The sequence below is a fragment of the Lepus europaeus genome, chromosome 19 (assembly GCF_033115175.1).
Source record: "Lepus europaeus isolate LE1 chromosome 19, mLepTim1.pri, whole genome shotgun sequence".
Classification (NCBI taxonomy): Eukaryota; Metazoa; Chordata; class Mammalia; order Lagomorpha; family Leporidae; genus Lepus; species Lepus europaeus.
The window spans coordinates 38572868-38643721 of record NC_084845.1 but is presented as its reverse complement, the minus strand read 5'-3'; the positions used below and the strand labels follow the sequence as shown (position 1 = coordinate 38643721).

Below are 70854 nucleotides of genomic sequence, written 5' to 3'. Positions count from 1 at the left end.
CCGGCTTTTGGGTTCACTTCCCTGCCGCCCGCCCCCCCCCCTCCCCCTCCCCGGCAGGCAGCAGGACAGCGTGCTGCCCCGTGCTGTGTGCAGGGGTCTTCTAAACCCCACCCTGGGGGCCCACTGACGGACGCCAGGAGCTCACGGCTGCGCAGAAGCCTGGCTTTGGAGCCACGCGGTCCGGCAGCCGTTTTGATATTTTAACAGCTGAGCCCAAGTCCTGCGTAAGGCTTGCTTTCACCGCAGAGCTGATGGCCTGAAACCAGCTGCTAGGGAACATTCGATAGATAGAAACATCCAGAAAAGGGACAGGAAATCCCACAGAAGGAAAATTCACCCAGGCTAAATCCAGGGTTGGAGTTGCTTGCTGAGCCTGGTTTCCTCTTGAACTGTTTAAACATATGATTTGGCTCCTCTTGTGTTTCTGTGTCCATCTGAGCTCGAGTTTAAGAGCGACTCCTGGACCGAGTGTCAGCGTGGCTCCAGGGCCCTGGGCGGCCGCCCAGGGACGATGCTGGGGCTGGGGGAGGTGACCGGCCATCTTCTGCGAGGGGCCACTTCCAGGCTCTGCACTTCACTTCCGGTCTGGGGAGGGCTTAGGAGGACGTGGATGTTGAGGGACCGGGGTGGGGGTGGGCATGGGGGTCACATGATCTCGTGGTGGAGAGAACTACATTGGAGTGAGGCCCAGAGCAGCAGCTGTAACCAGGTGAAGGGGCGGCCCCCATTCCTGCCATTAAGGGCAGGAACAGGAATGCTATAGAAGCCAACCTGCGGGTGGACCTCCTCCTGTATTCAGAACTGGGGGCACGGCTGCCTGTCTCATCGCACTGTGATTTGTTAACGATCCATTTAACAGATGACAAGGCGGAGGGAGGCCCAAGGAGCAGAGGGGAAACCCTGGCCACGGAGAGTCCTGGCGCTGTCAGTAACTGTGACACAGCCTCCCCGCCCCCTCTGCGCTCTGAGAAGTCTGCTGTCCATCTGCATTTCCTGGCTGCTTCCTTCCGTCCTCACTGTGCCGGGACCACCTCACTGTGCCGGGACCAGCACCAACACTGTTACTTATTGACGATCTTCCCTGTTCTGGGAAAGTTGTCTCCAGTGGTCTTTCTGACCCTTCCGAGAAAGACTTCCCCCAAGTCAAAGCAGGGCCAGGACGTCTTGCCACTTCACTCTGTGTGACTTTTAGAAACTCCACTCACCTGCTGCCTCTCGCTTGAGACAAGTGTGAGGACCGTGGAGTCGGAAAGAGCTTTATTTAAGCTCCCATCACCAGCCCTGACCTTTCAACCTTCACCTTTGAACTGACCTGGGTTTTTTTCAAACTCTGCTTTGTGCATTAGGAAATGGGTACAGTGCATCGGCACCAGCATTCTTTTTCAAAGTAATAGGTTAGAAAATAGCAGATTGGGGGCCGGTGCCATGGTGCACTAGGTTAATCTTCCGCCTGCGGTGCTGGCATCCTGTATAGGTGCCGGATTCTGTTCTGGTTGCTCCTCTTCCAGTCCAGCTCTCTGCCGTGGCCTGGGAGGGCAGTGGAGGATGGCCCAAGTGCTTGGGCCCTGCACCCCATGGGAGACCAGGAGGAAGCACCTGGCTCCTGGCCTCAGATTGGCATAGCTCCGGCCGTTGTGGCCATTTGGGGAGCGAACCAACAGAAGGAAGACATTTCTCTCTCTCTCTCTCCTCTCTCTCTCTCTCACTCTCTGTAACTCTACCTGTCAAATAAATAAATAAAAATCTTAAAAAATTAAAAAACAAACCAGCAGATGATAGAACGTGACGTAGCACTCAGCAGTGTGCTGGCCAGCTTTGTCCTTGGGTACTTATGTGCCCTGGGTCATACTTAGTGTGAGATCCTGCCAGAAAAAAATCTCTCCAAGTCATTGGCCGAGGCACTGACTGAAAACTATGCTTCTCCCCTGAGTTGTGTTGCAGCTGAACAGGAGTCAGGGGCTTTAGGGAAAGCTGTGATGACGGCGTGGGTTCCCAGGTCCCCTTTGCAATCACGCATCCATCAACGCAGTTTTGTGAGTTGTGCTTCTGCAGGGAGAGAGAAGAGAGGCTGGCTTCCACATGCAGGATTTCAGCAACCGTGTGTCATCAAGGGGCTTTCTTCCTAAACACACACACACACACGCACACACATACACACACGGCTACGCATGGGCACTTACCTAAACGTGCAGAGCTCGGAGTGGCTAGAAAGGAACCTCTTTGCATATCCAGAAGTTGGTCTGAGAAGCAGGGCCTGAGTTATTTGGCTTTATCCCTGTTGATCTGGGTCTGGACATGACTTGGCCTCTGTCAGACAAGATGCAATATCACCACCCTGACTTTCAGTCCAACACTTATTTCAGTTCAAGTGCAGAAGTTACGTTGTGAGCTCCCATGCTGGATGCCAGTTCTTCGGCCGCCTTTGCCCCGTGCCCTTTGCTGTGTGCCTTGCAATCCCTCCCCGCCACGGGCAACGGGGACTGGCCTCACTTTGAGTCTGCCCGTGGCACTGGTTTTGGCCAGGAGAATGCGGCAGGCACTGTGGACACGAGTTCCAAGCTCAGGCTCAGGACACCTGTGCTTTCCCTTCTGCCCTTGTGTTTCTGCCATCGTCAAGAGTAGGACAGGGCAGCTGGGCCCCGGGAAGGAATGAGTGCCGTGGGGAGATGAGCCATCCCCACGGCAAGCCTGGTCTAGGCCAGCAGAGCTGCAGCCAGCTGCAGGTTCCTAAGTGCACCCAGGGGACACGGTCTGCCCATTGCTCTCCAGGAGTAAGGAAAAGGTGGTATTTTATGCCCTGGAGCTTGAGCAGCTCCTTACTTAACACCACCGGGCCACAGTTCACCTTCTCAATAAGATGTATTTAGCAAGTACAATATGCTAGGCTGCACTTGAATTAACTCCTTTAATCCCTGTGAGGCCCACAATTGACAGGTGTCATTATGGAGCCCATGTTCTGGGTAAGGAAAGTTAAATGCCACACACCTGGTAAGCAGCAAGACCTTGAACCCAGATCACCTGGCTCCAGAGCCCCTCTGCTGGGTTCTTAATCCCTTTGCCCACTCACAAACCTTCCCTGGAAATTCACCACCAGACCTCACGGCACCGTAACACGGATACCTTTCAATTCTGCACCTCCCCACCTTTCCGATATTCTGCTTGACAAGGGACTTCAAGGTCAGGGTGGTGATGCAGTGAGCTAAGCTGCTACCTGAGACGCCGGCGTCCCGTCTCCGAGCACCAGTTCCAGTCCCTGCTGCTCCGCTTCCCACCCGGCTCCCTGCTAATGTGCCTGGGAAAGCAGTGGAGGATGGCCCAAGTGCCACCCACACGGGACACCTGGATAGAACTCTGGGCTCGTGGTTTCTGAACTCTGGCCATTGCAGCCATTTGGGATTGAACCAGCAGATGAAAGATTCTCTCTCTCTCTCTCTCTCTCTCTTTCTCTCTCTCTCTCTTTTGCAAATAAATATTTTAAGAAGTTTGTGGAAAAAAAGTTTTTTTTGTGTTTTGATTTTTTTTTTTTTTTTTATTAATTGGAGAAGGAGAGAGAGAGAATTCCTGTTCTCTGGTTCACTCTCAAATACCTCCAACTCCAAAGGCCAGGAGAGGTCACAGCTGGGAGCTGCGACCTCAATCCTGGTGACCAGGACCCAACTACCTGAGCCATCCCTGCTGCCTCCCAGTGTGTGCATTAGCAGGAGGCTGGATCAGAAGGGATGCGGGAGGATGACATTGTGACACAGGTTAAGTCTCTCTGCTTAGAACACCCACTTCCGATGCTGCTTCCTGCTTCTGGTCCAGCTTCCCGTGAATGCGCCTGGCAGGCAGCAAAGGATGGCTCAGGTATCTGAGTTCCTGCCACCCATGAGAGAGATGTGGTTGGGGTTTCCTGGCTCCTGGCTTTGGCCGAGCCCAGCCCCAGTTGTTGCAGATATTTGGGGAATGAACCATTCAACTCTCACTGTGTGTGTGAGTACGTGTGTGTGTCACTCTGTCCTTCAAATAAATAAATCTTTTTTTTTTTTAACAGAAAAGCAAAGCTGAGACTTCAACCCAGGAGTCCCAATGGGCCGAACTCTCAGCAATAAGTTTGCTTTGGTGCAAAATTATTTGAAATCTATGGCTAGTGTTTTCATAATATACATTTTCCATGAGCCATTTGAAGGGTCTCGGTGTGCATAGATTTCAATTTTTTTTTTTTGCATAAAAATCCATCTGTGTCCCACCACCATTTTGAAGTTCCCACGTGTTTGTGGATGGCCAGAGAAGACTCCCCAGGGAGCCGCAGGCAGAGACGTGCTCTGTGCTCTCTAAGACATCCCCGACTGCCAGGAGAATGCTCCTGGCCAGAGTCCTGGCTGCTCAGTGTGCAGCACAGACAGAAATAGCAGGGATCCACACTAATTGTGGAGCCACGCGCTAATTCCAGTATCTTCCTTCAGCGCAATGAATGCTTTCTGCATGTGATAATCATTATCTCCCGGCCCAAGACCTTGTTAATGCGTAAAGATCACTGCAGCTTTGTATCTTTTCCATGGAGGAAATAGTTCATCTACCTAGGAGTGGGTGGTGCTTTCTCCCCCACCCCTTTCCCTCTCCCTTTGGAAAACAACTCAACACTTCTTCCTTTTCCTTTTCACACACTGCTCGCCATGCACTGTGTCGCAGGCGGGAAGCGTGGCTCCTGCATCGGCGCTGGGATTCAGAAAGGGTTTTGCAGGCGTGCGAGCAGCTGGTGCATTTTTTTCTCCAAGTGAAGAGAATTGATGCAATCCACATTTTCTCGCTTGCACAAAGCTATGTTTAAAAATTCCTCGAAAAATCAAGGAAATGTTTAGAAAAGTCATTGCAATTTCAAAAAGTATAGAGGGGCTGGCATCGTGGCACAGTGGATTAAGCAGTCGCTTGATAAGCCAGCTTCCCAGAGGAGCTGCCATTCAAGTCTTGGCTGCTCCACTTCCGATGCGACTCCCTCCTAATGGCTAGAAAGCAGCGGAAGAAGGCCTAAGTGCTGGGCTCCTGCCACCCATGTGGGAGAGACCTAAAGGAAGCTCCTGGCTCTGGCCTCATCCTGGCCCAGCCCGGCCCATTGCAGCTCTCTGGAGAGTGAACCAGCAGATAGAGGATCTTTTTCTCTGTCCCTCCACAGCTAACTCTGACTTCCAAATAAGTAAAAAAAACCAAATCTTAAAGAAAAAAAAGCACTGGACATTTCTGAGCAGATCCCACAGCCCAGCAAATCCATTACTGCAGAGCTAGAAGGCTACCCAGAGCCCTCAGCTCGCAGACTGCAGACTCTCAGGCCGAGTTTAGCCTCCACATGTGTTTTAGTTGGCTCAGGCAGCCTAGCTGACAGATTTGAACGCGTTGCCAACATTTAAAAGTCAGGAGATCTCATATAAAAGTTCAAATTTCCATATTTTTTTTTTCGAATGTCAGTTCTCGTCTTTCCACATTTCAACAGCTGGCTACCACCGAGGCCCGGTGGCCCCTCCCCCCCCCTGGATGCAGCAGACCTGCCCTGCGCTTCTCTACGGCCCCCATCCAGGTCACTCACCCAGCCACCAGTGTGCTGGCCTCTGTGTGCAAATGAGGAAAGGGAGGGTAGGAGACAGAAGGATGTGGCCTTAGTGAGGAACGTGCCCGCAGTGCAGTCCAGCAGGCCGGGCTGGGTGCGCCGTGGGATGTGGCACCGTCAAGGCAAAGAGCCGGAGACAGCATGAGGACGTATCTGGAGCCGGGCTCCATCAGGAAGCCAACCTCTGTGGGCAGACAGGACCCGGGGTTTCCTGTACAAGTCCTTGCTGGAGGTGTTGGACCGAAAGGGAGAGGAGGAACAGGGTGGCTGGGAGCTGGGCCTGATGCGGGGACCGGGGCTTTTGCGGATCAGCCTTTGTGAGCAGAGGGTTCACAGGTGATGCTCAAAGCATCGCACATTGACTGTTTCCTGTCCTCCCGCGGGGCAGGGCCCCTGGGGACACCTTTCTCTTTTCACATATGAGGAAGCTGAAGTCTAGGGAGTGTCATCTGACCTCTCCAGGGTTTGCTGGTAAGTGGCAGGGGCCAGCCTTGGGGTGCAGCAGGCTAAGCCGCCACCTGCAGCATCACTAGCATCCCTGTTGGAGTTTGCTCTGCTTCTGATCCAGCTCCCTGCTGATGCACACAGAAAAGCAGCAGAGGAAAGCCCTAGAGCTTGGGCCCCTGCACCCACGTAGGAGACCCACATGGAGTTCCAGGCTTCTGGCTTTGGCCTGAACCAGCCCCAGCCATTGTGGCCCTTTGGGGAGAATGGAAGATCTTTCTCTCTGCCTTTCCAACAAATTAATTAACTAATTAATTAATAGGTTTTTCAAAACATACTAAGCATCAGAACACTATGCGAACCCAGCACGTCTGCCTGCAAGCCCAGCACCCTTTCCCAAGAAACACCAAATGCCATGCGAGTTGTATTTGTCCTCCGACAGAAGGCTCTGCCGCCTTTATGCTTGGACGGTTTGATTCCGGCCCAGGCACAACAGGAATGGGCACGTGAGTCTGTCCCAGCGTGGGCTGAGCTAAGGCAAGCCCTCGTGGACCACTCACCCGGATCCCCCCTGCTGCCCTTCCTCCTTCCACCTTCCCTCTGCCCTCACCTCTTTCCTCTTCCTATTCAGATACTGCAGAGTTGACGCTCTGGTTTGAATATAAGGTTGTCCCGCGGGAAGGTATGGAGAAGTGATGGAGCCTTTGAGAGGTGTTCAGTACGGGAGGTATCTTAATGTAGCTGCCCTCAGCGTGGGTCGGTTCCCTCAGGAACAGCTGTGCCCCCTTGGCTTTCTCTTCTACACACCCTCTCTGCCATTTTCCACCTCATCTCATGGCCGGCAGATGCCAGCACCCTAACCGTCTCCAGACCTTGAGCCCACGTACATCTCTTTACAAATGGCCGGTCTCAGAGAGCTGCAGGAAGCAGAGGAAGGCAGTTGGCGAACTATTAAGCACCTGCTCCATGCCAGGCCGTGTGGAAAACACCAGGCTTGCCCTCTGGTGTTTGCAGAGTGCTGGAGACCACCGTGCTGCCCACAGAGTGCACTGAGGTGTTCTAGAAGCCTGTACACGGGACCCAAGGGTGTAACCACATAAAAGGGAAATGGGCTCAAAAAAGCCTTGCGGGACCTTGGGAATGCGCTGGCTTTCCGGTTGTTCATTCTTGCGGCAGACAAGTGGCTGGCAGGTGCTGATGCCGCCCTGGGCACTGTCCTAGGTGCTGGGATTCACCGGGAACCGATGCAGAATCAGTACCTGCCTTCACGGAGCTTGTGCTCCTGCAAAAGGGCTGGGAACGTGGTTCTGGCGGCTGTAGGGAGGCTTTTCTAGAAGCTGTTGAACAATCGCAGCGGAACACTAAGGATGCCAAGAGCGAGTGCTAGAGACCCGCGCTGCATCCACCTTCAGAGCCCTGCGAGAGCCAATGAGAGGAGAAGCAGACCACGCCCCCAGAGACTGTGCACTGAGTCCGGAAGTGACCTCACCTCCTGGGGCGTCCACTCCCGGCAGTCTGGAGGGTGGAGAGCCCTCGTGCTGCAGGAGCCCAAGGGGCAGGAACAGTCCTCTTCAGAAGGCAGTCACAGGCTGCCCCCAAACTGCAGTCAGCAGCTCCCACGGCCCCTGCGGGTGAGGATGCCTCTCCCCAGGCCGGGCGTCCTGGGCGCCTTCTACTCCATATTGCTGCTAACCTGGATACACAGCAAACTTCAGACCCTTTCTGTGAGAAACAAATCTTATGACAGCGCAAGTAGGAGGGTAAGAGCGGCAGTGTTGACCCCCTGATAACCAAGGACAAAGGAAAACCAGACAGATATCGCTTGCGGTGACCTGCAGAAGTCAGGCATTGCCTCTGCTCCCAGCTGCCTGGCACCCTGCTTAGCATCCTCTCTTAGAAAAAAAAAAGAGTCCTCAGAGCAGTGAGATTGGTTCTAATGCAGCACTTTCGGGGAAAAATATTTATTCTTGATTAGTGATAATTGTTAGAAATAATAGCTATGCGCTTCCTAGGACAAAGAGTTGGGAGCCATGGTCAATTGAGAGAATAATTTCTTTTCAAGATTTTATTTATTTTATTTTATTTGAGAGGCCGACACACACACAGAAATCTTCCATCCATTGGTTCACACTCCAAATACCCACAGTGGCCAGGTTCCAGGAACTCAGTCTATGTCTCCCACTTGGTTGGCAGGGATCCAAGTACTTGAGCCATCACCTGCCCTCTCCCAGGGTCTGTGTTAGCCAGAAGCTAGAATTGGGAGTAGAGCCTGGACTTGAACCAAGACAGGCTGTTATAGGACTTGGATGTCCCAAGTGGCGACTTAACCACTAGGCTGAACACCTGCACCAGAGAGAAGCATTTCCTGAGTTGGGAGCACACAGAATAAACACAGGGCTCACATAAACAGGGTTGTTTGTTGACCACAGAAAGAAGCCAGACCTGTCCTAAAGTTAGCAAACCTTGTACAGAAAATAAAAAGTCTGTTAATAGAAGGAGAGAGAGAGCTTGTGCGTGCGACATTTTAAGAGCAGAGGAAGGGTACTTAGATGCCATTGCAAAGTCAAGGCAATGAGATGGGTAGAGTATTGCAAAGTCTCATGGGTAAGAGGAAGAAGGAACACGAGTAAGATCCGTGGCTGTTCAAGACTAAGGCTGCAGTCTGTACTGATTCCCTGTTGTGTGTATTTATGTCTTGCACCTATTTTTTTCCCAATATGGGGTTAAGACAACAGTTAAGACACCCGTGTCCCACATCAGAGTACCTGGGTCTAAACTCCAACCCCTGACTCCGTGTGTGCCCAGACCTAAGCTGGTCACATCAGACCCTGGTGATGGCTCAAGTGGCTGGGTCCCTGCCACCCACATGGGGGACTTGGATTGAGTTCCTGGTTCCCAACTTTGGACCTCCTCTCTCGAGGGGGTGGGGTGGGGGTGAACCAACAGAAGGGAGTTCTGTCTTTCTGCTTCTCAAATAAAGATTAAAAAAGTGTGAACCGCTGACGCAAGGTCAGAGTTGCTTTAAGGAAGGCCACTCCCACTGGGCAAGTGTTGTGGCGCAGTGAGTTAAGCCACCACGTGGGACGCCCGCATCCCATATCAGAGTGCTGGTTCCAGTCTCAGCTATTCGGTTTCCCATCCAGCTTGCTGCTAGTGCATCCTGGGAGGCAGCAGATGATGGCTTAAGTGCTTGGGTCTCTGCTGCCCACGTGGGAGACCTGGATGGAGTTCTGGGCTCCTGGCTTAGGCCTAGCTCAGCCTTGACCATTGCAGGCATTTGAGGAGTAAACCAACAGTTGGAAGATTGCTCTCTCTCTCTCTCTCTTTTTAAAGATTTATTTTATTTATTTGAAAGACAGAGTTACAGAGAGAGGTAGAGGCAGAGAGAGATCTTCCATCCTCTGGTTCACTCCCCCAAAGGCCATAGTGATGAGGGATGGGCCAGGCCTAAGCCAGGAACCAGGAGCTTCTTCTGGGTCTCCCATGTGGGTGACAGGGGTCCAAGGACCTGAGCCATCCTCCACTGCTTTTCTCAAGCCATTAGCAGGCAGCTGTATCAGAAGTGGAGCAGCCGGGACATGAACCAGCATCCATCACGCCCATATGGGAGCAGGCATTGCAGGCAGCAGCTTTACCCACTATGACACAACACTGGTCCCAATAAAACATTTTTTTAAATAAAATAAAGAACATTACATTAAAAAGAAAATTCTGGCCAGTGCCGCAGCTCACTAGGCTAATCCTCTGCCTGCGGCGCCGGCGCCCCGGGTTCTAGTCCTGGTCGGGGCACCGGATTCTGTCCCGGTTGCCCCTCTTCCAGTCCAGCTCCCTGCTGTGGCCCCGGAGTGCAGTGGAGGATGGCCCAGGTCCTTGGGCCCTGCACCCGCATGAGAGACCAGGAGGAGGCACCTGGCTCCTGGCTTCACCGGCCGTAGCAGCCACTTGGGGGGTGAACCAACGGAAAAAGGAAGACCTTTCTCTCTGTCTCTTTCTCACTGTCTAACTCTGCCTGTCAAAAATAAAAATAAATAAATAAATAAATATTCTAAATGGTAGCATAAGTTTCAGTGTCTGCTCCCAGTTGAGCAAACCTTTGTAAAGTCTACACATTCAGGTTTTAAGGTTTTGGTTCAGAAAGTTCACCCCAAAAAGGACAGACATGTTTAAACTAGAGCAATTTCACTGTGGCTCCCGAATTCAAGAGAAAAAGTGCCAGGGTAACCACTACCTGGTTGCTCTCATACCTCTTATCACCAAAAATCATCGCTGCCACTTTCTCCTCTATGTGAGCAATGTTATGACACCTAAGGTCCTAGTTTAAATCAGATGTTCCCTAGATGGAAGTCACTGGAGAGTCTGCATGGTGACAGGCTCAGGGTCTGGAAGGGGGGCGCTGCCCTCCTGCTGCCTCCTGACCCACGTGGAGCAGCAAGCCTCCCGCCACGCCTCCATCTCCCATACAGCAAATGTTCTAGAACGATGCTTCTCACACTTTCCAGGGCACCAAAGTCACCTTGAAAGCTTGATTCCCAAGGCAAAGTCCAGGGCCCCGGCCCCAGCCATCATCCTGTGAGCCTAGCCCTCAGCTTGGTCACAGAAGGGCCCTGCCAGCTTCCCAGCATGGCCACCTGTTACTCCGCCCCACAGGGACCTAGCGGCAGTGTCCAAGGCCTGCCTTCTCTTCTAGGAACCTGTAGTGCTCCTTCCACACCTGGGGACTCAACGAGTCAGACCCGCAGAGCTGCCTGGGTCTTCCTACTTTCCCAGCTCTAATGTCACCTCCTCCAAGAGGCCTGCCCTGACCGCCCAGTCTACCGTGCTGTCTCCCTTCTCTGTCTTACGCACATCACCGTGTTCTCTTGTCTTTCCCGCTCTTACAACTCCTTGGAATTATTTTGTCTGTGTGTTGCTTGGGTGACTATCCGCTCTCTGCGAGTGCGGATTCTCTTCCTGCCTTGTTTCCCTACGGATGCTGTAGCACCGGGCCAGGGAGTAGTGAATGACTGAAGGATGAATGAATGAATGAGTTTGTCACGGGTGAGAAGCCAGGTGTACAATAAACACAGTTCTGAATTCTGGCCTCGGAATCGGAAGTCCAGACAGCGAAGCTGATGTGAGCCAAGGCGTCAGCTGAGTGGGAAAGAAATCCTCGTTCCCGCAGGGTGTGGGCACAAATGAGATCGGGGTTAGAGGACAGCTGTGCCCTGACCTGCTGTGTGAGAGAAGACGCTTCCTCTTTTTCCTCTGATGCCATGGAGAAGTTGTAAACCTAGAGGTGCAAGGTAGACCGTTGGGGAAGGCAGAAGGTTTTAAATAAGAAAATACATACTGCCCCACCCCACGACCCCTTGATCACTACCATGCTGATGCTTGTGTTTTCCCTGTTAGAGTATTTTCAAACCTGTGAGCGTGCAGGATACAAATGTAACACGTTTACCTGCATATCTCACATTACAGGGTGAGCAGAGTCTTAGTCGTAGGGTTTTTTTTTTAAAGATTTATTTATATATATATATTTTTTTAGGTTGATTTTTTATTTATTTATTTTTTTTTTTAATTTTTGACAGGCAAAGTGAACAGTGAGAGAGAGACAGAGAGAAAGGTGTTCCTTTGCTGTTGGTTCACCCTCCAGTGGCCGCCGCGGTAGCGCGCTGCGGCCGGCGCACCGTGCTGTTCCGATGGCAGGAGCCAGGTGCTTCTCCTGGTCTCCCATGGGGTGCAGGGCCCAAGGACTTGGGCCATCCTCCACTGCACTCCCTGGCCACAGCAGAGAGCTGGCCTGGAAGAGGGGCAACCGGGACAGGATCGGTGCCCCTACCGGGACTAGAACCCGGTGTGCCGGCGCCGCAAGGTGGAGGATTAGCCTAGTGAGCCGCGGCGCCGGCTAAGATTTATTTATATTTTACCTCCCACTTAAAAAAAAAAGATTTATTTATTTATTTGAAAAACAGAGAGAGAGAGAGAGAGAGAGAGAAGGAAAGAGAGAACAGAACAGAAAGATGAGAGAGATATCAGGATCTTCCATCTGCTGGTTCACTCCCCAGATGGCCACAATGGCCAGGATTGGGCCAGGCTAAAGCCAAGAGCCTGGCACTCCACCCAGGTGTCCCACGTGGGTGGCAGGGGCCCAAGCATCTTTTGCTGTTTTCCCAGGTGCATTAGCGCAGAGCTGGATTGGAAGTGGAGCAGCCGGGGCTTGAGCCCGTGCCCATAAGGGCTGCAGGACTTGCAGGCAAAAGGTGTCCACTTTGCTTCCCCACCCCAGGAGACATTTGGCCATGTCCAGAGACAATTTTTAGTTGTCACAACTGGGAGAGGGTGGTGCTTTTTGGCATCTGGTGGCTCGAGGCCAGGGTCGATCCTAAAGCCCCTGTCAGCACACAGGACAAGCCCCCGCCACAGAGGTGTCGCAGGGCCCAAATGTCAAGAGTGCTAAGGTTGAGTAACTTGTTATCCAGCTCAGGGCCAGGGTTAATATTCAACAGCCACTTACGATTCGGATGCGCATGCTACCACTCAGGTTCAGGACTTTGCTCCACGGTTCTGCAAGACAGCAAGGCCTCGGTTCAGTAGAATTTCAGTTACCGGAACCTGGACTACTGATGGGTTATTTTCATCATCTGTACTAGGAATTTCAACAGAACCAAAGTGAAGCAGAGAGTGTCTCTTAGAGGTGAAGTTGCAGGACGAACTTCGTGGTTCTGGCGTTCATCCTCGCTTAGAGCTACACTTCCATGGAGACACGGAGGCCACCGTCCCAGGCTGGGTTGGGCTCAGCAGAGAGCATTTTTTTTTTTTACAGGCAGAGTGGAGAGAGAGAGAGAGAGAGAGAGAGAGAGAGAGAGAGAGAGAGAAAGGTCTTCCTTTACCGTTGGTTCACCCTCCAATGGCCGCTGCAGCTGGTGCGCTGCGGTCAGCGCATCGTGCTGATCCGAAGCCAGGAGCCTGGTGCTTCTGCTGGTCTCCCATGGGGTGCAGGGCCCAAGCACTTTGGCCATCCTTCACTGCACTCCCAGGCCACAGCAGAGATCTGGCCTGGAAGAGGGGCAACCGGGACAGAATCCTGTGCCCCAACCAGGACTAGAACCCAGTGTACCGGCACCGCAGGCGGAGGATTAGCCTGTTGAGCCGCGGCGCCGGCCAAGAGATTTTCTAAGGCAGAGAAATGTTCAGGTTGCTATCGAAGCGGGGTGTCTAAATTCAAAAAGTGGTTTTGACGAGCACTTGGTTGAATTTGAGTATTTGGAATCCTGTTCACTGGAGCTTTTCTCTGAGTGGAGCTTTGCTCCTTGGTAACTTTTGCAGCGTGTGAATTTGCTGCAGAATTCTCATCACTGGAACCCACCGCCAGCCCCCAGGCCCCAGCGCCGCCCACTCCTCTGTGGAGACCATGTGCACATCCCTTTTATCCCTGATTTCGATCTTTGGGATCTTGCCCGACCTTTGCACACAGACAATCAGTACGGAGACAATTTGCTATGATCCACCCCCAGGAGTGATCCCAATACCACGGCTTCAGTCCAGAACAAAGGGGATGTTTGCTCTTCCTTTTCTTCTCCCCAGATTCTCTCCAGGGTTGATTGTGAATGGAAAAGAAGAGTTTAACTTGGAAATGTTTGGAATTGTGTTTCAGTATTTCAAAGTTTAAACAGTACGTCTTTGCAAATAGATGCTAGGTAAGAGATACCAAAATCAACAGCATCAGGAATCACGGGGCTGAGCTGCAACAATGGAAATGCGATCTTTAGTTAACAGGAACTCGGATCGCAGGGCAGGTGAGCCGAGGTCAGCGATTCACGCCTTGAGATCGATCCGCACCTCCGACCGACCGGCTCATCCTTGTACCCTGCACTTGTTGGCAACCTAGCTCTGCAGTGTCTGACACAGCTCATCTGCAGAGCAGCATCCCTGCCAGCCTCACCTGCTTCTTCCCTTCTCCTCATCTCCTCTCTCCGGGGCTGACAGAAGAAACAGCTCTGGGCTCCAATGGGGCTCCATCGAAAATGACACTGGCTGCATCATTTGGGAGGCTTGGGGAGGAGGCAGGGGTCCAGGGCCCAGCAAGTCTGAGCTGCAGGGCTGGAAGATGATTTAAAATAAGCAACCATGAACTGAAACAGAATATGTCAGCTATAAAATAACTGCAGAAATGAAAGAGATGGATGAGAAGTCAATTTTCAGGTCTCTCTCTTTTAGGTGATGTACAGTCTCTTATATTTTCTGCTCTTAGTTGGCAACCTTTGGTTTCCAAATACTCATTTTCTTTGTAATTTTCCATTAAAATATTGATTTGACTGTGGAAAATGATATAGTCGATGCTTTCAAGATTTGCAGGGATGTAGAGAGGCAAGTCCATTCCTCACCGGTGTGGTATACACAGTCATGGACAGAAATGTCCCCGAATTTGCAGATGGCAGCATAGAACACACACACAAATGCAAGCTGGAGACTACTGTAAACACAGGCAGTGTGGCCAATGGGGTTTGCTCATCTACAGCTGAAACCAAGGTCAAAATAATACAGTCTAGATGGATGTGTGTCCTACCTGCAGTAAGAATGGGAGGTTAAAAGGAATAAGGTTAAAAATGCGGACAAACTTATCCCCCCCTTTTTTTTTTAAAAAAAGATTACTTATGTATTTGAAAGGCAGAAGGAGAGAGAGAGAGAGAGAGAGAGAGAGATCCTCCATCTGCTGTTTCACTCCCCAAATGGCCACAACAGTCAGAGCTGGTTCAGTCTGAAGCCTGGAGCCAGGAACTTCTCCCAGGTCTCCCATGTGGGTGCAGGGGCCCAAACACTTGATCCATATTCTGCTGCTTTCCCAGGTGGATTAGCAGGGAGCTAGATCAGAAGCAGAGCAGCCAGGACTCGAACCAGCATCCATTCGGGATGCTGGCACTTCAGGTGGTGCTTTATCCACTATGCCACAATGCCAGCCCCCAAACCTATTTCTTGATGCAAAGTCCTCAAAATGCCGACTCCAGCTCAATAAATCCTGCCTTAGTGTTTCAATCGATTTTGTCTTTGATTCAACACTCACTTAGGCAGCATCTATCTGTGTGCCAGATTCCACAGCACTACTGGGTGACTGTGGTATCAGCATTGCCCTGCAGAATTAGAAGTCCACATGGGGCATAAGACAATCCTGCAAATCGTTGTCACATAAGTCATCAAGACTTGGTGCAAAATGACTCCCTATTCTAAGTGAGGGCATTAGAACTGGCGCCTAAGATCTCTGTCAAATGGGTCCAGTCACCGCAATGGATAGATCACACAGCCCTGGTTGTAACTGACTCTACCTGGGTCCTTTGCTCAAAGGGTTCCTTTCAATGGCGTGGAGAGTAATATGAGTCTAGGGTTTTTAGCTCTGATCTACAGAAACCTCCACTTCCAACAAATGCATTTCTCATGATGATCCTGCGCTTCACAACGGTATCTTCAATTGTACTCATGAAAGTATTTTTAAGATATTTATTTAGTTACTTATTTATGTAACAGGCAGACAGCCAAAAAGAGGGAAGTAGAGAGAGAGAGGTCTTCCATCCACTGGTTCATTCTCCAAATGGCCACAACAGCCAGGGCTTGATCAGGCCAAAGCCAGGAGCCAGGAACTCCATCCTGGTCTCCCACCTGGATGGCAGGGGCCATCCTCTCCTGCTTTCCCAGGCATATCAGTGGGCAGCTAGACAGGAAGCAGAGCAGCTGGGACTCCAACAGGCAAAGGGAAGCCTTTGTTGCAAGCAGTGGCTTAATCAACTGTGGTACAACACCAGCCTCTCGTTAAAGTTTTGATCAGCTCTCCAAAAAATTTACACAATTGGAAGACATCTTACATAAAGGACGATCCGTTTACTCTCCACTACATATTTGCATTTAAGAAATGTTAGATTTTCATTTCTATTGCCTATGTGATAGTGTTAATATAAGATGTCCATAAACTCGAAAATACAGACATTATTAATTATTTAATCATTGAAGATATCCTTGACCACATTATTTATATTTGCTTATATTTCCAGATTTTATGGACACCGTGCAGATCATAAACATAGTAAATAAGAATAAATTGCCTGTCATTTTGGAGGAATTCCTAATGTTTTGTATACTTGGTTTTAAAAAACATATTTTATGATGGAATCTGTGTTTATAAACAAAATCCCAAAAAATTTACAGAGAAAGAAATCATTTCGACATTCTTAATCAATATTGATTCCATAAACCATAACCAAATTATGGCACATCTAACTTGAGGAATGACGGAGTTATTTTGTTTGAGTTAGTTTAATATGCTCAGGACTGGGCAATTTTTTTTGTTTCCCTAAACTTCATCCTTCTCGGGAATGTTACGATTACATCTTCAGGGCTAATTTTTCCTAGGCCTTTCTGAGCTCTACAGAATGGAAGGTACTGCAATAAGGCTGTAGAAAATAAAATTAGAAAACAAGTTTATTTGGGTGGTGCAAGAGGAAGGAAATCCACGCAGAGTTTTCTCCTAATACGCATTTGCTATGACCTTTTAGAAGACCTCTCCTAAGCATGGATTTCAAAAAATGCTTGCACTCAAAGAAACTCATCATTTCATTTTCCACGAACGTCTTGAAATTCCCTGAGAATTTTGTCTCACAGAGGTTTTCTTTTAGTCTCATTCCTCAGGTGCAAGCTGGAAAGGAAAACAATTTAATTTTTAAAAAAATTTAGAAAGCCACAGAACAGATTGCTTTCCAGTGTGGTTCTTAAAATGATTAGGGGATTATCTGCACGCACTGGGCCGCATGGAAATACAGGGCCATTTCGTAGTTTTCTATGCCCATGTTAAACTGATTTCCAGGTTCTAATGTGACAAAATCATAGCCAGAGTGACCATCTGCCTGGTCACGAAGTGGCCAGCGTTGGCCTGAGTCAGCTCATTGTGTGTAATCGGGATTACATAGCGGGAATGGCCAATGGCACTGTGCTCTCCAAACAAAGAGAATCACGTTGGTGCTGTTTTGAGTGACCACTGGTCTTTCGCGGCCACCGACAGCAGAAACTTGGGGCGTGACAAAATCTGTGCAGTATCTGCCAAAGTGGTAGCAGTGATGAGTTCTGGGACAAGCAAGAGGCAGTAGGCGGTGAGGAGGGGGAAAAGAAATGGGCCAGGGAGGAGAAGATCAAGTACAGACGGGAAAGTCTGGTGCTGGCAGCATGATGGTCACCCAGCTCTCAGATCCCGAGAAACAGGCACAGTCATTGTCTACTTCCTGGGTTTATTGTGCGGGATCTGAAATAATTCTGCAAATGATTCCCAAGGGAATTGAGCTCAGCACCCTGCAGGCAGGCAGGAGCTGGGACAGCTGCCCCTCACCTAGCTGCTGCCTGTCCAGGAGGTGGCACACATCAGCGGGGGTCAGGAGCAGGGCTTGTGTTCAAGTGGTCCTGGAGCAAGCACCCCGGGGTGTCGCAGCAGCCACACGTTAGGGACAGTGGCTGGCAGGTGGAAATCTGCAATGGGGACACTTTCAGCGTTCCCCAACTTCTCCCCAAGAGACACGTCAGAGGCACTGTGGTTGGGACACGTTCAGCGATACCATGAATTCTGGCAAGAAAAACAGCTTTGGTGCAGCCAAATTTCATTACCTCTGCACCATTTGCGTTTGCCATTGGACGAGTCTTTGCTGTGGGGCTGTGCTGTGCATAGTAGGGCGTTCAGCAGCTCTACCCACTAAATGCCAGCTGTGCCACGTTCCCCTCTTCCCCCGTCCCCAACACACTGGCTCCCAGTTGACACCCCCCTTCAGGCTCGCATACTCTGTTCTGCCTGAATCTACCACGGCAGACACTTGGACTATCCAGGGACCTGGCTTTGTGTGTGTGCACTCCTGCACGGGGGAGGGTTTGCCTGGTGTGTGCATGCATGTGGCTGTGTTTCACTGACCATCTCCAAACGTGCTGAGTGTCAACCAGCTCTTGTCCCAACACTCGGCCCGAACGCACGGTGCCAAGGCTACAGGTGGAGCCAGGGCCTGGGTCTGCCCAGCAGGCCACTCCCAGATCTTCCCACTCACTAGGTAACAGACACTGGCTCGGGACACAGAGGGCAGAAAGTGAAGACAAGGCTGCAGCCAAGATGGGATCTCAGGGGGCTTGACTTCCCTTTGGGCCAGACACCCCCTCTCCTCCCAGGGTGGAGAGCTGTCCCCCAGCCCACTGAGCCCCTGCCCGGACCTGGCAGCGGCTTTGGCCAAGTGTTCACATGGTTTCATGAAATTCGCACAAGTCAGACCGTCTGTAAGAGAAGCCTCCCAGATGGCACGCACTCGACTTCCCACGAACCTGGAGCTCCTCCCCGTTTTTAGCTTCCTGCATGTGCCAGCAATATTCTGGTGCAAAGCATACCAGGGGAGAGAAGGAGGAAAATGCCTCCAGTTTCCAATCACAGAGAACAGCACCCACTGGGAACCAAAGTAATCAGAAGGCAATTGTAGATCCCTCACTGCACTGGGTGCTTACTAGCTGGGTGCTGGGGCCTGCCTCCGGGCACTCACACACACCCAGGGGGGAGGTGGAAGGCTGGGGAGGGGAGCTGAGGGCTAGGAGGGGCTGTGCAGCTGGCCCAAGTCCCCTGTATACCAAGTGGCCTGGCTGGCGCTCCAGGCCCCGGGCTCCGGCGGGGAGCTGCGGGCCTGCCTCCGGCTTTCTCCTGGCCATTGTGAGCCGGTATCGATCAGGCCGGGAAGCAATAGGGCTGCGGGCAGCTGAAGCCGTGGGGGTGGGCAGCATTGATCGCGCCCCTGCCCCGGGTTATTTACAGGATGCGCCGGCCTGGCGAGTAACCCAAGCGAGCTTGTTTAACAAAGGTGCGGGGCGCCTCTCGCTAGCTGGTTAACTTTAAGTATTGGAAATGGAATTGATGCGCACATAATAATATTATGATTCATACAAACCACTTCTCTGGCAACTCAATATATTTCATTACCTCCTTTCTAGCAAATGTATTGATTTCTGTTTTGCGGTTTTATAACACAATTTCAAGGCTGTTGTGGGTTTAATGAGCCGTGTTCTTATGATGTTTAAAAAGATTTGAAGCTATTGTTGAAATACATATTATGGATCACCCCCTCCCGAGGTGGGTGATCCCCCTCCTCCCGGGGCTCACCCCGCCCCCCGCGGCCCCGCCCCGCCCCGCAGCCCCCACAGCCCCTCGGCCCTTTGTGGCCAGGATCAAAGGAGCCAGCGCCACAAAGGCGGCCGGGCTCGGGCTGCGCGGCCACACACAGCCGCACCTGCAGCGCGGCCAAATGTCGCTGGGGCTGCTGCGGGGCGAGCGCGGGGGACGCACCTCCGAGGCGCAGATGACGCTAATAACGCTGGATGGGAATTGACGCGGGAAGGGCGCGCGCTGCCCAGGGCTTTTTATTAGCTGCCTGGCTCCTCCAGCCTCGGCCCGGGCGCCTGCACCTGTGGACCCCCTTCCTCCCGGCCTTTATGGAAGTTGACAGATTTTATTAACTTTAAGGAAGAACTTTGCAGCGTGCGGAGGGCCGCGGTTTATTTTGTATTCATGCGAAACGGAAACCGAAAAAGCCACGAAAACACGAAAAACAAAAACAAAAAACAAAAAAGCCACGAAAACACGAAAAAGCCATTTTTACATATTTAGCGGCCCGGGTGAGCTCCCTGCGGGGCCCCTCAGTCACGCTACAGATTAACTTTGTCATAAAATTGACTGGTGAGCTTGGGGACGTAGGGAGTTTGGGAGATGTTGTTGGATGTGTGGGTTTTTTTTCTTTCTTCTTCTTTTTTTTTTTTTTCCAGTGGGAGAAAACTATATTCAATTATCTAATATCTCTAAGGAACCCCCAAAGACTTTCCAAATCGTGCATTGAAATTCTTTTTAGAAGCCTTTGCTCAGGGCCAGAGGACATTTGCAAACAACCCAATCGGGCTGCGCACAGCAAGGCTCCCCCAAATCTCTGTAAACAAAAGCAGCGTCACAAACATCTCGACTTAGGGAGGGAGGGCTGGGGGCTGGGAGGACGGCTCACATGTTACATGTGCATGCATGGACCCTCGAAGCTGCAGGTATGGCTCATTTAGTGAAAGGCCCAGCTAGGTGGGCAAAAGACGGCTCTGAAACCAAGCCCAGTCTCCCAACTCCTAACACACACGCTGTTAGAAACATCCTAACTGCAGACAAGAAAGCGTTAGGGTTTTCCTGGTATTCTTAGTTGTCGGCGAAAGTCCGCGTGTTCCTGGATTTGATATGACGCACGGGAGTCCACACCGATGCGCGTTCATGTTATATTAATGGTCAAGTGTTGAAAATCCATCCATGGAGTCAGCTGAACGGGCTGCTTATTAGCTTAAAAGCATGGAGCTTTCTGGGGCTTCCTTTTGTGCACCAAATCAACTTCAAATGAGCGGAGGATCATTTTGCAGGAAACTCTTTAAGTTGAGTGATAATAGAAAGTAGTTAGTAGAATATTACACTTTCATTTGGGCAAACAGATGGAATGCCTGCTTTTAGATTTAATCGGGGGCTGACAGACAGGTAGGACGCCGGCATATTTTAGCTGGAGTCTCTTTCTTTTCAGGAAAGAATGAAACTACTTAATATGCAGTTTATTTGCCATCCTCCACCTCCGTGAGCCCGTCTACCAGAGAACACCCTCGTCTCTAATGCCTAACTTCTCACTGCTGATGACATTACAGAGTACAAAGGTCAGCTACCCGCCAGCCACTGCCTTTATTAACATGTGGATTCTTCCCTTACAAAAAAAAGATTTTAGATACGTGTGGGTGTAGATACATATGTGGTTAAGAAATACAAACCACCGAGCACACCCCGTAGACACCGACGTCAATAAATGATTTAACAATTCGGGAGTCATGAGTCTCTGACCTCATGCTGTCTCCACTAACTTTTGGTCAAAGATTCGGCTATCAAATTGTTCCTCTTGTCTCCCCAGAAGCATAATACGTGGTAATCTTAGCATGCACAGCCTGTTTCAACAGAGCAGTACAGACAAGGGAAGCCAAGGATTTTAATATCATGGCGGAGCTTGTGTTACCTTGCTCGAAACAAAATCTGCACCCCCCCTCCCCACCAAATGCAAGTCCCTTGACACCCTCCACTGGAGTTCATTTGTTATGCAAAGTTTTGTGAAGCAATCAAAATTAATTCCCAGCGAGCTTTTCACCCAAATCCTCAGGCTTCTAATAATGGTCTTTCTCAACAGGTGTCCCTTATGGAAGTCTGACTTCAAATTGCCACACTAAAGGTTTTATTCTTCAGTCATTTCTTTTTTAATCCCGAACTTGTAATTTACTAATCTGCAGCAGCTGCCAAGAAGGGCCCAGCTGCTGGCGAGAGGGGCAGTGTACCGCCGAGGAGGCCAGGGCGGACCAGAACTTCACCTTCAGACAAGGAAGGAATTGAAATGCATGGCCCCTGGACAGAGAGCAGACCTGACATCGTATCCGTGTTAGCTTCCTCTGAGCTGGCCTCAAATTGGGGCTACCTGGCTTAGATCCTATTAAGAAGGCTGCAGAAATATCCTGGGTGATATACAAGTGAGAAGAGAGGAGGCCTTTTAAATGTTTGTTTATGCATTTTCATGTATTTGAAAGGCAGAGTGTCAGAGACAAAGAGAGAGAGACAGAGAGAGCGAGACAAACAGAGACAGAGAGAGAGAGATCTTCCATCCGCTGGGGTCACTCCCCAAATGGCCACAACACCCACAAGCGCCAGGTCTGGGCCAGGCTGAAGCCAGGTGCCTGGAACTCCCAGTAGATCTCCCACATGGACGGTAGGGCCCTAAGTACTTGGTCCATCCTCTGCTGCTTTCACAGAAGTATTAGCAGGGAGCTGGGTTGGAAGTGGAGCAGCCGGGACTTGAACCAGCGCTTATATGGGATCCCAGTGGAGTTCCCATCTCCTGGCTTTGGCCTAGTTCAACCTCTGCCGTTGCAGGCATTTGAGGAGTAAATCAACAGAAGAGACATCTCTCTCTCTCTCTCTCTCTCTCTTTCTGCCTTTCCCTCTCTCTGTGTCACTCTTTCAAATAAATAAAACCTCAATAAAATAAAATGAGAAGAAGGGACGGTGAAGCTCAGATTCCTGCTCACATTGAGGCTTCCAGAAGAAACATTTGGATTCCTCTGACAGGCGCAGAACCTACACAGGCCACTTCTGAGTCAAACCAGAAGTCTCGCGAGAATTCAAAACAGAGTCCCAAAATGCTGCTACATCGAAGACAGGGCAGAGCCTCCACAGAAAGATTGCCCAGGGAGAGGCACCAAGTCCCCGTGCACACTGCTCCCCACCGAAGTTGCTCCAGCTCCATTCCAAGTCTAATCACAGCCGGAGCCAAGCGCGCACAGGCGGGCGGTGCCACCTCCCACCCGTTTGTCCACAACTGGACCAGCAGAGCCCTTCTGAGCGCCCATGGCATTGATTTTGTAACGCCCGAGCAGCCCCATGGGTTCTGCTCTCATGAGCCTCTCTTGATTTGAGGGAGTAGTGGAAAGGTTTCCCAGGCTCCGGAGACCAGAGACCTCCCTCCCAGGCCACTAGAAATAGTGTTTACCATCTTGTCTGTGTTGTACAAAGAGCCTCCATATAGTCAAAGCTGCAAAGGTGTGCACCAGCCTCTCTGAGAAAATGTGCTTTTTTTCTTGGGCTCAGTGGACATCTTCCTAGGTGGACGTTGTGGAAGGTCACACAGTGATTCTGAAACAGGGCATGGTGCTCAGCGGGTAGGAGCCATTTTTCAAATTTTCTACAGATTTATATTATTTATTTATTTAAAAGGCAGAGTTACAGAGAGAAAGAGTCAGATCTTCTACCTGCTGGTTCATTCCTCAAATGGCTATCACAGCCTGGGATGGGCCAGGTTGAAGCCAGGAGCCAGGAGCTTCATCCAAGTCTCCCAAAAGGGTGACAGAGTCTCAAGTGCTTGGTCCATCCTCTGCTGCTTTCCCAGGTGTGTTAGCAGGGAGGTGGATGGATAGTGGAGCTATCAGGACTCAAATCAGCGTGGTGAGAGTGGACGCCAGTGTCAAAAGTCACAGCTTAACCCCCTGTGCCAGCCCTGGGAGCCATGTTCTGATGGAGCCTTTCCTGGGGCATGTGGCGTAGTGTGGCATCAGCCACTGAACTGTTACACATGGCTAAATACTTACAGGCGTGACAAGCAACTGAAGGTAGAGTCCCAGGTGTTCTAGAGAGACCTGACCAAGCGTGGGGGTGAGGGTGGGACCAATAGGATGGGGAGGGGTGCATCAGCCAGGTTAGGTCAGAGTTTGCTGCATGGCAAGCAGCCCCAGTCCTCGGGGATGCACATCTTTTCTTCTCTCTCACGCAACCGAGAAGGGAGACTGCTCCTTGTGTCACTCAGGAGCAGAGCGAGAGGCTTCATCTCGACTCTGCCGCCTGGGTCACAGAAGAAAGCCTGGTGCCTGGGTCTTTCTGCCCACAATCCCTCACTGCCGATGTCACAGCTTCGCTGAACTTGAATGAGGGTGGGAAGGGTGGCTCTACACGTGCCCAGCAGGGGGCGCTGAAGAACCCCTAGTGCCTCCGTCTGTGTCTGTAACAGTCGTTTATCTGGCTCACAGTTATGGGAGCTGGGAAGTTCAAGGGCATGGTGCCAGCATCTGCTCGGCTCCTGGTGAGGGCCTTGCGCTGCTTCAACTCATGGTGGGAAGCAGAAGGGCAAGCAGGCACATACCAAAGAGAGAAAAAGGGGAGGGGCAATGTTGTGGCACACCAGCTCAGGCTACCACCTTGGGATGCTAGCATCCCGTATGAACACCACTTCTCATCCCAGCTGCTCCACTTCCAATTCAGCTCTCTGCTAATGCACCTGAAAAAGCAGCAGAAGATGGCCCAAGAGCGTGGGCCCCTGCATCCCACCCAAGTCAGGGCGACCTGGATAGAGTTCCAGGTTCTTGGCTTCAGCCTGGCCCATCCTGGGTCATGGCACCTAGTTGGGAAGTGAGCCAGCAGAGGGAAGATCACTCTTTCTCTCTGTCTTCTCTATTTCTTCCTTTCTCTGTGTGACTTTCAAATAAATAAATCTTTTTTTAAACTTTTCTAAAAAGATTTTATTTATTTGAGAGGTAGAGTTATAGACAGAGAGAAGGAGAGATGGAGAGAGGTCTTCCAACTGCTGGTTCACTCCCCAAGAAGCCGCAATGGTCAGAACTGGGCCGATCTGAAGCCAGGAGCTTCTTCTGGGTCTCCCATGCGGGTGCAGGGGCCCAAGCACTTGGGCCATCTTCCACTGTTTTCCCAAGCCATAGCAGAGAACTGGATCAGAGGAAGAGCAGCCGAGACTCGAACCAGTGCCCATATGGGATGTCAGTGCCACAGGCAGAGATTTAGCCTCCTTTACCACACTGTGGGCCTCAATAAATAATGAGAGAGAGACAGAGAGAGAAAGGGGACTAAATGCCCTGATAGATAACTCATTTCCCTGAGAGAGGCATTAGTCCATTCCTGTGGGCTTTGCAGCCATGACCCAGTTGCCTCCTTGTAGAACCCACCCCCACCACTGCCACGTTAAGGTTCCAACACATAAGCTCTTGGGGCATGCACTCAACCCACAGCACTCACCACACAGCACTAGGGAAGACAATCCTGGTTTCAGCAGGGACCTGAATTTTGCTGAAGAGTTCACCAGGGACAGGTCAGTAGACAGGAAATGTGGAGAAGAACAAGGACCTGACAATAGCAGGTGCACAGGCCCTGAGACAGGAAGAGCAGCAAGGGAGCAGAAGGTGGCTCCTGTCCCGGCAGGACCTGCACTCGTGGGGACTTAGAAGCCAACAGAAGACTCTGGTCCCTCCCCACAGGCAGGAGAGTGGCTGTACAAAGGCTGGTGTGGTACAGCAGTGATAGGGATCATTTTGGCTTCAACATGAGGAACAGGAGAGTGGAGTGAGGGCCGTGGAGAGTTGCTAATGCCTCCCCACATGCTGGGGGAGAGGAGGCCCATTATATAGGATGGAAATTGTGGGCTGTGGCTCGGCCCAGGGGCTGCAGTGAGAGGCGGGATGTGTCTCTGTCCCTCCGTCCTAAGCCTCTTCACACAGCCATCTCCACACTGGTGTGGGAGGAGTCGTCTTCCCCCTTCACACTAGCTGGGCTGTCTCCTGTTTGCAAGGCTCGCTTCAGTCCTCTTGGATGGAATTTTGGGCCAAAGCAAGCTCTTATGCTCGTGTCACCCATCGCTGAGCGGCTCTTCCAGCCTAAGCTTCTGAGATCACTTCCAAAAGACGATATATTTGTGTGGCCACAGGGTCAAGTGATGGGGGGGTCAAAGAGAAGTTCACGAGATGGCTGCTGGGAAAGTGGGTAACCCTTAGCCATGCTGAGCCCCTTCCCCCAAAGAGCACATAAAAACATTTTTTAAAGGAATAACCTTTACTAATAAAAATGCTATAATCTCAATAAGACGTTTCGGCAGGGGAATTATTAGATATTAATTCATGCCTAGTTGCACTGATAGCTCTCGGCCGTCAACGTTAGCCTAATAGCACACTAGGTGAGAATTAATATGCCATAATTCACACTCTGTCACGCGTTATTGCTTAAATAAGATACATGAAGAATAACCTATTCTGGCGAAATAACTGGGATTCTCAGAGTTCTCCTGGCCAAGTTATAAATAGTTATGTTAGGATCCAGAATTTTTTTGTATTACTAAATTTGAAATAAATTGCATATATGTATCCTCAGCTGTAATTACTGTGAACATTTTTCTTAAGTACTAACATTAAGTTCAGTCATATTCCATGTTTTAAAATTGAACTTAAGCAAAATCACATAATTTTCTGGGGACCAAAATAGAAATTTCTTGCCTCCATGTATAATTGTATCTGGTGCTACGGCGTGAGATAGCTTAGATGGCTTGGGTGAAATGAGCCTGACTTAGAAGGGAACAAAATAGAAACAGTGGTGTTGGGGGGGGTGCAGCGAGAGGATTTCTATTTGTGTGAATGAAGTGTTTGTGTCTCTCCGGACAATTACAGGTGCTCAAGAGTGCCGACTGTTTTCCCAGCAAGGGGAGACTGGGTGAAGTAGGAGGTAGTCCCCGTCCTGCAGAAGCCGAGAACCTCCGGGAAGGGACAGCATTGACACTGGTGATAAATCAACCTTGTCCTCACAAGGTAACAACTGAGAAAAATGCCAGGATACAGAGAGAAAGACTAAGGCGTGAATGGAAAGAGCTCTGTAGGCGGAGTGAGGCGCCAAGTCGTGCCGTGCACCTGCTGTGTGCCAGTCCTTGTGCTGAACGCCGAGCACAGAAGGAACCCGCCGGTGAGGAAGATGGATGCGTCTCCAGGGGTACTTCAGAAAGTTCATGGAAGCTGCAATTGAAAGATAGATTTATGTTGGTGTAAGAACATTAAAATCCATGCTTAGTTTTTTTCCCTGATACACATTTCCATGAGCTTTTGAAGATACCTCATGAGCATGGATTTCAAAAAAATTTTCGCATCAAAATCAACTTGCTTGTGAACTCTACTGTCCATGGATTTTACCCACACATAGGCCACTATGACTGTGATGAGCGCAAAAGCTGGGGCAACACAGCGCTCAGAAGGGAGCTATGCCTGCCTCAGACTGGTGCTGGGGACGTGGATCCAGAAACGGTTCACGAGGGGCGGGCATTGAGCCCAGTGGTTAAGGTCCTCATGTCCCACCGCCAAGTGCCTGGGTTCAACACCTTCCTCCGGCTCCTGACTCCAGCTTCCTGCCAAATCAGATCCTGAGAGGCAGTTTAGATGGCTCCAGTAATCGGGTTCCTGTCTCTCACGTGGAAGACAGGGAATGAGTTCCTGGCTCCTGGCTCCTGGCTCTGTCCCAGCCCAACCTGGGGAGGGTGAGGGGCTGGACCAGGGGATGAGAGCTCTCCCTATCTCTCTCTCTCTGCTTCCCCCAAAAAAGAAATAAATGAAGAAACGCTGCACAGAAAAGGTGACACGGGCGATGACTCCGTGGTAAGGGCTCGTGCAGTGTTAGATTCAGCTGCTGAATGATCTGGGACCATCACCCCTGCCAAGTCAAATGGGGAAGCTGGGAGGCCGTGCCGGAAGCGGGGAGTTTAGCTTAGGCCAAGACTGACGCTCAGCGCGTGGGCACGGGGAGCAGGGGGCCAGCAGGCTGGGCGGGCATGCAGACACAATGAAGGGGGGGGAGGGCTGGGGCTCATCCGGGACGGGGCATGCTTGAGCCCCTGAGCTTCTGGGGTTGGGGGAGAACCCAGGGCTGAAGCTCACCCTGGTAAACCTGGCTGAAAAGGCCAACAGAGACCGCCGAGCCATCCTACTACCCATTTTGAAGACAAGGAGACTGAGGGGGGATCCATTGCCCAATTCACTACTTCCTTTCAGTGGGAAGTTTTCCAGCCCAATCCCGAAATAAAAGAACTGGCGCGAAGCCGAGGAGAGCCACGGCTCACAGCAGCGCTTCCCCGACCTGAGGCTTTTCCAAAGCGCTTGGGTAAACGCGACCGCCCTCAGTTCCTTACGATGTCTAAGGAACGGCATTAATTTCTCACTGTAGCACACACCTTCAGAAAAGAAAGCTTCCGTCGCATCCATAAACAGAAATTGAACTTCCTTTGCTCTTAAAGGGAGCACACCTGGAAACTAACTCCCTGGCAATAAAGCAGTCGGAAAATTCTAGGCAGATGCTCTTGTCCATGTCAGGCCTACTTTCTCTGACGGGGAGATGTCAAGTTTTGGAGAGATGTCAAAAATATATAAGCCCCCAACTGAGCCTTTGTGTTGTCTCCATAGGATGGGGAGAAAATTAAACAGGAGATCCTTTCCCGTGTGATGCCAGGTTATTAAGCAGTATGACTCGACATCACTTCAAATACACCATGTTTTCCAGAACGCAGGGCTAGAAAAGGTGAAATAAAATGTGTCGCTTTCACAGGCCCCAAAGACGGGCTGTTGTAAAAATTTATTGAAATCAAAGGATGGGAAAATGCCACGCTGGCATAAATGTATTAACTTTACTACAGATGCAGGCAGACATGTTCCAAAGAAAACTCTTTGTGGAAAAGCTTTCATTTTTTGCTGTTGGGAAAAAAAAGGCCGATTCCCTGTCCTGCCCCTCTGGGACAGCCATGAGGCTCAAGCCAGGGCATCCTATGCCCCAGGGCCGTGCTTGTGCCAATGCACCGGCCCCAGGGTGTCTGTATCCTTCCTCCAGGCCACCCCCACTGCAGGAGCAACCAGGGCCCAGCCCCAGGCTTTGGGGGGAGTTAGGTGGGGCTGAGGGCATAGCGGCACCTCCTAGCTTGAGTTGGAGGCAAACCAGGTAATGGTTGACTCAGAAGTACCTGCCCCCACAAGGGCCTCTGACCTTTGCTCCCCATGAGCCTTAGTTTGCTTTTTCCCAAAAGCACAGACTAAGACAAGGACGTGGGGGCAGATAGTTTATTTGAAGAAGATTGCAAGAAGCAAGAAGGAAAGAGAAGGGAAGAGGGAAAGCCCGCCTCCCACCCCTCTAAGAAAATTGAGCTGATTACTGCAATGGGCAGCTGGGCCTCCCTCCCCTTGGGGACTGCCCGAGGAAGCATCCAGAAGTCACAGCAGCTCCATCATTCCTGTGGAATGAACCTGGAATTATCTGTAGACCCCTGCTCCTGTGGGTGGAGGTGGGCTGGGCGGGAGAGATGCTGCAGGTGCATTGGCATTGGCCGTGGAGCTGTCTACCACCTCCGTGCTGAAGTTGGCACTGGATGCTTCCCCACGGCCTCTCAGGCTGTAGTAGAAGACAATGGATGGAGCAGGTGGAGACTTGCCTTGCTTGGATCCCGCCCACTGCACTCACTCACTTCACCAAGCCTTTCTCAGGGGAGCTGCATCGGCGTTTGTCTTCCGGAGAAGTGGGTTAGGCAGAGAAACCTTCCTTGGGCCTGCTGAACTCCACTGTCTGTTTCAAGTTAACCTCGAGTTCTTGTCTCCTGTGCTGTACAACTGGGCCGGTGGGTGGGGAGGATGGCTTTTCAGACACACACACACACACATGCACGCACACATACACGCACACACACATTCCTACACATACAAACACACACACACACACACTGTGTGAGTTGAGCAAGCTGGTCCTGCTGGGGAGTGGAAGATAACGGAGAGCAGGACCGCCAGGAGTCAGGGAGCCATTATTTGTGCATCAGCCTGGTCACCTGTGCCTCTGAGTCTCCCCCAGACAGTGGCCGTCTGAGCTCCCCTGTGGCGTAAGACAAGGCACAGGTGGAAACTTCAGGGTGAGGGTCAGGGTGCCTTCCCTTTGCCAGTCTCTCTTCACCCCCCACCCCCGCGCCCCCACCCCACGTGTCTGAAGGATGCTCAGCTACTTTGCCAACCCTATCAATCCATATGAAAAGAGCAGATTAAATTGACCAGTTCTCATATACGTAACGATTGCTGCTATTTGACCAGGATGAGTTCCGCAGGCAGTGCCTGTCACGTGCTATCCAGGCTCTTTTCATCCTGAGTTACTCAGTGCTGGGCTCGCTTTCTCCCCACAACCGCCCAGTCCCAGCTACTCCTGAGCTTGCACAGCGAGGCGACCAGATGCCAAGTGGCTCTTCCTCACCGTGGGGCAGCCAATGCCCGCTGTATGGGCTTCTCAGTACACACAGCTTCCTGTACACCCCGCCTTCCTATCCTACCCTCGCCATTTCCAGAGAGGTCTCTATTCATCAGAACGGGTGCTATGAGATTCTTAGAAGAAAATTCTCCAAGTTGTCACGATTTGCAATGATATCACATATGTCATGATGATAATACTAGCTACCAATTTTGGGCTATTCGGTTTTATAGTACAGAAACCTCGCAAAGGCTGGTCATTTGGTTCCCTCTCTATTGTGATGGGGATGCTAAGGTACAAAGGTCAAGGAGCGCCCCTTAGCACGCCTGTGCACAAGCCCACAGTGGAGCTAGGATGAAACCCCTGCTGAACCGCTGCACATGGTGGGTGATTCGGAATTGTCTGTAGACCCCCGCTCCCGTGGGTGGAGGTGGGCTGGGCGGGAGAGATGCTGCAGGTGCATTGGCATTGGCCGTGGAGCTGTCTACCACCTCCGTGCTGAAGTTAGCCCTGGTTGAATGAAGAACAGGTGATGGGAGGCAGCTGGGAGCGGGTTGCATTCAGAGACAACCCCTTCTCTTGAAAGTGTGTTGGTTATTTCAGTAGTTCGGTCGCTTTGCTCCGCAGCCACCCGAGAGGCCTCTCAGAAGCAGGTGCATTTTTCTCTGAGCCGTGCCCTGACTCCTGCTCTGTGAACACACAGGGTCCCAGGCTCTGAGAAGCTGGAGACCAGAGAGGGGCTGACTGTTCTCCCCACTCCCCGCCCAACTTTGCCCACACCGTTCTTGCCTATCCCCCCCGCCCCACCCCACCATATACTGGCTTTGAGCATGTGTTGTGTGAAATGAAATGCCAAGTTTCTTTAAAAAGAAAGCCACACCCCCTGAAGAACTGACCCAAGGACATTCCAACAGCGGACACTAACACTGCACTGGCTGTCGTGGGGCTGGGGCAGGTCGCCTGCCTAAAACCTTGAAGTCATAGTCTTTGCCTGCTGCTTGGTTCCCCCAGGCAATTCTATCTCAATCTAGCTGTTCTCATGTTGCTGCTTTTTTGCTTTATTTTATTTTCTTTATTTGACAGGCAGAGTGACAGAGAGAGATTTTGCATCTGCTGGTTCTCTTCCCAAATGGCTGCAACAGCCGGGGCTGGGCCAGGCTGAAGCCAGGAGCCCTGAAACTCTATCCTGGTCTCCTACATGGGGGGCAGGGGTCCAAGCACTCAGGCCATCTTTCACTGCTTACCTAATAGGGCTCATATAGGATACGGGTATGGAAGGCACAGTTTAACCTGCTGTACAACACCAGCCTCACAATGAACTTGTTTAAGAGGGACCCGGAAAGTGTGAGTGAGCAGACGGGATCTTCTCCCTTCTCCAGCTTGCTTGCTTTGGCAGAAGCGGGTCTGCATTACAGGGGAGGTGGGATTTGGTCCCTTCTGGCTTGGGAGTGTGGCCTCACCCATCCAGGTAGCATGGGAGGGCTCTGTTAGTTTACATTTAAGGGAGGAGAGAGGAGAGAGCTCCAGGGTCCCAGTCAGTGGAGATCATCTGCCCCTTTTCTAACCAGGAACTTTAACTCCCTGCGCTAAGCAAAAGGTCCTAGTTGGTCTCACAGTCTGTGCCCTCCACTTGTTACCTTATCAGGGCCTCCACTTTCTCTTCTATATAATGGGTTAGACTAGGAGGTCCCACTCAGAAGAGTTTGCCGGGCCAGTATCGAGGCAGGGTGGGTTAAGCTGCTGCTTGCAACACTGCCATCCCATTTCGACTCAAGTCCCAGCTGTTTTGTTTCTGATCCAGCTCCCTGCCAATGCACCTGGGAAGGCAGCAAAAGATGTCCCAAGTGCTTGGGCCACTGCCACCCACATGGGAGACCAGGATGGAGCTCCAAGGCTCCTGGCCCAGCCCTGGCCATTGTGGTCATTTGGGGAGTGAACCATCGGATGGAAGATCTCTCTCTCTCTCTCTCTCTCTCTCTCTTTCTCTCCCCCCATCACTGTGCCTTTCAAATAAATAAATCTTAACAATAGAAGCAGAGTTTGCATATTTCAATGCCAAGTGAAGAGGATTACAGCTCTGGAGACCTGGTCCCTCTGGTTTTCTTCCAGCGTGACTCAGAGGGACACTGCAGGGCTCCATGGAGCAGTGCCCACAGCTGTCCCTCCAGGTCTACCCAGACCATCAGCTGCGGTCCCTCCCTCACCCCTCCCTTGGCCTCTGTGAGGAGTTTTACGAACACTCCTCCATCCACCACCGAGCTTCTCAGCCTTGGTGCTACTGAGATTTGAAGCAAACACTTGTTCCTTCTTTGCTGTGGAGCTGCCCTGTGCATTATAGGGGGTTTCCCAGCACCCCTAGCCTCCATGCACCAGATGCCAGCAGCAGCTGTCCCCAGACAGAACAACCGAGAACCTCCCCCGGCACGGCCCGTGTCCCCGGAGGATGTGTGCATGACATCGGCCCTGAGAACCGCAGTCTGCACCATCACCCCACTGGGCTCTGGCTACAGCACTGAGTTCCATCCAGAGCTCTATGTGTTGATTTCTGTAGGACATGGCAGGTGTGTGGAGTTTATGACACTGGTAAGGCACACAGTAGGTTTCTGGGCCCAGTGAACTTTTTTTTTGAACGTCTTGCGCCATATTTGTCCTCTTAGTAATAACTGTTTCGTCATTCCTGGTGGGTGCCGAGCACCTCTGTTTTGAGGAGATATTACACAAGGTGGCGGTCAAGCGTAGGGACTTAGGGAAGCCACTTGGGCTCTAGTGGGAGTCGGGTGAGCAGAGAAGATGAACAGTAAGTACACAAATAAGCAAGATAATTTCCAGCAAGAGTTAGCCCATGTAGAAAACGTTTGCAGAGCTAAGGAATGAAACTGACGAGAGCGTGGGTGGTAGGGAATGTCTTACTTGCAAGATGACCCTGGAGCTATCCCTGAAAGGTAGGTAGGAAGGCAGAGCTACTTACAAAGACTCCAGCAGGCTGGCATGCTGCGCCTGCATTCCAGGTCAGAGTGCTGGCTGGAGTCCCTGCTGCTCCACTTCCGATCCAGCTCCCTGCTAAGGAGCCTGGGAGAGCAGCGGAAGACTGCCCCAGGACCTGGGCTGCTGCCACACAGGTGGGACACCCAGATGCAGTTCCAGCTTCGCGGCTTCAGCCTGGTCAAGCCCTGGTGTTTGTAGCCATCTGGGGAGTAAACCAGCAAATGGAAAATCTCTCTCTGTCTTTCCCTCCCTCCCTGTCCTTCTGCTCTTCAAATTAATAATCTTTTTTTTAATTTTTTTTTTGACAGGCAGAGTGGACAGTGAGAGAGAGACAGAGAGAAAGGTCTTCCTTTTGCCGTTGGTTCACCCTCCAATGGCCGCCGCGGTAGGCGCGCTGCGATGGGCGCACCGCGCTGATCCGCTGGCAGGAGCCAGGTGCTTCTCCTGGTCTCCCATGGGGAGCAGGGCCCAAGCACTTGGGCCATCCTCCACTGCACTCCCTGGCCACAGCAGAGAGCTGGCCTGGAAGAGGGGCAACCGGGACAGAATCCGGTGCCCCGACCGGGACTAGAACCCGGTGTGCCGGCGCCGCAACGCGGAGGATTAGCCTGTTGAGCCACGGCACCGGCCTAATAATCTTTTTTTAAGCAAGTATTTACCTTTGCTTTGTCACTCATCTCCTGATGTGTGGCACTTAATAGTTGCTCAGTCAATCTCTCTCCTGGGAGTGAGCGCTCTCTCCTCTCTGCAAGGAGAGTCCGTGCTGCGAACACCATCGCCCTTTGAACTCCAGTGTAAGTTCTAGAAACATCAGCCAATGGGGCGTGCGTATACAATGTTTGTGGACTGTCTGAAGCAACCCCTGAATCACCCTGTCTCCACTTGGTTCTGTTTTTACAAAGAGAGTTTCTTTGCAACAGACGGGACAATAATCTCCTCTCCCAGTCAATCGTCTAATCACACATCAGTCATCGTCGTCATTTAAAACCTGAACCGGCATCTATAGCCCGTTCCCGGCCCAGGTGTGAACCCCAGGAACGGCTGGGGGAAGTATGCGAGCTTCCCAGCGCTCATCTATGTCCCGATTAAATGCACTCCGAGGATGGGGTAAGGTTACTATTGTGCCCTGCTGAGAAGGTCCTGTTCCGGCCCCCACCCCACAGCAGGCGGGAAGGGAAAAGAGCTTAATCATTAATAACACTAACTTGCATTTCTAGAGCCTTGAAAATGAGAATTTTGCCCTTTTTTCCCTGGGAGTAAATTGGGTCAGAGTGTTCCCAGAATTTACATTTCAATTAAAAATACAATAATAACACATTGTGCGAATAGTGAATGATTCCGACTAAGGGGAAGATGACACCGCCCGCTACTTTGTTAATGAAAAGCCCCCTTCATTGGGCCGGGCCACACATCAGCGGTAACAAATCTCCTGTCTTGTTCTGGGTCCCTGGCGGGTGCAGTGGGCCGGGAGGGGTGGGGCAGGGGGAGGTGAGCACCCCCCTCCCACCCCCAGCCCTGCTGGGGCTTCCAGGGAGAGGCGCCAAGGAACTGCTGCTCAGAGAAAAAGCGCCAGGTGGATTCTTCTTCCCACCAAACCCCACTCTGCCTTTCAATCAAGCCTTTACAAAGTTAATTTTCACTTTGCTGTCATTGTTGTTGCTTTATTTTCCTTTTCCAGGAGAGAGCTGATGGCACATCAGCCACAGGCCTCCTTCCCCGGCCACGGGGGAGTGGATTTAACTTGCAAAACATCTCCCCTTAGCCTCAGAGCTGCAGTCTGAGGGGGAAACTTCAGCCTGGGCTGTGTGGCAACCTCAGTGCCTGGTCTTGCTGCTGCTTTGAGAAAAAACCACATGTGCCCAGTGCAAGGAGTGTGGTTGTGAAGCTAACTTGGTGGGTCCTTTATTGAGAATGTCCCCTGGCTCACTGGTGTTTCCAGTGGGTCTAAAAGCCCCCCAGACTTGTATCTTTATCCACATGCTCATGAGAGGTTGCCGCAGCGGCTGGGCGCCTTGCGGATTGTGCCTGGGAGCCCCGGAGAGGGAAGGGTTTGCCTCCACAGACAGAGGTGAAGAGTTTTGCTCACAGATGATTTCTGATAATAAATAACCCTGCCGTGTTCTGTTTTCTGTTGGCAGATGGGAGAAAGAAGGGCAGCGAGCACCCTCTCTCCTGGGGTGGAGGTAGTCTTCAAACACAGGTTATTAGCAGGAGCCAGTGGGAGTGCTTTTGGGAAACCATGGGGATCTGAACACAGACATCAGATCAGGTGAGCTGCTGGGTGCTTGGTGTGTCTATGGTCCCTGTTCCCCCCCTCGAGGCTGGGCCAGGGAAACTGAGGGGTAGGGAGGCAGTAGATGTAGCCGAGGTCTTCCTTTGTGTAGCATTCAAAGTCTCTGGTTGGCTTTGAAGCACATGTACATAAAATAAAGGCATGTGTTTGGCCCCGCAGTTAAGACGCCTGGTCCCATGGCGGAACGTCTGGCTTGGAGTTGGAGCGCCGGCTCCCTGCTAATGCAGACCCTGGGAGGCAGTGGTGTTCGCTCAAGTAGGTAGCTGGCTTCTTGCCGCCCCTGCTGGAGACCTACATTGTGTTCCTGGCTCCTGGCTTCCATCTGGCCCAGCCTGATCCTTGGGGAGTGAACCAGCAGTTGGGAGTACACTCGCTCACTCTCTTTCTCTCTTCCTCTTAGATAATTTATATACGTGTGTGTGTGTGTGTGTGTGGTGTATGATGAAATGCCTCCAATTCCTAACACTCTGATAACTTGGAATGAGAAAATATGGGTGCTCTGAACTCCAGCAGTGCCGGCCAAGATGGTGTGGGAACTGGCTTGCACCAGACAGGCTGCTCCTTCCTTGGAGAGTGGACTGCAGAACCCCCAAAGGTTCTGAAGCTCAACCTTTCTCTCGGGTCTGAATCACTGCAGGAAGACAAAGGTCATCCAACTTCATGTCCTCAAGTTTTAATGATTTCTTTCTTTATTCAGTTGAAACACAGCATAACAGAGAAAGAGATCTCCCCCGTGCTGCTTCACTCCCCAGATGCCTGCAACCGCTGGGGGCTGGGCCAGGCCGAGGACAGGAGCCAGTGCCCCAGGAGAAGTACTTGAGCCATTATCTGTTGCCACCCAGGCACATTAACAGAGAGCTGGTTTGGAAGCAGGGCAGCTGGCATGCAAACTGGCACTCCTATTTGAGTTACAGGCACCCAAGCCACAGTATGACCCACTGTGCCACAATGCCGGCCCCATGTGCTCAAGTTCTGAGTTCTGATAATGACTCCCTGCTCCCAACACCTTGCTTACTTTAGTATCATCTTAACTCAAAATGTGGGCCAACACATTCATTAATGCTGTCCCATTATTCCTTCCTGCTTATCTAAGAACTCTAAACAACACCCACCCTGGGCAGAACCAGCCACTCCTCACCGTCTATAGTTGCATGACTTTCTGTTTCTCTGTCTTTCTTAGCCTGACTTGATTTTCCTGGGCTTGTCCTGTTCAACCAAATGCTTGTTAGCCATTCATTCCAGGAAGCTCCCCCAAGACCCAGCCATTCTTCAATGCAAGCATCATCAGCCCGTTTGTGCCCTAAGATCCCTTTGAACTCCTCCTCTCCGAGCCCTTGCCTACTGCCTCCATCCGCCCTGAGTCACTGACGCAGGACTCTTGCCCGCCCCCAGTCCAGGGCCTCTCACTTCCAGTCCTCTGTAAATTCTGCCCTCAGTTCCTCTCCAGGGGATGCTGTGCAGGCTCTGTCAAGGTGCATGTTCTCTCCTGCCCCGGTACGCAATAGTCTCAGCTTTGTTTTAGCAACAGAGCATGTTGGTAATATTGTGGGATCTGTCCTTCGGATCGCTGGCTGGGAGAAGTCTTTCGTGCTTCTCCTCATCTTAGAGAGCATACTTCAGGCTCAGAGCTTCGGGCAGGCAACAGTCTCCCAGGGAATGTCCATCACGTTGTTTTTCTTTCATTGTACTGATTTTTAATGAACTTAAAATTTGGATCCAAATTTTACACAATTATGATTTAACACACAGCTGAATAATGCAAGGCTCATCATGCACAGAGCTTGTCATGAATGTAGGACCCTTGACCAGCCCTTGTAGGACCTCTGACCAGCCCCTGTCTATCAACCTGGAAAGCCAATGCTCTGAAGCAGCCATTGTCAATTCTTCTAGTTGTTACCCCCTTCCACCTTGCCGTACTGTTACATGACTGGCGTTTCCTGGATTTCCTCACACCACAGGTAGAGAGTAGCTTTCAAATGTGAACAGTGTGTGACCATGTTTCCTTCACTTACACCTCCCCTCTCTTCAAGTTCCCATCATGAGCTGGTTGTGTTTTTATTACTAAATCCAGCTTTGGTGTTTCATGGTGAGGAGTGGGTAAGTGTTACTCACAGTGTGCCGGGGTCGTGTCTGAGGACAGCACTCGCTCCTGGGCCTTCCTCCTTTGGTGTGGTTTTCTTTGAAAGTCCTGGTGACTCTTCCCACACTCTCCAGTCGCTCTGCACAAAGGCCCTCAATCCAATTTTACACCCGGCCACACCTGTCAGTTAAGCTGTCAGCTCCTTTTTTATTTTTTTTTCTGGCGGACATCCCTCCTGGAGCTGTCCACCCTGCTACCCTGTCCAGTCTTGACTCCCTGGGCCCACCACACAGCTGTCAGCAGGGAATTCCCTCCACCGTTGTCCCATGCAGGAGCTCCTATGCTGGGGATCTTGTGTCTTCTTCTTTCTTGATTTACTCCTTTGTTTTGGTGGAGCACATCCTTGGATATGATCCTGAGAAAGGGTGCTTTGGTGGCAAAATCGTGTTATTTCCTTGCATTGGATTGATAGTTTGGCTGCGTATAAAATTTAAAAATTGAAGTAATTTTCTCTCCAAATTTTTTAAATTTTTTAAAAAATATTTATTTATTTACTTGAAAGGCAGAGTTACAGAAAGATAGGGACACAGAGAGAGAAAGATGTCTTCTACCCACTGGTTCACTATCCAAATGGCCACAATGGCCAGAATTCAGCCAATCCGAAGCCAGGAGCCTGAAGCTTCTTCCGGGTCTCCCACTGGGGTGCAGGAATCCAAGCACTTTGGCCATCTACTTTTACAGGCCATAGCAGAGAGCTGGATCAGAAGTGAAGCAACTGGGATTCGAACCAGCACCCATAGGGATGCTGGCACTGCAGGCAGCAGCTTTATCTGCTACACCACAGCGCCAGCCCCTCTCTCCAAATTTTAAAGGCACCATTTTTCTGGTTTCCTCACTCATTCCTAACTTTTTACTTATGTGACCTGGACTTTTGTGTTATTGATTTTGTGTGTTTGTTTTCTCTCTGGAAGAATCCTGAGTTTCTTTCTTTATTCCCGGTTCTCTGAATCTTGATCATATCTCTTGGTGTAGTTGTTAACTCATTCCTTCGGACACTCAGTGAGGCTTCCCTTCAGAACAAAGTCTTTAGTGTCTGGGGAATTTTCTTGCATTATATCTGAACTAATTTCCTCCCCTTTGTAACCTCCACTTTTTTTTTTTTTTTGTCTCAGGAATGTCTATTATTCCGATGGCAAGTCTGAGCCATCCCACTCATTTTCTTACCCTTTCTCTGCTTTCCTCTGTTTCCCCCCTTTTTTCTTGTTCTCTGGGTCATCTTCTACTTTCTGCTTCTGCTTCACAGTTGTAGTATCTCCACTGTCTGAATGTAGCTAATTCAGACTTTGCACCCTTTCTCCTGGATTTAGCTTTACCTGAACTCCTACCTCTAGGAGGTTTGCATCATAGTGTTGCTCCAAGCAACTCATCACTTTCCTTTCTTTCTCCCAGGCCTGGATGTCAATGAATCTTAAGCCAATTCCTCACCACTCTTCAAAATTTGGTTGACGTCTGTTCTATACTATCTGCTCCCTTTTTTTCTTTTTGTAAAAAGATGTTCATTTATTTGAAAGGCAACATTACAGAGAGAGAGAGAGAGAAGCAGACACACACACACAGAGAGAAATCTTCCATCTGCTCAGTTGACTCCCTAAATGGCCCAACAGGGTGGACCAAGCAAAACCAGGAATATGGAACTCCATCAGGGTCTCCCATCTGGGTGCAGAGGCCCAGGGACTTGGGCCACTTTCTGCTACTTCCCCCGGGTGCATTAGCAGGGAGCTGGGTCAGAAATGGAGCAGCTGAGACTGGAATCAGCTCCCATATGGCACACTGGCATTGCAGACGGTGGTCTAACCTGCTGCACCACAACACTGGCCCCAAATCTGCTTCATTCCTAGGAGTCGATGCCTTTTGGTTTTTGACTCCTTAACTGTTGTTTTATGAAGATTTCAAGAATGAGCAGAGTAAAATATCTGCATTTAATCCACCATAAACCTCCTCTGTGCTTACTTTCATAGCTGTAGTCTATCTATGGAGTGCAATGTTGGTTTTCCAGGTTGGGCAGTGATAAAAGGTTTATTTTATTTTTGCCTACAAAAGTGAGTCAACTTAATGAAAAATATTAAAGAAAATATGGGGTATGACAAAAATCATGATAATATTAAGAACATTATAGGAATTTGAGATTTTCTGGATCAGATCATGTTTGGTTGCTGGGGCAGATAACACAGAATGATCTGTGGACTTCTTCTTGGGCATCCCTGGGGTAGACACTCGGATGCTGATATGCCAGTGCGTTCATTACTGGGTATCGTCTGGGAACATGGGACCCCTACAATTTTATCCAAGATGGGCTGCAGGGGATCACTCCTGAGACCCTGAACGTGGGGGATTTCTCCCCACCAGCAAGCAAGCCATCGGTTCTGCAGCAGACACCAGCGGGTGTGGTGTCATCCGGTCCCGTCTGGGCACTGTGTACCTGCAGACAGCATCAGCTCCCGCAGGGTGAGGCTCAGCCCTCAAAACCGCTCCCTCCAATCCAGACGCCAAACACCTGTGCTTCTGACCGGAGTGCGGAGTTTCTTTGATCCTCACCTTGGGTTTGACTGGTTTGCCACAGAGGCTTCCTGGACTTGGGGAAAACACTGAGGCTTACAGGTTCATTGTCAGGGACATTCTAGAGGATACAGGAGAAGAGACACAGGAGGCGTGGTGTGGGGGCGGGGCATGGAGCGCCTTGCCCTGGTCAGGCCACCACTCTCTAGGGCCCTGCACATGTTCAGTGATCCGGAAGCACCTGTGTGAACCCTGTCCTCTGGGTTTTTATGGAGGCTTCATTACATAGGCACGATGGATCAAATCTTTGGGCATTGATGACCAACTCAGCTTTCAACCCCTCTCCTCTCCCCAGGGGTAGAGAAATAGGGCTGAAAGGATTAACCCTCTAACCCTGCCTTGGTCTTTCTAGTGACCTGGACCCCATCCTGAAGCCCCCGGGGCCACCCGCGGCCAGTCACCTCATTAGCATACAAAACACACTATGCCTTATAGGATTTTAGGGGTTGCATGCCTTGGAATGGGCATGAAGACTACATGCACCTGTATTTCACAGGTACTGCAGGAGTGCAGCCAAAGGGAGAGAGGCAGGTTTCTGACCACTTGTGATAGGTCACTTGTTGGTCATCTGGCCCAGGGGTCAGCCTGGTTCCTGTCCCACCGTATCCAACCCCCAAGAAGCTTCTCAGATGTTATTCTTACCGACTCATCCAGAAGTCTGACTCCTCCCAACCCCGTCTCTTCTCCTGGCTCCTGCCCACCAATGCTTTGGAACTGGGAGCTGGGGGTGGGGTGTTCCCCTCCACCCTGTGTGGAGTAGATGCTCAGAACTAGAAGGTTGACTGGGGATTTGCTTTTGCTGTTGAGGCTTGTGCTGGCGCGATTAAGGAGCATTGATTAGTCTTTGCAGCTAATGAAAGGAAATCATTCCTACAGCCGCTGAGGTTCTGGCTGCTGATTGCCTGGGGGTTATTTGTTTATTTAAGTGAACAAAGTAATGGACAGAGGAGATGCCTGAAAATTGCCTGGGTTTGTCCCTTTTTGCTTACCTGTCCCTCCTGGGTACCATTACTCTCCAGGACCTACTGTGAGGGTGATTTCACCAATCTATCTCTGTTAGGTCAAATCAATCAGCTCACAAGCAGATAATGGCAGTGGAGCAAGAAGGAGGCTTCTTGATCTCTAGGCACAGGTTGGGGAGCCAAGGAGAAAGCCCAATCCCAGGACTTGAGTTCGGCATTGAAGACACACGAGGGCCAAGGCAGAGGATTCAGGCGGAAGGGACCTTAGAGCTCTAGAGTGGAAAGGGGGTCTGAGTGGGAGGGACTTCCTGCAGCCCTTATGTAAGATAACTGCTTGGTGATACTTGCTTTATATTTTGAGTATCAGAACAAAAATTTGCTTAGATAGTTACCATAAATAAATTTGAAAACCACTGGTTTGACCCAATCTGCTCCCTGTACAGAATAGGCGAATGAATCTCTCAGGGATGGATGCTGTCCTACCTTCAGCCTGATTTTAGGCTTGGAAAGATGTAAGGTATAGCCAAAAGGGCTACAGCAATATTGCAGATCCCATGTGCTCTTTTCAACTCTTCACTCATGGTCAAGACACAGCATCTGTTCCTCTATCCTTGAACCTGATGGGCCTCTGACCATCTCAGTGACAGGTAGAGATGGATGTGTGACTTCTGAGGCAGGGTCATGTCTGTGAAGCGGCTTCTTCCTGGCTCGCTTACTCTTTCTCTGACTCTCTGGACATGTGTCCTTAGAGCTGCCATGTAAGGAGTTTAGAGACCCATAAGCCATCACGCTACAGAGACCACCTAGAGACACGGATGTCCCGGAGTCCTGGTGATTCCAGCTGCCCCTGCTGGTGGAGTCCACACACCAGGCAAGTGATTGTGGAAGCCTGCAAGATGCCTGCAGTACCAGCCGCAGTCTCACTGCTACGTGGGCCTGTCCACCTCCCATGGGAGAGCCGTCCAGAGGAGACCAGTCAACCTTTAGATGCAGGAAAGGCAAGAATGAGTTATTATCACTGCTTGCAGCACGGTGCTGTCCTGGTTTGCTCTGCAGAAGTGAGGGGCTGGAACACGAGCAGGTGCATCCTTGTGGGAGGGGCCAATCAGACATCGTCACCACTTGGAGGAAAGCTCTGTCTCCCTTGCTTCTCACTTGCTCCTCTCACATCAGAGAGAGCCAATGCACAGAGATGAGTTCAGTCTGGAGCCTTGGAAGGGATGGATGAGATCTGTCTATGCCTTGACTTGCTCCAAAGGGAAAAACGCTCCTTGGGTTGGACGCTGGTGCTGTCTCAATGGCAGCATATTTCCATAGACTGCAATTGAATTTGTGTGGTAGGCACTTTAACACAGTGAGACACTGTGCTGCTCAGCCCAGGACCAGGTAGAGCTGAAACCCCACTTTCAAAGGGCTTTTCACCCTATGAGGGCGATGGAAGTCCCCATTACCAAGCTGAGAACAGGTGGAAGGAAACTGGCGCAAAGTAGAAACTCAGGCATCAGCATGTGCAAACTCGAAGTAAAAAATCCATTTTTCTTTAGGATTTTTTGGAGAAGACTCCAATCTGGCTTGAGGGCTTGATAGCAGTGGCAGCGCACGGAGGGCAATGCCAGGCAGACAGCAAGCCGGAGAAGGACCCAGGTGGGGAATTGTGTTTGGGAGGTTGCGAAAGAAAGGACAAGGGTTAAAAGTGACAGGTGAGATTAGTGGAGGAGAGAAAAGTGCTGTGAACAAAACAGGAAGAAATGTATTTACTGCATCAGAATCAGGCCTGTTGGAGGTGGATGTAGGACATAGCTGTTAAGGTGCTTGTTAGGATGCCCACGTGCTATATCACAGGCACCTGGCCCTGGCTCCTGACTCCAGCTTCCAGCCAGTGTAGACCTTGGAAGGCCGCAGTGATGGTTCAAGTCATTGGGAGACAAGGATGAAGTTCCCAGCTTCTGGCTTCTGGTTTTCCCCGGGCCTAGCCTGGGCCATTGTCCGTACTTTGGGAATGAAGCAGCAGGTGGGAGCTCTTATCTGCCTGCCTTCCTCCTCCCCATCTCTGCCTTTCAAATAGTTGGCTGCTTCCCCAAGAAGTCTCTCAACTCTTTGTACCTGAAGTTGGGGTGGTGATGGGAGGGGGTGGGAATGAGAGAACAATGAACAAAGAGCACCTGGCTGAGACTCGGGGGGTCAGGGAATGGGGGTGCAGGTAACTCCAGAGCCACTGCCATGTTGGAGACCCGTACGGTCACAGGCTGTCACAGGATCCGGGCTCATCCAAGAATCTCAGAGGGGCCCTTCTCCGAGGGGCTCGGGTTTCGCACACGTCTGGGGCAGACTTGTGTCCAGTCTGGTTCCAGCGGCTTGGTGCCTCTAGGGGGAAGCAGGCACTGTCTGGACAATTCCCTGGTGTGGAGCTGGCCTCCCCTGACAGCACTGGATAAATGAGGCCTTCCTGTAATTGTATGTAAATCGCACTCCTAAAGTGCTTGAAAAGTTTGGTGCCCTCAGTAGGCTAAATGTCACCCCTGTAAGTTTCTTCACCCTCTTAATTTGCTTAGTAAATCCCTTTTTTTCAGAGGGGGAATTACAGTAAAAGCGGTTTATCTTTTTGGCATCCTGACAACCAGCCCTGGGGTGCAGGACCCGAGAAATGATAATGGATGCTGCCGCTGCTGACACAGGTCCCCGGATGCTGCAGGCTTCTGACTCATCTCTGAAAATTGAAGTGACCTCCTGCAGCTGTAGCCTGGAGTATTTCTTACCAAAACCCAGCCTTTGAAAATCGGCTGTGTGCCTACCTGGATACTTTGCTCCAGCGAGGATTTGATTATCCGGGACATTCATTCTGGCTTAGAACGGATGACTACAAGAGAAAATCAAGGGGACTCTTCTTGCTCTCCGTGTGTTTTGTCCTTGTGCACTGTACTATCCCATTTGCTGTCACTATAATGAAATACCCGAGGCCAGGTGGTTTATAAAGAACAGGGGGTTACATAGCTCACAGTGTGGGTGGCAGAAGGTCCAGATTCATGGCCCCGGCTCTGTTGGGCTCTGTTGAGGGGCTCCTGGGCTGTGTCACATCAAAATGAATGGCATTAGGGCTGGTGCTGTGTCATAGTGGGTCAAGCCTCAATCTGCGGTGCCCAGCATCCTCTATGGGCGCCAGCTTGTATCCCAGCTGCTCCTCTTCTGATCCAGCTTCCTGCTATGGCCTGGGAGAGCAGTATAAGATGGCCCAACTCCTTGGGCCCTTGCACCTGTGTGGAAGACCCAGAAGAAGCTCCTGGCTCCTGGCTTTGGATTGGCCCAGTTCTGGCCATTGTGGCCATTTGAAGAGTGAACCAGCAGATGAAAGACTTTTCTCTCTGTCCCTCTGTCTGTAACTCTACCTCTCAAACAAATAAAAAATCTTTAAAAAAAATGAATGGCGTAAAGGTCCCACCCCCCCCCCCTTTTTTTTTTTAAGATTTGTTCATTTATTTGAAAAGGAGAGTGAGACACAAGGACCAAGAGAGGCATCTCCCATCCACTGCTTCACTCTCCTAAATGTTCACAAAGGCTAGGGCTCGGCAAGATGGAGCCAAGAGCTTCATCCAGGTCTCCCACTTGGGTGTCAGGGCCCGAGCACTTGGGCCAGCACCTGCTGCTTTCCCAGACTCACTAGCAGAGAGCTGGGCTAGAAGCAGAGCAGCCGGGGCTCAAGTCAGCACTCCTGTGTGGGATGCAGACATAGCTTAACCTGCTGTGCTGCAAGGCTGGCCCTACTGCCACCGCCTCTGACCATCGCCGTCCTGGGAACCAAGCTGCCACCCCGTGAGCCACTGAGGGACAAACCCCAGTCAAACCATAGCGCTCAGGCAGCTCGCAGCAGATTAAAGGTGACTACAGATCCTTGTCCCTGTCCCCTTTGCGAGGTGGAGTTTATTTCCCCAGCCCTCAAAGGTGGGCCAGTCCTGACTGCTGTAAACCCCAGACTATGAAGAAGGCACCAAGGTGTCAGGTCCAGACCCAGATTTAAGAAGGAGGCAGCTTCCACCTTGACTCTCTCCTAACTCTCACTCTTGGGATCCACCCCACATCGCCCCATGGAAAGACCAAGGACAGAGAGAGAGAGAGAGAAAGTCCCAGCCTCCCAGCCACCTCTGCCCTCCTGCCAGACATGGGAGAGGAGCCAGCTCAGGTGGCTGCACCTGCGTAAGATACCCAGCGCCCGAAACGCAGGGGGGGCAATAATTGGTTGCTGCTTTAAACTGCTGAATTTTGGTATCATTTGTTGGACGCCAACAGATAAGTACAACAATCTTTGTGTGTGTGTTTTCAAATTTCTTCAACTGAGAAATTATCAAAGTATTTGTTAATTCATCTGAAAACAACAATAATTCTGTTACATTAGTATTTTTTTAGCTCAAGGAATTTCTTTGGTAAAGTACACATAACAACAAATTTGCCATTTTGGCCATTTTCATGTTTGCGTTCCGGGGCACTAAGCACTTTCACACTCACGCGCAAGCATCCCCGCCATCCATCGCCACATCGTCCATCTCCCCGCTGCAGCTGTAACCACTAGTTCCATCTCCCTGCCCCAACCTCTCACCTGTCATTCTGCCTCCTGCGTCTGTGAGTTTGGCTATTCCAGGAACCTCACAAAAGTGGGATCATCATCAGCTCTGCAGATCTGGGGCTTGCCAGCCTCTGGAATGGTATGAGCCAAGTCCCTAGCACAGATCCGTGCACCCACTGTGTATGTGTTGAAGTAAGTACCTGAATATATTTTGTCGATTCTTGTTCCCTGGGGGAACCCTAGCTAATGTGCCACATTGTAGCTGGATGGAGATGTTCATTGCACTGTGAACAGGTCGGAAACTGAGCTAATGTCTTCAGTCATTGGATTTCAAAAAAAAAGTTTTTACACCAAAATAACAGTATCATTTAATTCCATTTCCCGTGGACTTTTGGAAGTCCCCTTGTATGTCTTTGCAGTAGTCTCAGTGGAAACACCAGCCTTGAAGTACTATCTTACGATTCCTCCTCCCGCAGGCCAATTGCCAGACAGGTGCAGGACCAGACAAGGGGAAAAGGTAGAGCAAGGATGGGTGGCCACGGCTCCTGGATTTAATGCCTCTGTGTTGGCTGTGAATTGTTAATAGATCTGCCCTTCGGAGACAAGTAAAGAAGCGATCAGTAGCAAGTGGAGTCCAGAGGAGCTCCATCGCCATTCTTGCCCATCAAGGCGCTGGGCGATGCTGCTGGCTAACATACACTGCACTGTTTCCTCCTGCTGTCTGCCTACGTGGGTCATCGTTTCTCCCCGTCTGCGTTCCCACCTGGTAAAGTGCTGCTTTGCAACCCAGGAGCTATGGAGCTGCTCCGCGCCATTTCCACTGTGGCTGCGCTGTGTTCTCGAATGGCTCCTAGGTGTTTGTCTCTGGATTGGGCTCAGGCCAGGCAACTAGGATCGGTGTCAATGTTATAAAGGAGGGAATTTAAAATAGGGGGTTGACTAGCTAGGAGATTGAAGAATGAGTAGTCAGGTGGGACAGTAAGACAGCCCGGGATCAGAAATTGCCGGAAGCAAACAGCACTTCTAGGTGGGCGAGCTACAGGGAGGAGAACATTGCTGGAGTTTGGGATGGAAGGTGGAGCCACAGCAGTCCGTCGGGTGGCTCTGTAACCAGGGAGAGTCAGCACTGGCCCAGGGCACAGCCTACGGCAGACAAAGAGGAGATGCACACTGGCTTCTTTTTCCTATCTGTTGCCTTGCAACCTCTCACCAGGATGTTCCATTGGCTGAAGCCAGCTGCAAGCCAAGGGATACAGGAGTCTGGGATGCAACTTGCAGAGGTTGGCCCTGGGAGCCTAGAGCAGAGCAGATGATGGTGAGGATGGCAAGCAGCCAGCCCCCTGGGCCCCCAACAGTGCGGAAGCCCCCGGAATGCATCCCCAGCATGAGAAAGTCAGGAGTGAGGCAAAGGCCCCTGGCCAGCAGCGCCATGCCGCAGACATGCCTCTCCCAGATTATAGTCCACGCTGCAGCGTCTGTCAGCTACCAGCTGGCCTGGAGCCCACCGCCCCCTGCAGTGGATTTGACTCAGTCTGCCTCTGTGTGCTACTGCTGGTGAACTCCTCTCCCTGCCCGCAGTCCCGGCCTCAGTGACTGACTTCCTGTGACAGCTGACACCCGGATGGAGCCCAAAATAGGTGCCCAGTTCACACCAGACCGAAACCAAGCCCAGACAAAACAACAACAAACTTTTTTTTTTTTTTAAATCAACGTTATGTAAAAAAAAAAAAATTGTAAACGGTCAGCCTTGGATACAAACTCTGACTTCTTCCTTTGCTAGCTACGGGTGGATTTTTTTAGTTTGTCTGGGTCCCAGTTGTAAACAAGGATGATTTACGGTATGCTTTTCAAAACAGGTCCTGAGATGCAGTTGGACAAACACCCAACTTGCAGTACAACTTCTAGCATCCACTTGACATCTACGCGCAGAAAGAAATAAGGACCCCCCCCCCCAACACCAGGTTGAGTTGGAGGGCTTTCCCAGCCTAAATCTTAGTTGTCTCTTTCCTATAAAACTCAAGCCTGTATCCATAATACCCAGTACATAATACTTATCCCATAATACAGGCATTTATATGCAAATGCGAGTAATTTTAGACATCAGTACAATACATAAATATGATATCTTTCACCCCCACCTCACCTACCCCTTCCAGAAAATGCTTTAGAATCCATAGGCTAAGAGGCCGGCATCTGTGCTCACGAGCAAACAAACCTCAAAAGCCCATTACATTTGAAAAGACATTCAAACATACATTTTGAAAATAAAGGGAGTTACAGGAAATGAGGTCAAATATGCATTTGAAAAGAAATCCAGGGTCCCTTTAAAGAGCTGAGGCTCGGCTTGGCCCAGAGGAACAAAAGGGAGAAAGACTGGAAGCTTTGGAGAGCTCCTGAGGGCGGTGGGGGAAGTCCGTGTGGGAAGTCGGGCTCGGCTTCTCTCTTGTGTGACTGGGAGCTGTGTTGATGGCGGACGGGCTGGTTTTCGTATCGGAAGATCCAGCAGGATGGTGCTTCAAAGCGCACTCAGCATAGGGTCTGGAACGGGGAGAAAAGTGCTTAAACTTATTAAGCGTCATCTTCACCCTCATCCTCATCTCCCGTGTGGGCGTGCCCGCATGTACAAATAAGTGCAGTGGCACGAGGGTCGTTTTCCAGGGTATGCAGGCTGGGTTTCCTTCGCTGGGGCTTCTCTTCCACGGACCTCTCTAAAGGGATTAGAGAATTAGGACGTTGACGGGAGGAGGCAAACAGGGGCTGGATACAAATGTCAGCGCAGCGCCATGACGTATTGTACGTGGCAGTTAACTGGAGGTGTAATATGCTTAAAAGTAAGATTGCGACCCATCTACTGGTGTAGGTCTTTCTGTGGTTCCACAGCCAGGCAGCAATCGCGACCCATAGTGACTCAGAATGCTCCACCCCCAGGCCTGGGCAGGGCTGTATTTATAGCCAGGGACAGGAAGTGACACACGGACAACAGAGGGGCAGCACAGAGACGTTGTGATTGGTTACAGTTCAGGGCTGACATATTTAAACACAGTTTGAATAGTGTCTGCTTGGGATTGGTTGAGACTCACCTTTTTTTTTTTTAAATGTATGCATTTTTTTAAAAAAAAGTTATCAGTGGCATTGTGGAGCAGCAGGGTGAGCCTTTGCCAGGGACCTCGGCATCCCAACGGGAGAGCGGTCTCCAGACCCAGCTGCTCCACTTCCAGTCCAGCTTTCTGCTGATGCTACCAGGAAAGCAGCAGACGATGGCCCGAGGAGTTGGGCCCCGGCCGCCCAGGTGGGAGACCCAGATGGGGCTTCTGGTTCTTGGGTTCGGCTTAGCCCAGCCCTGGCCACTGTAGACATTTGGGGACTGAACTGGTGAGTGGCAGGTCTCTTTCTGTGTCACTCCCTTTCTCTCTGTGACTCTGTCTTTCAAGTAAATAAAATAAATCTTTAAAAAAAATTAAAATTATTAATTTATTTACAAGACAAAGTAACAGAGAGAGAAAGACAGAGAGGGGGAGAGAGAGAGAGAAAAAAATGAGAGAGTAAGAAAGAGAGAGAGAAAGGTCTTCATTCTGCTGGTTTACTCCTTAAACGGTTGCAAAAGCGAGAACTGGGCCAGGCTGAAGCCAGGAGTCTGCAATGCAATCCAGGTCTCCCATGTGGGTGGCAGGGGCCTAAATACTGAGCCACCATCTGCTGTGATGCGTGGTACATTAGCAGGGAGCTGGATTGGATATAGGGCAGCTGGGTCTCCCACGAACACTGCAATATGGCGTGCAGGCATCCCAAACTGTGGCTTAACCCTCTGTATCACAACACCTGCCCAGAAACTACTATTTATATATTTATTCTTTAAGATTTATTTTTATTTAACTGAAAGGCAGAGTTACAGAGAGAGGTAGAGCCAGAGTGAGAGAGATGTCTTCCATTCCACTGGTTCACTCTCCAAATGACCACAACGGTCGGAGCTGAGCTGATCCCAAGCCAGGAGCCAGGATCTCCCACATGGGTGCAGGGGCCCAAGGACTTGGGCCATCTTCTACTGCTTTCCCAGGCCATAGCAGAGAGCTGGATTGGAAGTAGAGCAGTCAGGACTCGAACCGGTGCCCATATTGGATACTGGCACTGTAGGCTAGGTTTTTAACTTGCTGGGCTACCATAGTACCGGTCTCAGCAACTACTATTTATAAGGTGAGGTAATTGTTTATACACCAAGTTAGGTTATATTTCACTGTGTATGGAGAAACCTTTAGGTGAAACCCAAAATATAGATAGAGGCAGATTTAGAGAAAACTTAATTTACCAAAGACAAGTCATTTTTTTAGAACTTTGATAGTTAAAACTGCTTTGTCTGCCAGTCACTCTCACATAGTACAGCTATTCAAGGTTGTGCACACACAGATGCCACTCACATGCCTGCTGGACCCTCCCAGGTGCTGGTAGGAAATGAGAGAGGGTGACCTCAGCTTGTAAGGAAAGTCAAGGTTGGCTAAGGTCATGATACTCATGGAAAATCACTCACGAGTTATGGATCTGGGTTGCCATGTACCTCTTGAGCAATAGGTTGGAAAGCACGAATATCTCCTAGATATGGATTCAAAACAAAGTGTTGGCGCCTGTTCCATTTTCCCATCACGTTCCCTTTTCTAAAATGACACTCAGCTTGGAGCAGCCTGCACCAGTTTTCCTCAGCGGAGGTCTGGCAGAATGTTCTGGGGCTGCCTCTCTGCAAACTCCACTCCGAACGGCAGCTGTGGTTCTGATGTCCCCTCAAAGGCCCGGGTGCTACACGCTTGGTCCCTAGGGTGGTGCTTTTGGATGAGGATGGAGGTCAATCCATTATGGTGTCTACAGGGTGGGCCTGGGGTGGGGGGTCCCTGGGGTCCTAGAGGGAGACCTTGGGCACGCCCTCAGGATGCAGCCTGCTGTCCGGCTCACCATGCTGTAACCTGCGCACACCCCCTCCCTGGCTCAGGCCGGACCAGATGTCAAACCCAGGGGCCCCCCACCCGATGCTGGACTGCGAGCCAGTATAAACTTCTTTCCTTCATCATAAGCACCTTGCCTTTGGTATTTAGTCACAGCAACCAAAAGCTGCCTGAGACACCAGCCGATGCGTATAGGCTGTGGCCAAGGCCCAGTCCAGTTCCTGGTCATGTCCTGGCACAGTCAGGCCTGATGCTGTTCTCTGAGGCCTTTGATACCCGACAGGTTTTGTTTTTTTTTTTTTTTTGACAGGCAGAGTGGACAGTGAGAGAGACAGACAGAAAGGTCTTCCTTTTGCCGTTGGTTCACCCTCCAATGGCCGCCGCGGCGGGCGCGCTGCGGCCGGCACACCACGCTGATCCGATGGCAGGAGCCAGGTGCTTATCCTGGTCTCCCATGGGGTGCAGGGCCCAAGGACTTGGGCCATCCTCCACTGCACTCCCTGGCCACAGCAGAGAGCTGGCCTGGAAGAGGGGCAACCGGGACAGAATCCGGCTCCCCGACCGGGACTAGAACCCGGTGTGCCGTCGCCGCTAGGCGGAGGATTAGCCTAGTGAACCGCAGCGCCGGCCCGACAGGTCTTGATAGGCCCAGCTGTGGGAAGCCAAGGCAGCAGAAGCAAGAGAAAGGGGCCATGTTTCATTCATTTCTGTACTGCTTTTTTTTTTTAAAGGAGCAAAATCTTTTCTTTGAGAATATTACTGTTTCTTAAGATTTTATTATTTTTGAAACTTTAATTAGCTTTTAACAGATTCAATATAGTTTGTAGATAAAACTCTTTTTTAAAAAATATTATATATTTATTCGAGAGGCAGAGTTACAGACGGAGAAAAGGAGAGAGAAAGAGAAAGTTCTTCCAGTCACTGGTCACTCCCCAAATGGTCACAACAGCCAAAGCTAGGCCCATCAGAAGCCAGGAGCCAGGAGTTTCCCCCAGGTCTCTCACGTTGGTGCAGGGGCCCAAGGACCTGGGCCATCTTCCACTGCTTTCCCAGGCCATAGCAGAGAGCTGGATCGGAAGTGGAGCAGAGGGAACTCAAACTGGTGCCCATATAGGATCCTGACATTGCAGGCAGCAGCTTTACCCACTAAGCCACAGCTCTGTTCCCAGGCCATTTCTTCTCCTGCCTCAGTTTCCTCATCTGTCACAGCTGGAGAACCAGATACAGCACTGATCTTCCAACCTTGCGAGGCCATGATAAGGATTTGGTGAACACTCTAATGTATTTTGTAAACTGGAGAATGTAAATACATAAAAGCATCATTATCTTTTTTTTTTTTAAGATTTATTTATTATTTTTTTGAAAGAGTTACCCAGAGAGAGAAGGAGAGGCAGAGAGAGAGAGAGAGAGAGAGAGAGACCCACTGGTTCACTCCCTGATTGGCCACAAGGGCCGGAGCTACACTGATCCGAAGCCAGGAGCCAGCAGCTTCCTCCAGGTCTCCCACATGGGTGCAGGGGCCCAAGCACTTGGGCCATCTACTGCTGCTTTCCCAGGCCATAGCAGACAGCTAGATTGGAAGTGGAGCAGCCAGTACTCGAACCAGTGTCCAAATGGGGTGCAGGCGCTGCAGGTGGCGGCTCCACCTGCTACGCCACCACAGCGCCAACCCCAAGCATCATTATCTTGTAATTAGTACTATTACGCGTTGTTCCCGCCCAAGTTGTTTTCATTGTAGTTGGACAGATAAGACAACCTGTGAAACAATTCAAGAAGGTACAAGATGGCACCCCATAAACTCCAGGGCTGTTTGGGGCCACTGAATGAGGGCTGAAGAGCTAGAATGTTCAGAGAACGCATCAGTAAAGCACTGGTGCTGGAGTCTGGCTCAGAAGTGGGAACAAGAGGCTGCTATTTGGCACAGCAGTTAAGACCCCGCTTGGGTTGCCTGAACTCTGCACCAGAGTGCCTGCTTCAAGTCCCAGCTCCTCTGCTTCCGATCCAGCTCCCTGCTAATGCGTGCCTCAAGGACGCAATAGATGATGGCTCTGGCACTTGGGTCCCGGTTACCCACAGGGGCCATCCAGATGGAGTTCTGGGCTCCTGGCTTCAGTCTGGGCCAGCCCTGGATGTTGTGGGCATTTGGAGAGTGAACCAGCAGATGGATTGAAAATCTCTGACTGTCTCTGTCTTTCTCCCTTTCAAATAAAGTGAAAATAAATAAACTAACTGTTAAGAGGGACTACTTGGAATGGGAAGTTGGGTAGGATGGAAAACCAATGTTGCTGAATGGCTTCCGGGGGGTGGGGATGGGAGTGGGGGTGAGGCGGCAGTGAGCAGTGAGCTTCTCAACCACTTCCGTGGTGATCAGCCTTGCAACACAGCCTTCCCGGTCCCCCGCTGCTCGCTTTGGGGGACTCTCGGAGGGCGTCCCAGGGGACTGGTTTCCTCCGATTGCTGCTGGGGTCTCACTAGGCGTGGACAAGCCTGGGGACATTATCTTGTGACCCGCTAAGATCCAAGTCAAGTTTGAATTTTTTTTAAAGATGTATTTATTTATTTGAAAGCAGAGTTACAGAGAGGCAGAGAGAGAGAGAGGTCTTCCATCTGCTGGTTCACTCCCCAAATGGCCACAACGACTGGAGCTTGGCCGATCGGAAGCCAGGAGCCAGGAGCTTCCTCCGAGTTTGGGGGCTTAGTAAAATTAACTTCTATTCTAAAGAAATGCAGCAATATAACCCAACAAACATTGAATATTTGAATATAATCAGGTGTCTGAGGGTTTTGAAAGAAATAAGCTGAAAGTATCTCCAATTTAGAAATAGCGTTAAGGAGATGTCCACGAGACAGTGACATCTGAGCTAAGAGCTCAAGGGTAAGAAAGAGAAAGTGGAAGAGCTTGTGAACCAGAAGCCTTGGGAAAAGCAAATGCAAAGGCACTGTGGCAGCAAAGAGTTGAGAGCGTTTAAAGGACAAAGAACCCAGTGTGGCTGGTGGGGAGAAGTGTGTAGAGACATGAAGACAGGAGGGGGTGGCAGGGCCAGCTCCACATGGAAGATTGGAGGCCTTGTAGGGTTTGGATTCTGTCCCATGTCTAATGGGGAGCTCTTGGAAGGTTGTAGGTCGAGAAGTGATGTGAGTTGAGCCTGGGAGTTTACCCCTCCGGGCTTCCCCCACTCATCCTGCCCCAGCACTCCTAGGACAGACACTTTCTGTAACTGTCTGCCTTCCCCACGTCCACCCCTCTGGAATGTGAACTTCTTGAGGGTAGGGTTAGTCTGGGACTTTTCCTTTATTTTGTTTTTGAAAGACTTCTTGATTTACTTGAAAGGCAGTTAGAGAGAGAGAGAGAGAGAGAGAGATCTTCCATCTGCTGGTTCACTCCCCAGATGGCTGCAATGGCTGGGGCTGGGCTGATCTGAAGCCAGGAGCTAAGAACTCCATGCTGGTCTCCCACATAGATGGCAGGGTCCCAGGCACCTGCACCATCTTCTGCTGCTTTCCCAGGTGCATTAGTAGGGAGCTGGATCCGAAGTGGAGTGGCCAGGACTTGAACCAACACTCATATGGTATGGTGGCATTGCACGTGATGGTATAATCTGCTGCACTCCAACACTGACCCCAGTCTGTAACTTTAAAAAAAAAAAAAAAGTTTGTTTATTTTAATCCACTTAAGAGAGAGAGAGAGAGAGAGAGAGAGAGAGAGAGAGAGAGAGAGAAATCTCCCAACAACTAGAACCAGCCTGGATCAAAGCCTGGAGCCTAGAACTGCATCCAGGTCATCGACACAGGTGACCGGGGTCCAAGCACTTGAACCATATTCTGCTTCCTCCCGAGCGCATTAGCAGGGAGCTGGATCTGAAGTGGCGCAGCAGGACTCCAGTACGGGATGCGGCGCCTTACACTGCTGCACCACAACGCTCATCTCATTCACCGACTTTTTCATCATTAAATTTCTAACATCTGGTGCAGTGCCCTATACTTGCTGGGTACTCAAGATATACTTACTGAATTGAATCAAATAGAAAAAGAAAAGAAAAGTGCTGAAGGAGTTAAGCGCCAAACACGGAAACAATCAGATGCTCAGTGTTCAAGGTATTCAGGGCAGAGGTTGATCTCCAGGAGGTGCAGTCAGGGAAGGCTGCGTGAGAGAGGAGGCCTTGAGTGAGATCTAAAGGATGAGTAGGAGAGAGAAAGGTGCAGGGAAGGGGAACCTAGGCAGATGAAAGCAGGGGTCCACAGACTGTCAGCTCTTCCAGAACTGAAACGGACGAGCCTTAATTTTACTAAGCTCCCAAAGCCGAGTGGACTGGAAACGCACACAACAGGTAATCCCGCGAGACACGGGCGGAGGACTGTCTCCAGTGTGTCAATGCTTCTCGGGTTCATTCGGTCGACTGCGTATGCCCTGGGGAAGCCGGGAAAGAGTCTCCCACTCCATCCACTGGTGACTTCCATCTGCAGCCGTGACAGCAAAACCACCAAGCAGTCCCATCCCGCGCGACGTCCCAATATTTCTTGACAGACACTTCTGTTGTCTTATGTGCAATAGAATTGTAATCACCTGTATTTAAAACTAATGGATTTGAAATAACCTGCAGGCTTCCACTTTAATGAGAGTTAGATTAATGAAAAAGGACCTTTCGCTGGAGATTGCATGACAACATTTTCAAATTACATTCCTGAAACAGAGAATTCACTCATTCAGAGTAATTGGATGCTGACTTGGGTTAATACGTACAATGTCCTTAAATGAAAATGTTCTATTGTAAGTGGAACTGTATGATACCTGAGGCTTTCTCAATAGATTTGCTTGGACTCTGAGTTAATTATACTGCATGCTATTTTTTGAATGAATTCAAGCATGAATTCTACACGGTAGAGATTGGGATAATTATATTCAATTCTGCTCGGTGCCCCGCTGAAAGAATTGACCTTTTAGATAAAACGAAGGCTCCCGAGCAAGAACCCAGAAGAAAGTCTACAGAAAGCCGGCAGGTGCAGGAGCCGGCAAAGTCTTAAGTGAGAGGGGGCGGGGGAGGAGGGGGCGCAGGCCGGGGGAGGCCAGCCCCAGGAACAGTAGCATCAGCAAGATTGATTTTTTGTCACGGGAAAGTATTTCTGTTTTCTAGCTTGTTTTGTATCCTTGGTACATAAAGGTATAATTTAAAACCATTGATTTTACTAAGCTGTTTTCTCATCAGTAACACGGCTAAAAAGTAGCAGCATGAAGAATGAGACGGGGACAAAAAGCAAGCTCAGGAGGCTCCCTGGGGGCGAGGGCCCTCTGTGGAGGGCAGAGCCGGCCACAAAAGGGGCCAGCTCCATCCTGACCACTGGGTTATGCTGCACTGCCCTGTGTCCTGCGGCTGAGAGTGTGGCCTCAGAGGTGGGGGGTGCTTGAGTGTGAAGCATGGCTCTACCTCCTACCGGCCATGGGGCCTTAGGAGAGGTGCTCACCTGCCCCGTGCCTCAGTGTCCTCACGGGCCAAGCAGTGTAGACCACGAAGGGCTACTAGGCAGGACAGCAGCTTGCATGCTGAGTGTGCGGTCACACTCAGCAGCGGACTCTGGCCCCAGGATGGTGAAAGAATGGGAACCCATTAAGAGGATTAAAGCCACAGAAGGAGTGCAAATTGTTTTCTCTTTGGGGAGAGGGGCCTGGCTGCATCCCGCGCCTCGCTGAAGGCTGGGACAGCGCAGAGTGAGCTAACCAAGCGCCCATCCACAGCTCAGCCTGGGAGCCACCGGGCCTCCTGGCCACAGGGCAGCCACACTCCCGGCTCCAGGGACATTCCCCACTCCAGCCACTTTCTGGCCTTCATGGCACAAACACTCTTTCACAGTGGGAAAGAGGCCTTGCTGTGCCAGGCGTGGGAGCCGCCAACGTGATGCACGCTGTGCCCAGGATGCGGTGAGCAGGTCCTAGGCTGTGGCCGTCACCGGGGAGTGGAGATGACTTCGCCCTCCCTGTGGAAGCCCGAGCGGCAATGACACTGGGGCATCGGCCTTGCGTATGGCCGTTGCCCCAGCCCAGCCAGTTCTCCCTCCTCTCCTCCATCCCAGACCTTCCTGCTCCGCCTCAGGCCTCTCGCATAACTTCTGTCTTCCTTGCTTACAGCTACTGTAACAGTCGGCTACCAACGTGGTGGCTTGTTGGGAACGACATCTGTCCTTTCCCTGTCCTGGGGCTCAGAAGTCTGACAGTGTCACTGGCTTAAGTCATGGCGTTGGCAAGGCCACCCTCCCGCACCTCCTCACCTCTTGCAGCCTCTGGTGGCTTCCAGCATTGCGTGGGCTTTGGCCTCAACACCCCAGTCTCTGCCTCCATCCCTACACTGCTTTCTCCTCTACGTCCAATCTCCCCAAGCCGTCTGCTTCTAAGGACCTGGGATGGCCGGAAAGGCTCTCCGGGGTGACTCAGGATTATGTCCTTATCTCAAGTCACCTATCTGAGGGACAGGCATTTGGGGCCGTGTGAGGTCTGCAACCCGTATCAAAGTGCCTGGTTCAAGTCCCAGCTACGCTGCTTCCTGCTAATAGACATCCTGGTAGGCAGCAGGTGATGGCTCAAGTACTTGGATCCCTGGAACCCACCCACATGGGACACCCAGATCGAGCTCTGGGCTCCTGGCTTTGGCCTGACCCAGCCTGGGCTGTTGTAGGCATTTGGGGGAGTCAGTCAGTAGATGGACATCTCTGTCTCTCTGTCCTTAGAGTGAAAATGAAAAAAAAAAAAAAATTAAAAAGAGACTTAACTGAGTCATGGTTGCAAAAAAATAATGTTACTATAAAATGTAACATTTGGGACCAGTGCTGTGGCATAGTAGGGAAAGCCCCCACCTGCAGTGCCGGCATCCCATATGGGGGCCAGTTCAAGTCCCGGCTGCTCCACTTCCCATCCAGCTCTCTGCTATGGCCTGGGAAAGCAGTAGAAGATGGCCCAAGTCCTTGGGCCCCTGAACCCACATGGGAGCCTGGGAAGAAGCTCCTGGTCCTGGCTCTGGATAGGTGCAGCTCTGGCCATTGCAGCCTTTTGGGGAGTGAACCAGCAGATGGAAGACTCTCTCTCTCTCTCTCTCTCTGCCTCTGCTTCTGTAAATCTCTGCCTTTCAAATACATAAATAAATAAATCTTTTTGTTTTTTAAATGTAATATTCAGAAGTTCCAAGGGTTAGGAGTGGGTGGATGCAGGGGCCCAAGTTCAGCTTGTTCTACAGGCTGACAGCTGTCCCTTGGTGCCCCTTGTCTCCCGCCATCAGGCCAGCCCCAGCTTTCTCCTTACTCAGTGCCAAACATGCCCTGGCCACTGGCTTGGCAAGGGCTCCACAGGCCCCTACACTGCCTGCCAACCTCGTAACTGCCTGGCAGGTGCCACTCAGGAAGCGTCACAGGTTCCCTTTCCCTCCACTGGTGATGCTGTGGTTTGGGGGTGCAGACTAGTGCTTCTCCTTTGGGAACCCCCCTCCTTCTGCTCTGTCCATGTAGTATGAACAAGAATGCACTTCCTGAAGTTGTCCCCTGAATAATCTACCCTACGGAAAACTTGCTGGTGGCCGGGACTTGTGGTGCAGTGGGTTAAGCCATGACTCAGGGCGCTGGCATCTCATATTGGAGTCCTGGCTACTCTGGTTCTCATCTAACTTCCGGCCAATGTATCTGGGAAGGCAGTGGAAGATGGCAAGGGTCCTTGGGTCCTTGCATGGCTTATCTTTAACATTATTTTACCATTTTCCATTATGTGAGTAAACATGCTTATCTATAAAACTAGGGATAAACAAAATGATAAATAATAAAGCCATCTGCAAGCAGACAAGCTGGTGTGCAAATCTCAAATGCTGGCACCATAACTTACTGCTTCTACAGGATGCAAGGACTGAGTTCCTGAGAAAGGGAACAGAGACCTCACAGCCTCACCCACGTGTCTGACTGTTGTCCCTCCCTGCCCTTCTCTCGAAGGCTCTAGACTTTCTCCGCCCCTTGTCATGCGCTAAACTTGCACTTGCAGCACGTGGGGACAGGTGCATGTGGGGATCCTGGAAGTGGCTCCCGATAACCCAGCGTGTCTGTTATGTCTATAACCTCACTGTGCATGGCTTTTCCGTAGACTGAGGATCAACAAGAGCTGTACAACCGAGTCCAATAGCGTATTTAGGGAAGGGGAGGTAATACCAGTACCCAGCAGATGATGGGTTTAATGGTTGGGAAAGTGAAGCAGAAAATAGACTCTTCTTGGTCATCACAGCCAACTTGGAACCACAGTCCACGAGTACGCTGTTAGCCCATCAAACTGACGAACTCAGTCTGAAAAGCCGAAGATCCTGTTTTCGACTGACTGGTCTCACTGCTGGAACACAGTCCTTTGATGGCTCCATTTATCACTCCATCCCGCCACATCCGCCTTATTCCAAATAAATCATCTCCAATCTCACTGACCCAAATCCCATTTCTTACTAAACATCTTCAATCTCTCTCTCTTGAGCCTAAAAGCAAGTGCAGTAAAAAATATTATGAATCCTTTAGGGTACTTTTCCCCAATTAAAAGTGGCATATTAAATTTCTGAAAACCTTTGTAATCTGCAGTATAAAATCACATTTTATGGTAGCAGATAATTTAGAATCCATAAGCTAATTAAATGAAGTGAATGACAACTGTATTCTCTAGATAAATGATAGATCAGTTGCAGATAATGTACAAACTTAAGGGCCTGGAACCTTTGGAAACAGACAGGAAGAAAACAATGAAAAACCTGAGTCACAAATGTTTGTCCTCATGCATGAATCCAACTAATTATATTAACTGCAGAATGGAATTAATTGCTGTCGCCTTTTTGCCTCCAGATCCCCGTGGAGCTGTGGGAATCGCTCCTTCCTGCTGCTTGGTGAATCGCCTCATCCCAACACTGAACTGTGCCGGTGGCACCCCAGGATCCAGAGATCCCAGGACCCTAGCTCTGTCCCAAACTCTGGACGAAGGGAGCCCAGGATAAACATGAAAAGGGAGAAAGTTGCCCAATTCAGATCCAAAATGACGTCCAGTGGCACTGTCAATTTCTTGGCATATGTTCTCAAGATCACATAATAAGAACACTTAACAGAAATGTAAGCACTATCTAATTCAATGTTGAGAAGGATTCTGAACCAGAAAGAGATGGGGTGGGCATTGGGAATGCCTCCATCCCATATCAGAGTCCCAGAGTGCCTGGTTCGAGTTCTGGCTCCTCCACTTCTGATCCAACTCGCTGCTAATGTACACCCTGGGAGCCAGCACAGGAGACCCAGAAAGAGTTCCAGGCTCCTGGCTTCAGTCTGGCCCAACCCTGGCTATTGTGGACGTTTGGGGAGTGAACCAGTGCATGGAATCGATCTGTGTGTTTGTGCATGTGTCTGCTTTTCAAATAAAGTCAAAAGAAACAAACAAACAATTTTTTTAAAGGGGGACCAGCCTTGCGGCTCAGCAGCTTAAGCCGTTGCTTCCAATCCTGGCATCTCACATTGGAGCTACTCTGCTTCCCATCCCCATATATGGGGATCCCCATATACCCAGGAAAGCAGTGGAAGGGGGCCCAAGTACTTGGACCCCTGCCGCCCATGTAGGAGACCCAGATGGAGTTCTTGGCTCTGGCTTTGGCCTGGACCAGCCCCAGCAGTGGCGGCCATTTGGGGAGTAAACCAGTAGATGAAAGAGCTCCCTGTCTTTGTCTCTTTCTCTCTCTGTAACTCTGCTTTTCAAAATAAAGACATAAATTCTTAAAAACAAGAAAGTTGGGTTATTGGAGTTTGGATTTCTCCTTTGTGGCTTGATTCTACTTCTCTCTTCTTATCGACTCCATTTGCTGGCAGATGCCCCAGAGGGTGTACCTGGCAGCTGGAGGCTTGGATCCTCCAACTACAAGCCCATCAGAGACAAAGAGAAACACCTTGGCCAACAGACATAGCAGAGTCCAGGTCTGAGTCTCAGATTCTGGGGTTACATGCCCACCCTGAAGCACTGTTCTGGCCGAGATGGGTCCTACATACTCTTGCTCCACTGTGACTGTGTATTCTTTCTGAGGTTGACTAAGTCACCAGCAAGATTTTTCTTTTCTTTGAAGATTTATTTATTTGAAAGGCTGAATGACAGTGCAATAGGGAGAGATCTAGAAAGAGCTCCACCTTCCATTTGCTGGTTTGTTTCCCAAATGTCCACAACAGTCCGGGCTGGGCCACACTGAAGCCAGGAGCCTGGAACTCCATCTGGGTTTCCCATGTGGGTGACAAAGACCCAAGGACTTGGGTAGAGTTACAGACAGAGAGAGGGGGAGACAGAAAGAGAGACCTTCCATCTGCTGGTTCACTCTCTAAATGGCCGCAACAGCCAGAGCTGGGCCAATCCGAAGCCAGGAGCCAGGAGCTTCCTCTGGGTCTCCCACACGGGTACAGGTGCCCAAGGACTTGGGCCATCTTGAATTCTTTCCTAGGCCATAGCAGAGAGCTGGAGCTGAAGAGGAGCAGCCGGGACTTGAACTGATGCCCATATGGGATGCTGGCACTGCAGGCGGTGCCTTTACCCACCACGTCACAGCACTGGTCCCCTCACATAACATTCCTAACTAATTCCATACTGTCGGCATTTAAGCCGTTCCCAATTTTTTTTTTTTTAATAGTCTTCGAATGAACAGCTCTGTAACCAAATCTGGGTCTTGTAGGAATAAGTCCCTTGGACTGAAATTTCTGGGGCCACACAGTTGCAGAGTTTTAAGGCTGTCACTGAACAGCGCCAGGGGCTCTGGGAGCCACCAGTGGATTCCGCGAGCCGATGCCGGTAGTGCGGGAGGGCAGGGTTTCCTCCGCCTGGCCACTGTGCTCTGCATTGCGCGTCTGCACCAGCAGTCGTCACAGGCAGCTGGGGGACAGCCAGCAAAGGCCCACATGCCTTTGTGCTGTGCTGACCTGAGGCCAGCAGAGGACACAATCAGGGCCGACAATGGGAAGGTAAACAGAATCTTTTGAGATCTCCCATTGTTCTTTCCTGACTTCGCGTCTCAAAAGGCAGACAATCCTCAATGCAGCTGCGCAGATCCTAACTGAACATCTACTTTGTATGGGGCCGGGAGATAGATGCAGAAGACAGCGCTGAGTATTTGTGCAGTGTTCACCCTTGACCTTGATCAACAAGCGCTTTCATGGACCTTAGCGAACCTGACCCCCAACCTGGGAGACCTGACTTCTGCGGCAGCCTCTGCTGCTTAACCCATGTGTGACCTTGGGCTGCTGGCTCTACTGCTGCTGGCCCGTGAGTGTCGGGCTAAGAGTCTCTGCTGCCTTTTTGGTCTCGTAGGGTGGGTGAGCTGCCCATGCAAGGTGCCATAAGTGCTCCGTAGATCCACAGACTTCAACAAGCTACAAAGATGGACGACGGTACGAAGATGTGTTTCTCAGGAGCAGGTGTTAATCCGGCTGTGAAGATGCCCACATCCAACTTCGAAGGACCCGGGTTCAATGCCTGCATCTGGCTCTTGATTCCAATCTCCTGCTAATGTAGACCCTGGGAGGCAGTGGCAATGGCTCAAGTACTTGGGTCCGTGCCACTCATGTGGGAGGCTTGGACTGACTTCCCAGCTCCCAGCTTCTGCCCGGCCCAGTCCTGGTCATTGCAGACATTTGGGGAATGGATCACGAGGTGGGAGCACTGTCTTTCTCACTGCCTCTCAAGTGAAAAAAAATTTTTTTTAAAAGATTCAGTTGAAAAAGATCCTGAAGATCATTTAGGGCAGGGGCTTTCCTGGCTGTGTTCTGGGGAACCCCGATGTGCTACGGGACCGTGTAGGGACCAAGGGGAGGGAGGCCGAGCAGACAGAGCTTGGCTCTTGCTGCACAGCCCAGCTTCAGGATCTGGAACAAGACTGCTCACGTGCATCTCTGGGCAGCTTACTTCAGCCCCTTTGGGGCCTCATCAGCTCTGTCACCTGTGACATGGAAACACGGGTGATGGCTTCCATTTGTTAATATACAATGCTCGCGGCTGTGGTAGGTGCATTGCGAATTTGCTGTTATTGTATGGTTCCATCCTGAGGTTTCTTCCAGGGTCAGATTTCACTGTCAAAGATGTTTGAGTGGCTGGCACTGTGATTAAGCTGCTGCTTGAGAAACAAGCATCTCACATAGCGCTGGTTCAAGTCCGGGCTGCTCCACTTTTGGTCCAGCTCCCTGCTAATGCACCTGGGAAAGCAGCAGAAGATGGCCCAAGTGCTTAGGTCCCTGCTACTCATATGGGAGACCCAGATGGAGTTCCAGGCTTTTGACTTTGCCCTAGTCCAGCCCCAGCCACCGAGGCCATTTGGAGAGTGAACCAGCAGATGGAAGATCTCTTTCTCTTTCTTCATCCCTCCCTCTGTCTCTGTAACTCTGCCTTTCAAACACATATTTTTTTTTTTAAAAAAGATGTTTAGAAAATTCATTTGATTTTCAAATATTTTAATCTTATGGGTGGAAAATTTATAGCCCACAGAAGGCACACCAAGAATCTGGCATGCACACTCACACACACCCACACACACACGTGCACATGTCAACAGTGCCCTCACCACCACCATCTTCATCACCGCGGCTGTGATGAGCACAGGTCCCTGTCACCAGCCTCTGTGACTGCACCTCACCTGGGGGCACACGGCAGAGGACGACTGTGGCAAGGGTTTGTGTGCTGCTTCTGGGGCTTCCGAGCTGCCACACGAGGCCTCACCATCCGTCTGTTGAGCAGCAAAGCTCTCCCCACTGAGAAACCTGTACCCTCAGAGACAGCCCAAGTGTTTCCGAATTCCCAGCAGATGTCAATGCGAAATCAAAACCTTCTAAATCATGTTAGTCTTAGAATACTTCCTTTTTAATTCTCTCTGTAAAAAGATTTATTTTATTTATTTCAAAGACAGAATGACACAGGGAGAGGGAGAGACAAAGAGAGATCTTCCATCCTCTGGTTCACTCCCCCGAGAGCTACAACAGCCAGGGTGGGGCCAAGCCATAACCAGGAGCCAGGAACTCCAGCCAGGTCTCCTATGTGAGTGAAAGGGGCTGAAGCACTTGGGCCATCAGCTGCTGCCTTCCCAGGTGCATCACCAGAGAGCTGGATTGGAAGCAGAGCAGCCGGGACTCCAACCAGCACCCATATGGGATGTCAACGTCACAAGCAGCAATTTAACCTGCTGCACCATGACACCAGCCCCTTAAAATTCTTCCAAATGTTCATTCTCTTTCCTTGAGGAATAGCTATGATATCTAAAGATAGCGTTGGATAAATAAGAAGCGATAAGTTTAGTGATATTTATAGAGACCTTTACAAAGCACTTAGAAAGTACATTTGCCTCTAGCAAGCCAGGGGCCAGCGAACATTATTAGGCAATGTTGGAATCACACAATGTTCAGGTCTCCCAGTGAGGTTGAGAGCATCACACAGGGCCGAGGAGTTGCCACAGAACTTATTTTGTTTCCGACCTTGTTATTTCTTGGAATCTCATACACAGGATTGAATAAAGCATACCGTGCATATAGGAGATGAATAATTGTTCTATTTGCAAGAATCACTCACCATGAGTGGCACAGAGGGCCATGAATGCAGGGTTGCAAACAAGACGGAGTTGCTTGTGAACCAGTCTCTCCTCCAGGCTCTGACCTCGGCTCCTGGAAATGCCCTTAACCTTGAACTCCACGGGTCAGTGTTTCCTGCTCCTGCTTTCCCTTGACGTCAGTGGATTCCTGCAAACAAGCAGTGGCAGAATGTTGATTGCTAAGCTTTAATGCTAGCAGGAGAATTATAACACTTTTCCTCAATGTCTTGGTGGGTTTTCCTCAGGCATTGGAAAAATTGTAAATTTCCTGAGAAACACCAGACAGGAATTCCCACAAGGATGCACTTACATGATGCCACCTACCCAGCCCCAGAAGGCAAGGCTAGAAAAATCCCATTTTTGTGGCTGTGTACCTCCTGCGGCTCCTGGGACTAGTCACAGAACCAGAGGGAGTACAGTCAGAGAGAAGTCGACACACAGAAGAGGATGCACAACCACAGGAGGGGGTACAGGTATAGCAGGGTAGGGGCCAGTGCTGTGGCATGGTAGGTAGCCACTGCAAGCAATGCCGGCATCCCATATGGGCGCACGTTCATGACCTGGCTGCTCCATTTCTAATCCACATCCCTGCTAATGGCCTGGGAAAGCAGCAAGAGATGGCTCAAGTATTTGGGCCCCTGCCACTCACGTGGGAGACCCTTCTGGCTCCTGGCTTTGGTCTGGCCCAGCACTGGCCATTGCAACCAAATGGGGAGTGAACCAGCAGATGGAAGATCTGTGTGTGTGTGTGTGTGTGTTTGTCTCTTCCTCTTTCTCTCTTAACTCTTTAAGAAAGAGAGAGGAAAAAGATAGAATTCACAACCACAGGAAGGTATGCAAGTGTTTTACGATTAGTATACAACCATTTCAATGATATACCATTGTTCAAGGCTGGGAAAACCATTTTTTAATTTTTTATTTAATTGAAAGACAGAGTTCCAGAGAGAGAGGTAGAGGCAGAGAGAGAGGTTTTCCATCTGCTGTTTCACCCCCGACATGTCCACCATGGCCAGAGCTGAGCTGATCTGAAGCCAGGAGCTTTCTCTGAGTCTCCCACATGGCCCAAGCACTTGGGCCATCTTCTGCTGCTTTCCTAGGTACATTAGCAGGGAGTGGATCAGAAATGAAGCAGCCAGGACTTGCAGTGGTGCTCCTATGGGACACCAGCGTCAGAGGTGGCAGCGCCTCGAGGCCAACCCCATCAACAGGGATCAAGGGCACTTCCTGCCTGCAGTGTGTGTCAGGCTCCTGACCTCTCCTGTAAGTCACAGTCCCTGTTCTGAAGATGTCACCCGCCCAATTGTAAAAAAATAAATAAATAAATACAACACAGGGTCCTGAGGGGAGGAGCAGCCTGGCAGAGGAGAGGGGGAGGAGGCTGGGATTAAGAGAAGGGGACACTTGGGGAAGAAGAGAATCTGCTCGGAGTGGACCACAGAAGCCAGGTTCGATACCTCTAGGATAGTAATGGATTGCTTTATTTGTTAATTTACTGATTTTTATTAGGATTTCCATTTTATTTATTTGTAAATTTTTATGTACTTATTTTCATTTTTTTTTTCAAATAGAGTTCGAGATAATGGAGGAAAGAGCTTCCATTTGCTGGTTCACTCTGTGAATTATTAAATTGCAAAACTACACTTATGTTGCTTTTAGTTTGTTGTATTGCTAAAAGCTCTTCCATTTGCTGTTTTAATCTGGCCCAGCCAGGATCCAGGAACTCAACCTGGATCTCCCACATGGGCAGCAGGGATCCAGGGACTCGAGCCATCACCGCCTGCTGCCTCCCAGGGTGCGCATTGGCAGGCAGCGAGGTCGGAAGCGGAGCCTGGACTTGAACCAGACACGCTGACGAGGGCCGTGGACATCCCAAGCGCTGCAGCGACTGCCTGCTCCTTCACAGGATTTTTAAATTACAAAGTAACACAGACGGGGAAAAATTCAATAATTCAGAAGGGCACAGAGGCAGAGGCAAACGTGGCCCGGCTGCTGCCTCAGACCCTCATCCTGCCAAGCGTCCTTTCTGAATCTACCCAAGCACACGAGCTGAATGAACACCCTTTCCCCTTTCAAGCCAACAGAGTCACTGCGAACACGTTTTGTTGCCACCTGCTCTTTCAAAACAAGGAGACACTTTATTTTATTTTATTTTTTTGACAGGCAGAGTTAGACAGAGAGAGAGAGACAGAGTGAAAGGTCTTTCTTCTGTTAGTTCACCCCCCAAAGGGCCGCTATGGCCAGTGCGTTGTGGCCAGCATGTTGCACGGATCTGAAGCCAGGAGCCAGGTGCTTCTCCTGGTCTCCCATGTGGGTGTAGGGCCCAAGCACTTGGACCATCCTCCACTGCACTCCCGGGCCACAGCAGAGAGCTGGCCTGGAAGAGGAGCAACTGGGACAGAATCCGGCGCCCCGTCCAGGACTAGAACCTGGGGTGCTGGCGCCACAGGCAGAGGATTAGCCAAGTGAGCCACGGCACCGGCCAAGGAGACACTTTAAAATGTGGACCTTTTTCTGCTTGGTTGTTTAATGAGTCCACTGGTGTTTCATTGTATACCATACGATGCTTTACTGGTCTTTTATTAAATTGCAAAACCACAGTTATGTTACTTTTAGTTTGTTGTATTGCTAAAAGCGTTGCAATTGCCTGTGATTCCTCCCCTGTGACTCCCTTCTGCAAGTCCTGTGTATCTGTGAGATAAATCCCTACAAATGGAGTGGGCGAATCCCGTGATATGGGTGTGCATTTAACATTTCGATGGCTATTAACCCATGGACCCTCCAAAACGACTACTCCAGACTGACATTCACACCTGTGGTGTGTGGAGATGTTTTTCCCATCTACGGGAAACATGCTGGTTAAGAGATGGAACTCCAGGGCCAGGTGTTCTCTGCAGTGACCGAGAGGCTACTCCAAACAGCCACATCTCCTATCAGAGCGCCTGGGTTCAAATCTTGGCTCTGCCTCGGATTCCACCTTCCGGCCAATGCGCACCCTGGGAGGCAGCAGGTGATGGCTCAAATGCTTGGGTCCCTGCCACCCACATGGAGATCTGGACTGAGTTCCCAGCTCCTGGTTTGGCTTGGCCCTGCTCCAGGTGTTGCCAGTATTTGGGGAGTGAATCAGAAGATCTGTCTCTGTGTCTTTCAATTTAGAGGGCGAGGGCGAGAGAGAGAGAGAGAGAGAGAGAGATGAGGCTCCGGAGTTGGTCTCCCTGAAGTGAATGCGTTCTTTGTCCTCTCTTTGCCTTAGGACTGGGAAAGTTACTGAACCAACATCTTTGCAAAGTGGCTCATTGGAAAGTGGGAGTAAAAGTGTCATCTATTACGTGTAGGGTTGTTGGAGCTATTACACGAGATGATGGTACACAGGGATGCATAGCCGGAGTCTGGCACACAGGAAGAACTGAGCAAATAGAACTTTGGGGGACATCCCTGATGATGCTCTGGTCCTCTATCCCTGTGCTGGCCAGTCCAGCACGTGCTACCTGGTGTCCAGCTTCTCACTGTGAGAGCCTGCATTGTCTTCATCCCGGGGTTCCCTGGCTGCCAGGAGCTGCTGTGTCCTCCAGGCCTCATTGCAAGGCAGAGGGGCTGGGGAGTAACGGGCACTGCAACCCCAAGCAGCCTTTGGCTAGTGTCTGATGGGAGCCGGTGTATGAAGGCCTCGGCTCCCTCACCTCTCGGGTGAGGCAACCTGAACGCTCCCCTCCCGCCTCTCCCAGCTCCTCAGTGCCATAAACTCCAGCGACAAGGGGAGTGCCCTCCATTTCTCCCCTCCCCCTCTCTGTCCCCAGTCCCCTGCTGGCCACAACTCCTGGGATCCTCCGGGATCAGCTCCTGGAGCTCAGACGCTGGTCTCCAAGTCTGCTTCGTGGGATTCCAAAACAGAAGGCGGTTTTCAAACGCTGTCGGGCTGTGTTTAAAGAGATAATGTTTTCATTTTTGTTTCTGTGTGAGGGAGGCTGAGCCGCTCTTCCTAGGTCGCTGGCCAAGCGTGTTGCTTTTCCCTGCTATCTGCCTGTTCCTGTACTTTGCTCATTTATCTATCGGGCTGTTTGTCTTTTCCTTATTGATTTCTAAGAGCTCTTTGTAAATAATAAAAATTAGCCCTTTGTCTATTATGTGATACTGTTTCCCACAGTGCTGCTTGGCTTCTGACTCTGTTTAGGCCTGCACCCCGCCCCCGCCCCCCCATGCAGAGGTTTCAATTTTTAATATAACCACAGCATTGGATTTAAAATCACTGTTTCTTTCCATTCATCTACTGGTTTGGCTTCAGTTCTTCTTACAAAAGAGACAAGGATCCTGGTCGGAGCACTCCCTTCTCTACACAGAAAACTATGCACATAATAACTATATGTAATTGCCCATGCATAGCTCTTTCCTTTTAAAAAAAATGTATTTAGGGATCGGTGCCGACTGCAGTGCCGGCATCCCATGTGGGTGCCAGTTCGAGTCCTGGCTGCTCCACTTCTGATCTAGCTCTCTGCTGTGGCCTGGGAAAGCAGTAGAAGATGGCCCAAGTCCTTGGGCCCCTTTTCCCACATGGGAGACTCCCGTGGGAGACCCCTGCTACTCACATGGGAGACCAGGATAGAGTACCTGGATCCTGGCTTCAGCCTGATGCACATCTGGCTGTTGCAGCCATTTAGGGAGTGAACCAGCAGATGGGAGATCCTCTCTCTCTCTCTCTCTCTCTCTCTCTCTCTCTCTCACCTTCTCTGTTTATATGCCTTTCAAATTAAATAAATAAATATTTTGTGCTCGCTTTGGCAGCACATATACTAAAATTGGAACGATACAGAGAAGACTAGCATGTTCCCTGCACAAGGATGACATGCAAATTCGTGAAGCATTCCATATTTAAAATATATATATATATATTTTATATATATATTTATATATATATATATAAATATATATATATATATTTATATATATATTTTCTTCAGTCCTTTCTGAAGAATGGGAAATGTCCACTCCATGGGAGATGTTTCAAAACATCTCCCAGCATCCTGGATGGCGTAGCTGGCTCAACATTCTTGACAGTTGTAGGTTCATCCAGGGCCTCACTTGTGCTTGAAATTCCCAGAGGGAAACATGGAACCCTGTGGCGACAAACAGCCCTGGAGGCCAGCTCTAGGAAGTGCAGTGGGGAAAGACCAGAGAAATACAGACAGGGAGGCATCTGGAGAGAGAACGGAGGCTACAACTCCCCAAATGCTGGAGGAGAAGCAGGGTGTCTCCATGGTAACGGCCCCCAGAGTACCAAGGGGAGGGGTAAGCAGCCTTCAAGATGCCTGTGATACTTCCCATGAGTGGGCACTAGACCAGGAGACGACTGGCACAGCTTAGCAGGAATCCATCGGAGAGTTCTTTGTGTGTAGTTATTTATTTCCATCTACTTGAAAGATAGAGGAATGGGGAGAGAGAGAGAGAGAGAGAGAATCTTGTCTCTGCTGGTTCACTCTCCAAATGGCCACAATAGTTGGGCTGGGCCAGGCCAACGTCAGGAACCAAGAACTTCATCCAGGTCTAGCACATGAGTGGCAGGGGCTCAAGTTCTACAGCCCTCATCTGCTGCCTCCCAGGCAGGTTAGCAGGATGCTGGATGCTGGATCAGAAGTAGAGCAGCTAGGACTCAAATCAGGCACTCTGACATGGGATGGGAATATCCCAAGGTGTGGCTTAACCTCCTGGGCCACAACATTTGCCCCCATCTAATGGTTCACGTATTTTCAGATTTATTTATTTGAAAGGCAGAACCAGAGAGAGAAAGAGAGAGAGAGATCTTTCATCCACTGGTTCACTCCCCAAATGCGACAGACAGATCTGGGCCAGACTGAAGCCAGGAGCCAGAGCCTCCATCTGGGTCTCCCACGTGGGTGGCAGGGACCCAAGTACTTGGGCCATCCTCTGCTGCCTTCCCAGGTGCATTAGCAGGGAGCTGGATGGGAAGCAGAGCCCTCCTAGGTGGGACGCGGGTGCTGACAGCAGTGGCGTAACCCCATGCCGCGCCACAGTACTGACTCCTGCTATATTATTTTTTAAAGGCAATGTGAAGAAAGTGCATTTTATCACCTCATTCCTCCTCTCCGTGCGTTTCCTTCTGCATCTCTCTCTTTCACGCTGCTTGTCTTAAATGCACATCTCTGTCTCTGAGGTCTTTTAGGACGAGTGTGTACAAGGCTGGTTTCGCGTGCCAGCTCATCCACCATCCTCTGAGTGGATTTCATAAAACCTTCCTGAGCGAAATCCGAGGCAAGCCGACCCACGAACCTGGAGAAACAAAAGGGCTCTTTGGACTTGAAAAGGTTAGAGAGGACGGCGGGGGCCGCGGCGCCATTCGATCGTGCCCGAAGCTGGGCTTTTAATTCCGTTTTCCTGTGTACCTCGGACAAGCTCCTCACTGCTCAACGGCTAATGCGTTTTCAAGGGAAATTTTGTAAATTATATTGGGAAACAATCGCAGCCGGAGCAGACGGCTCGAGCTCTCATAGTGGCTCCCTGCTGCTGCGCCAGGCAGCGCGGGCTCTCCGGGGACAGCGAGCGTGCACGCATGCGCGTCAGCCCTCCGGGCCCCAGCACGGCGCACCCAGGGCCTGATGCTCCACCAGCCCCAGAGCCGGGGCTCAGCTCTGCCCCTTCCGCCTTGGCCGTCGTGTCCTCCCCCAACCCCTTCTTGCCCATGGTTAATAAAATCTCGCAAGCACTCTTCTAAAGGACGAGGCGGCTTCAAAGCATCATGGAAAATGCGGATTCTGAGAAAATAGTGCATGGATTTCAGGGTTTTTTTTTTGCACCAAAATAAACTTAAGATTTTTTTTTTTAATTTAAAAAGCTTTTTGTTAACAGACGCACAGCAATTGTACTTATTTACGAGGCTTCCATGTGGTGTTTGATACATGCACACATTGTGTAATGTGCAGTCAGGATTAATACCTCTGTCTCTTCAGAAATCAACATTGCCTTATGGGGAAAGCATTCCAAAGTTGTCTTCTTAAAGCAATAGTTATTTATTTATATTTTTATTTCTTTGAGAGGCAAGAAGGCAGAGAGAGGGAGAGATCTCCCATCTGCGGGTGCACTCCCCAAATGCCTACAACCACCAGGGCTGGGCTGGACTGAAGCAGGGCACGGGGAACCCAGTTAGGTTTCTCAAGTGGGTGTCAGGAACTCAATTGCCCGAGCCATTACCTGATGCCCCCTGCGGTGCACACTGATCACA

General features: G+C 50.6%; 2 long non-coding RNA genes and 1 other non-coding gene across 3 annotated transcripts; 2 read left to right on the top strand and 1 right to left on the bottom strand.

Annotated features, from left to right (window-relative positions):
* Nucleotides 1-25436: 25436 nt before the first annotated feature.
* LOC133748280 (uncharacterized) lies at nucleotides 25437-33374 on the bottom strand. Its single transcript, XR_009864443.1, has 3 exons — nucleotides 33269-33374; nucleotides 32593-32811; nucleotides 25437-26380 (listed from the first exon to the last, which is right to left on the bottom strand). It is a non-coding gene; the product is annotated as an uncharacterized LOC133748280 (long non-coding RNA).
* A 138-nt stretch (nucleotides 33375-33512) lies between these two features.
* Nucleotides 33513-43988, top strand: LOC133748310 (uncharacterized). The gene is made up of 3 exons (XR_009864447.1): nucleotides 33513-33716; nucleotides 34748-34878; nucleotides 43131-43988. It is a non-coding gene; the product is annotated as an uncharacterized LOC133748310 (long non-coding RNA).
* A 24398-nt stretch (nucleotides 43989-68386) lies between these two features.
* On the top strand, nucleotides 68387-68493 carry LOC133748940 (U6 spliceosomal RNA). The gene has a single exon (XR_009864537.1). It is a non-coding gene; the product is annotated as a U6 spliceosomal RNA (small nuclear RNA).
* Nucleotides 68494-70854: the final 2361 nt, after the last annotated feature.